Genomic DNA, 72,089 nt, shown 5'->3' with positions numbered 1-72,089 from the left:
GCCACCAAAGGCTGGAGCACAGTTCATATTTCTTTACAAACACTGAGCTGTACACCGGCCACTTTATTAGAAACACCAATCTTATAGCTTGCTGGTTTACAGTTAGAGACTGTAGCCTAATACTTTGTGTTAACCATCCTCTTTCCCTTCATTAGTGGTTGGTTTCTGACCACAGAACCGCTCATAGATGGGAATTTTTGGGATGCAGACCACTCTGATATGTAAAAACTCCAGGCAACAGAAATGTGCTTGATCACTCGCATTAGTATGGCAATACTACCAGGTCAGTGTCATTGCTGTGCTGAGAATGATACACCACCCAAATCATATCTGCTCAACAGCCAGCAGCAGGTGACTGAGAAATCGTGGCTGACAACAGATGGGCTACAGTGTGTAATTATACACTTATATGAGTCATTCTACCAAACTAGTTCAAAGTCAAGGTTCAAAACACGTTTCAGACTTTTAACTTTTGACTTGGACTTTAGACTAAAATCCTTTTGCTCTGAGTGACCCTATACCTTCATTTTGTTTATTTATAAAAAATAAATGATTGAATCTTCCATTTTGTCACTTTCGAAACAATCATAACACTACTGAAACTTTACCAAATGTTTCGGCAGTGACAAATTTAGATACATTTGAGCCTAAGTCTAAAACACTAGCCAGTACATGACTGGCAAACACAGCTTTGAATGACTGTATGCACATAAAATCATAATATTTCTCATCAAAATACAAAAAGGTTTATTTAATTGCAGAAAATACTGAAAATTCTTCATGTTACACACTGATTTTCACTTTGGGACACATTTACTTCAAAACAATGGGATCTAACCGCTCACCATGTGGCCATGAGGGACAGGGACACGGTCTCTTACTTTAGTGCTCTAAAATGCTCTAAAACGCAAGGCATGCTTAAAATAAGACTCCGCCTATATTTCAGTGTTTTGAGACTGACATAAAAACATGGGACAGTATTTTTTTACGACCTTTTTTTTTCAATAATTAAATTCATGATACATTTAAATTTTTCAACTTCGCTTTAAAATCAAAAATATCTTAAAAAACATAGATAACAATGTAAGTATGATTTAAAGTCTAGGGGACAGGGTTTAGGACAGACATCTCCCATTGGAAAAGTCCCCTATAAATGATGATTTTGTATATTGTCACTGTCCAAAGAAAAACAAGTCTCTCCAAAATGGAAACTTCACAGTAACATTCTTTTCCTTCAGTGGAAGTTAATGTAAAGAGCTTTTATGTGCAGCAATTTTGGAGAATTTCTATTGGTCCAATCATTAAGAAATTTTCAGACAATGTAAAGGACATCTGCTGCGCTCAAATATATATATATATATAGTGACCTATAATGTAGGTGGACCTCATAAAGTGACCAGGCAGTGGAAGTGCAAGGTAGGTGTTTATAACAAAGTGGACAGTCTACATCTTAAAACGGTGTTTCTCTAACTGTGGTACTCGTATCCTCAGTGGTATGCCAAATGACACTGGGGGTCTGTCAAAAAAATCTAACATTTGCACTTAATCTTCATTTCCATTATCTGGCTGCACAATTCACAATTACTTTCACAATACGGACAACACTAACAGCTTTTCCAGCTCTGCACTCTACTCACCAATATCTGAGCAAGACATCCTCCCTGAAATCTGTGAGCGTACTCTTGAATACTAACTTTAACGAAAAGATTTTTGGCCATTGCCTACTTTTACACAGGACCTATATGCATGAATGATGTCTGTAGTATTCCATATGTCTGTGCCATATTTGTAAAATCCAGCACATGGTATGGGTGCTGTGATCGTGAGGTTTTTTGCTCTTGATTTATTATTTTTGTTATAATAAGGCTGTGTTAGAGAAGCAGGTGTTGCACTCTGGTTTGTTCAGTGTATTGCACATTCAGGAGAAATGTAGAGTTCATTCTTTTGTTTATTATCTGCTGCTGCATGCATGAAGAAAGTGAGTATCTATTGCTAACTGTTGTAAAGGCATGTATGATCCTTGTTAGTTGTGTTTTGGAGTCATTTCACTGTTTAGTTCATGGTTGTACTGAGTTTTTAGTCTTTAGACTGCAGCGATTTGAGCATAGCATTCAAGTTAGGATTCAAGTTATATGTTTTTACCACTTTTAAATGCTAACTAGTTAATGTTGTGATGATGCTGTGATGTGTGGAACCTGTGATGTAATCTGTGAAAAGCCCCAGGCTTTCTCACACATGCATATGGCCTCGTATTGACCACTACCTGTGCTGCTGCCTTTGTGATTACAAATATAGTTCACTCCTCTACTGAAGCCCTGTGTGTTGACCAGCACACCAGCATGAACCACACCTATGATACAGGCCTAACAACGTCCCTAACATTGTTTATTTAGTCTGTATTATTCAGTACTGCTGATGTCATGTGTCTTGTCTTGATGGAGGATTGATTTTACAAGACTAAATGTCTTGCACATCATGGCAATATGCACACGTGTATGCACGTGTAAGGAGTGAGAGGGGGTACGCAGCAGGAGAATTAATAACTAAGGCAGTACAGGACTGTAAACAGTTTGGAAGCCACTGTCTTAGAATAACAACAGATGTTGGAGTGTTTGGTGGGAATATTAATGCAAGCAACTAACCTCGGGATATTGGAAGAGGAACACAGCAGTTCTTTAATGTCACATGGACTGCAGTGACGACTGAACAAAACCTACAAATAAAAAAGACAGTTCAACCTCTGTCTGTCTTTATATGGCTGTGTTAGAACCTCATAAAATACACACACATTTGCCAGAAACATTCTAGACTAACAATCTTTACACACCATAAAAAGATGGTTCTTCAAAGGTTCTTTGGTTAAGAAAATTGTTCTATATAGAACAATGAACACTCAAAGAACCCTTTGCATGATTAAAGAGTTCTTCTGCATTATGAAAGGGTCAGATAGATGAAAAATGTATTTTTATATGGTTCTATATAGAATGTTTTTGAAAAGGATTATATACTGCATCAAATAGGGTTCTTCTATCGTTACATAGCTTCACATCAAAACAATAAAAGAGCCCTTTTTGGTGATTAAAACAACCCCTTTCACAAAGGTTCTACATAGAATTGTCAACAGCACATTCTCCATCGGTTTGAAGAACTCTTTAAAGATGCAAAGAACTCTTTAATCATGCAAAGGGTTCCCTGAGTGTTCATGGTTCTATATAGAACAATTTTCTTTACTAAACAACTCTTACAGAACCATCATTTTTAAGAGTGTAGAATTTGTTACTGCCGAAAACATATAATTACGTTATAACGTTACGTTATTTTATTTTTTTCATACTCACTGAAAGAAGTGGAAAATAATTCTGTCAAAACGTTTAATCAATACTGTGTTTGCATTTGTAAGTAGGAGATCATTATGCTAGGAATTTGATGATGTACATTGTCATGTACAGTCTTGCTTTGCAGAAAGAAAAGAATCCTGTCCATTTCTGTCATTGTTTGACATTAAAACAAAAGGAAAAAAGTCTGAAACACAGATTCAAGCCTGTCGATACAGAATGTGAACTGAATGTAAATGTAATTTATCAAATAACTAAATAATGCAGTTATACAGTTACATACAAAAGTTTGGGTGCCCTGATCAAATTACATGTTTCATTGATTTTCGAAATGTAAAAAAAAAGTGAATACATCCTCAATAGACTTCACATTTCTGCACATTTTAATGCACTATTGTTTTTTTTACTGAACCTAACATATTTTAAAAAAATAACATAAAATGTTGCCTGTGCAAAAGTTACAGCACATGTAAAATGTTACTTTCATTTTTTGCAAAAATAATGCAATTTGACCATGGAACTTCAAACTTTTGCAAATATATAAAAAGCAAATATGACATATGTCAGACATTCATAATTCTAATATAGAACAATGTGTAAATGAAATGGTCTGAAACGCTGTTATGATAATGATAATGATTCCCGAAGATAAATAGGCTATTTTGGTTTCATTAGTGTCTCTCTTGGTTGGCTGGAGCGTGGGATAATAGTGTGCAGGTGTAGGAGACAGCTCACTCAGCTCCGACACATTTATTTTAGAGTGGACACATGTCACCTCCAGCACACACTTGGCTCTGGTTGTTTGTGTTTCACAATCATACAGGCACAAGTACTGTATGTCATCACTGACATAACAGAACCTCATATCTCTGAAGGGGCAACATTAAGATACAAGTGATTCTGGATCTTTTCCATTTGTCCATTCATAATCAAATGTTCACACAATGTAAAGGGCAGCTAGAGAGTTTTCAATATGATAGCTTAAATGTTGAAATAGTGATAATATTGAGTGTATGACTGTTGCATGTACACTAAGATGCATTAGTATAAATGAATGCATTACACACTATGCATATTTGTCCTGTGCTGGTCTTCATGTTTATTAGGCTGTTCATTTAATGGAACATTTTGCTAACATTTCCCACAGTCAGCGCGTGACGGCTAGAGTGTGACCTCCATATGGAATACTACAGTAGTGTAAATCACCACAGTCACTTACTGCTTTTCAGTCCTTTCCTTTGGGAAATGCACCTGAGAATCAATGGAGGCACAAACTGAGCATGCTAGTAGCAGGTGTCACTGCAACCTATTATGCCACTGACACCTGTGGGACAGGCCATCGTCAGCTTTATTTTTAATCTCAGCTCACTGCTATTCCTGCATATGCCCTTCACTGTTTTTTTCCCAAAGGAGCATGTGCTCGGTGACCTATATATCAGAAAGGTGATTTTCAGTGCATTCGAAATTCACATATTAAATTGCTGAATTAAAGAAAACATTACTTTTTACCATGATGCAGAGAGAGCACAGTCTGACTATGGCAGCGATTTTCACTCACATTTTGTTCAGACGTAAACAAAGTCATTCAGAATAATTTGGTGTGAGAAACTTGCTGAGTCAGAACTGTTCACAGTGGTGGTGACAGGAAGCAGACATCTGAAGCATTTAATGCCTTTGAAAGCTCCTTCACAGGAAGTTGTTACGCAAAACAGTTAAAAACATTAATTGATGCCCGAAACGTGGTTTTATGATAATATTTTGAAAAGGTTTTTGGTCTAAAACTTATTTGTTAAAATCTATTTATCCTAGAGTGGTACATGGAGAGTCGTGTAAAGTATAATACTACCCACAAAAAAAAAAAACATATTTTTCAGATTTACCATTATTTTTACCATGATCACCATTATATATAAACACTCAGAAGACATGTAGGTTCACAGGTCGTTTTTGACAATAAATAAAATTTTGCATTGTAGATATCGTGACCCCTGGTTCCAGTCAGCACCACTGTGAAGAAATCAGAGTCAGTATGTTTCTGTACAATAAACCATTTACATCAAACCACTCCCAGTGAATGAATAAGCCTATTAAATTAATTTTTGAAAATTCATGGAATTGCCCTGCAAACGCATTGTTAGCAACACTTAATACTGGTTAGCGATGTCCATGATAACGTTAATGATTTACATCTCAATTTACCTCTCCATTTCTGTTTTTTGTTTTTGTTTTTGTTTTTTAACAGAATTTGAAACCTCCAGCTGCTCAGCTACACTGTGTGAAAATTTCATGAGGAAGGGAAGAAGATAAGCAGTCCTTCTCCTGTAAAGTTTTCATTGTACTTTCTAGGTTTTGTTGTGACAGCAATATTTATTGGAAAGATCAGTTCATGCTCCTTTTACTCATCCTTTAGGCCAAGTTTTGCTGTGGTGCTACAAAACCAGTTAATGCCCTCCTTTCATTAATGACATATACAGGCTCAAAACCCACAGACATGAGCAGAACATCAGGAGATCAAACTGTCTCTTCAATTTTACCTTCCAGACAAAGATTAAACACAACACTGTGGCAAGATACAGCCTTCTAAAAAGTCAGTTTAATAATCAGTATCAGTTGTTAGCTCCTTAAAGTTTTGTCATTCAGTAACTACTGCCTGATATGAAGCTAATATGTAAGGTATGACAGCGAGGAATCCTTAATGTTTAATAGGTTAAACGTTCTTTCTGACGTCTGCTTTTGTCCACGTTCATTAAAAAAGTTCCTAGGAAGTTCATAAGTTGGAGAAGTGTTGGAGATGGCCAGGTAATTCTTTATGAGCTGTTAAGATCATGCTCTTCTCCTGATTTTGTCTTTGAGCTTTACAGCCACAACACACAGAAAAACACACCACCCACCTTCTGCACTTTGCCATCCACGTCCAGGTAGATGGTTCTGGGGGCGTAGGATGAGGAGCCTGAGCCCATGCTGACAGTGCTGCCTCAGTGAGCTGACAGGAGAAAGTGAGAGAGAACTTCTCTTACTCTGGAGGAGGCTTTTTCCAAGACCAAATCCAAAGTCCACCAAGAAACCACAGAAGAACTCACTGGAGATTGTCTGGCCATGGCGAGATGAGCAGATGAAGATCAGTTACATTCACAAAATAATGAACCAGATCACACAAGAGTCACTGTATAAAGTCCAGGTTGAAAACTTTCTGAGATTAACGTCTCATTGTCGGTTCTGGTATATTAATTTCTCCATCAGTGTAAAGTGGTCTGCTGTCACCAGATACATCTTCATTGATATATAACTGAATGAAGGATGATTATGAGGTAAATGCTGCTGATGTATGTGCATATGTGTGGAGCAATGTCATTCAATTGATATTCCTTTCCTTGTAGAAGCACCCCAGTATTTAAACTATAGAATAAAAATGAGTTTATTTTATTTATGTAAAATCATTTCATTTTATTATGACTTTTGGTATATGACTTTTGCATGTACACTTGAGTGCTTAGTATATGAATCCCTCGCATACTAATCAATTTTCTGGTTTTAAGCTGTAATTTCTATTTACATACATCTTTCTAAATTTTAATTTGAATTATTTTTGTATTCTCTCATTTGAAAAGCATTCTGAATGACTGAAGCATATGAAAGGGCCATATAAATAAACTTGCCTTGCCTCACTGACAAATTCATACTGACAAATTCACCATTAATTTCATTATCTATCAAGTAATTCACACACAGAATTCACCACTATTCTACACAATACTGAAATATATGTTCTACATCACTAAAAATAATTCTGAATAGATTTTAAGCAAATATCCATATTCACTCACCTGAACTGTATGAGCTGTGCTGTATTCTCGCGTCGTGTGCAGGACACGAGAGCTTCGCAGGTGCTAAGCATGGAGCCTAATCGACTGAGTAGGGGGGGGGCCTGGGGGTATTGAAGGACTTTGAATGTAACTGCCGCTCTACGCCGGTTGCCAGGGGACAGTTACTAAGGGTGAGAAAGTGGGCTGCCTTGTCTCTGCCGGATAGCTCCAGCTGCTGATGCAGTCACTTGTTAGATATTTAGATGGGGATGATAATTGATGCCGTCTAATTTGACAGATTTTATTGGAGTTTATAGTTGGGTTTGGGCATGAAGTGTTGTGTGTTGAGTTTGATTTGGGTGTAATGTTTTGAGAGCTCATGGGTCAGACCAAGGATCAAGGGCCAGATCAAGTCTAGCCAATGTTTCAATCAAAATAAATGAGTAAATGGAGGAATACATATCATATTTTTTACATCAATTTATTCAGTTTCCAAAGCATATTCAACTGCTTTATAAAACTGGCACTATGTCTGGATGTCTATGATAGTAGGTCCTCCCTGGGGTGAAATGAAAATAAACATGCTACACATGAAAAGTAATACACTGAATGTATATTACACCAACACAATGCTGTCTTTCAGCTAGCTTGCCTTTGGTAATAATGTGTTTATGTATTATATAAATCCAGTGTGGAACCATCATGGCCTTCTAAGTCTCCAGAGAATGCCAAATGAAAGAAAATAAACATATCCACTTTTTCTGGATTGTGCCAAACTGCCAGTTGCTTGTGGTTGTGTTGTCATGTACCGCACAAGGGGGTTTGGGTTTTAATTTTGAAACTCATTTTCAGGTAGCTCTGTGTTAGTGAGTTACATTTCCCCATCTAAAACTAGTGTTGATATTATAGACTATAAATTAAAAATTGCAGATCATGTGATTTGAAAATTGGACTTTTTCAAACTGCGATTTCAATATAAACTCGATTCATCTTTTGGCCTTAAGTGTTGTTTTAGTTCACCTTTTTTTAGTATTGCAAATACTAGGGTTACATTTTTAAAACACTCAATGAAAAATTATACAATGATTTTTTTTCCCTCTGTGGTGTCTAGGTAGATACAGCCAAGCGAGCTCTCCCATTGGTTAGGACTTCAGGAGCTAAACAAAAGGCCTAATGCAGCAGATCATGTTTAGATTTCCAATGGATGAGACCAATTTGGTAATAAAAGCTCACTCTAAGCCTTCTGGAGGTTCTAGATACGTCACTGACTGTAAATACAAGTGGTATTCTAAGCATTCTATTTAGTTAACTAAAACTATTACTACAATGAAAATTAGCAGTGCTTGTTAACTGTATTAAAATTAAAATGATTTTCAAAACCATGAAAACTAAATTAAAACTATAATGTTCATATGAAAACTAAAAAGACATGGAAACACTCGGAAAAAAACTTTTGTTTTTTCAGTATGAATGAGAGTTTAGAAGTGGAACTCTTCTGAGTTTGGCTATCTTTAAGGAAAGCAGAAGCTGAACTCAGTCTACTGTTGCGCTGATGTTATTCTACCATTTTCAAATACCTAGCGGTAGCAGTAGTGGCTGTATGCCAGGACTCTTATAGAAGGACTTAATGTAACACTACAGCAAGGTAACATATATGGTAATATATCTGGTGCAAGCTTTAAATAAAACATGGAACATCTTCAACAAGCTCCAAATGTGCACATTTAATCCAGAACACACACAAAAAATATTCAAGTGTATCACTGTTAGTTTAGCACTAATACACTCCTTGTATATAGAGCCTTTGATCAACTCCATCTGAAAGTCTGAACATGTGTTTCAATGAAAGGAAAAAAAAAATCAGACTTTTTGTTCAAAGGCTTTAACATGGTCAGTGTCACAAATGTGCCTAAATTTGCGTTTGTTCTTTTTGTTGTTTATTTTCAGGTTTAAAGTGCTCCTTTCCCACTACTGCTTCTCCATAGACAATGAACAACAGATGTTTTCGTCAGACCTCTTAGAAACGGAGGCCAGAGAGATTCTTCAACCAGTGCTGCCCTGGTGGGACAGTGGATACATTCTCTTGAAGTATATTTTGCAATCAGCATAGATCTGACCAAGATGCCCCATCAAAAAAGAGAAAACAAGCTCACAAGCTCTGCTTTGTCACACCAACCCTTGTGAACGAATGAAGCTGTTGCAGCACGTGGCCTGGCCATTAGCAGCCCTTGTGAGGACAATATTGGAGAGTCAGCAGCAGAGGCAAGAGTGAGCCTGCTTATGAGCCTTTCTCTAATTAACATCCTCCCTGGGGGAACACGCACTTCCTACACCTCCATTCACCAAGCCTAAAACACTCCTGCCGGCATCACCCATCACACATACACAGAGAGATCAGTCCCCATATCCTAGAACGCTCATTACCAATGAACCCCACTAAGGGACAGATTCACTTATGTTAACAAAAGTAGCGACAAATAATATGCACATTAAAACTTTTTGTGGGAAGAATATTACTATCATTATTACACATACATATTTGTATATAGACACACTATATGGACAAACATATTGTGGCCTACATATTACACCTACAGGAGCTTTATGACATCCCTTTCTAAATCCATAGGCATTAATATGGAGTTGGTCCCCCCTTTGCAGCTATAACAGCTTCCACTCTTCTGGGAAGCTTTCTACAAGATTTTAGAGTGTGTTCGTGGGAATTTTTGCCCATTCATCCAGAAGAGCATTTGTGAGGTCAGACACTGATGGCCTGGCTCAAAATCTCCATTCTAGTTCATCCTAAAATTGTTCAGTAGGGTTGAGGTCAGGACTCTGTGTGGGCCAGTCAAGTTGTTCCACACCAAACTCACCCAACCATGGCCTTGTGGACCTTCTTTGTGCATATACATATGAGTGTGTGTTTGTGTCTATAATATTGGCCTTTAAACAATTTAATATAAAAATCTAAAAGTAAAAATAAAAGGTTTGTACGAAGTTGATATGTAATTTATTAATGTCCATGTCAGAGTAAGCTACTCTCTGTGGCAATAGAGACCAAATTTTTGATAAAATAATCATCAAATCTGTGTCACCACACAATAAAATATTAATATGATTCCATAAGCTTAAAATGCTAATACAGTGTAGACTACTTCCCCGATCAAGACAGGCCTGAAGGTTAGTAGCGACAGGCTTGTTAATGTTCATAAAGTCGGTGAAATTTGACAGCAGGCTGACAGATTCTCAGATGTTGGAAAAGATACCAACCTTTACATTTATAATGTGGGTTGATTTATTGACTGACGATGGCTCTTATGAAAAAAAGCTTAGCAAAACTAAAGGGAAGTTATAAACACGTACAAACTTGGGAGAATGTTTGTAACTTGGGTAAACCAATGGCTGGTTTGGTTATATGTATATTCTTAAGCTAGTCAGTATTTTGCCCTAACTGTCTGTTTATGACAATTATTAACAATACTTGTAATATTGTATTGCACAAGCCTTGTTTACAGTACAACAGCCATGTATAGTTTATTGAAACTGGTTTATGACACATGCAAACCGTGTCATGATACCTTGATACATATCATGAACCATGAAAATGTCTTTAAGTATTGTGAAGTGAGATTTTGCCATGTTGGCCACCCTTAATGTGATAACAACGAGATCTGGGGTTCTGAATGCTTTGCCATGACTGAAACTCTTTATGTATGTGACCCTCTCTTTGCCAAACTGTTTAATGCTGTTCCCTCACAAACAAAAAACATGCAATTCTGTGAAAGACTGACTTAAAGGGGAATTACGCCGATGTTTTACAACTTCTGCATAATTCACTGGTAATATGTAAACAGTTATTTGGAGTGATTTGATGTGAGATGCTCTGTACTAGAGAAACTTACTGTCACCATATTTGTGGTGGTGATAGGAACCAGACATCTGCAGAGTTGAATGCCTCTAAAATCATTCTCACACAAAGTTATAACATGAAATGGTTATGAATACGCTGCCTGATGCCCAAAACATTGCATTAGGATAGTTTTGAGATGTGATTTCAAGAAGCTAAAAGGTATTTTCTGAAAGTCATTCATAGTGGAGGGGTACATGCAGGGTGGGGCAAAATAGTCCCAAAAGAAAACTTATTTGTTCAGATTGATGACTGTTTTAGCATCATCAACATTACATATAAAAACTTAGAAGGCACATGTGAGCTCACTGGTAGTTTTATAGAGTAAATAAAATGGCTATATTTGCATTGTAGGCATAATGACTTGCTGGTTCCCATCACCACCACTGTAAAGAAATCCCTAAAGATATATGTTATAGGAACTGTGGGCCAGAGTAAATATCCAATATTTTTGATGTACAGATCTGCCAACACTGCCACATACACATTTATAAAATGTAGAAACTGGGTCTATATTTACCTGAATCAGCATTACGGACAAACATAAAACTCTTATGTCTATACGGTTACAAATAAATACATCATTAAATACTGGTTTGAAATATAGGTCAAATCTCAACATCTGTCCAATGATGATGATGCATTTTTTTAAACAATTATCTGCCGATAGCGATGTGATTCTGACATTGTTGTATTTACATAAAAAGGATATTTTTCCCAAAACATTTGCATAATACAGTTGCCATCTCTTGTTTAATATTTCGACAAGGGCCGGGAGCCTCACAGTGAGCGCATAGAGTGGCCGACACAAAATCAGCAGATGGCCAATGCTTACGCAATCCAGCAGATTAGTCAATCACACCTCGAGTAATCAAGGATGCAAGTGGCTGCAATTAATCAGAGGACACAGGCGAGGCGTCCAGTCACATTTCAATAACAAAAGGGTGTTCTGCTGGAGATCTGAGAGAAAGACATTATCCTGATAATGAGACGAGGGGCTTTATGGGGACTGGGCCAACATGTCTGCGTGGCTGTTTCAGATGAGGCCAGGAATATGGAAGACTCCTCTCATGGGCTCCTTTTATCTTCTTTTCTCCCTACTCAATATCCCTAATGTTTCATCTTCTTGAGGCCTGAAAGCCTTGCCTGAAAATTCGTCAATAGGTACGGCTTTCTGCTCCTGTGCTCTGTGATCTCAGTGACAAAAAGAGCAAAGTGCTCATGAGGGACATCCAGTCAGTCAGGGTCAAACTCATCCTCAGATCTGACCATTCATCCCACAAAACACAGGTGATGCAGGAGCAGAATTAAAGTTGGATTAAACGGCTCTAAAAATATTACATTCGTCATTTCCGCTGTTATAAAAGATCCACTTAATGCTGTTTAAAAAAACCTCTCAGAAATACATTTGAAGCACCTCAACAGGTTGTGCACTTAATGTAACTTGATTTGGCTCTATATTTTTGTTGTTTGATTAGAGTAGCTACTCTGACCTGCTTCCATGAGCAGTGATTAGAGCCATTCTGCATAATCACCGCTCTAAAACAGCACTTAGGGCCTTCAAAAAGCGGCCTCAATATGAAGAGGTTCAGCGTAACCCTCAGGTGAAGGAATAACAGTAATCAAAAATATTTTCATAATGGGAAGATTACTTTGTTGTTACTTTTTTTAGTGATCATACAAAGACAAGTTAATCTGAAGGCTTAATTTCCAGCACACTAGTCATGTCATCACTCGTAGGTGGGTATCTGACACTATCTGAGACTAAGGTGATGTATAGTTTACTTCATAAGAAAATAGTGACTTAAAAATAAAAACCTTTTTGGAAATGATGTTTTCAACAATATAAAACCAGTTTGGTGGCAGATAAATGAAAAAAATAAAAAAGATGGTTCTTCAAGGAACCATGAATAAATGTAGGATTAAATGATTCTTTATATAGTGAACTGGTTCTTTAGATTGATGAGGAATGAGTTGTATATGGAAAAGGTTCTATATAGCACCAAAAGGGTTCTCCTATTGTTACAAGCTTGACATAATAACAATAGTAGAACTCTTTTTTGGTGCTATATAGAACTTGTTCTCCATCAATTTGAAGAACCAGTTCACCATGCAAAGAATGCACGAGCGTTCATTGTTCTATATAGAACCATTGTCTTTACTAAAGAACCCTTGTAGAACCATCTTTTTTAAGTATATAAATGATTCGAATGTCCCAGTCCTGTCCAACTTCACAAGTTTATATAGTTGTAAAAAAAATATAAAGCTGTAAATAAATAAACAAACTAACAAAGTAAACAAAACCTTGTATCTCCAAAAAGGTAACTTTACAGGAAAAGGAAAAAAAAAACGTAATTAACTGTTAATAGAACTTAATGGAAACATATTCCAAGTAATTTTGGAACATTTCTATGCCAAAATTTAATACAATGTAAAGGACACATTTATTTTTCCATCATTTTGTAATACTATTATATGCACTATTTTAAGGCATACAAGTCCTAACAGTCAGGGTTTCTTTTAGAGATGGCAGTGAGAGTTTTACAGGCAGCTGTAGTGCTGTCATTATGCGCTGATCTCTGCTGTCTGTGTCAATTCAACACCAATTCAACAGGCGACGCAAAGGACTCTTTGCCAAAAAGATACTGACCTCTAGTGGTTATGAGGAGCAAACATTCAGATGGTCTTTGAAGTCCTGAGGGCAGTCAGTGACCCTGCTGCACTTCAGAGGGATTGTTATTTAGTCAAGTTGAGTCAGGTGTGTTAGAGCAGGACAAACACTGAAGAGTCACTCCATCTACAGAGTGACATACATTTGTGTCTTGTATAAGAGACAAAAATATACTATCAAGTGTTTTTCAAGCTTAACTACATTAATTCAAAGTTTCTAATTAACAGAGTTGATGATTTTTTATTGCAAGAGGAAAACGTGTCTCTAGAGCTGTCAGATGATTAAAGTTATTTTTTACATTCTTTTGTGAAGTTAATCAGGATTAATCACATTTGTCTTGTTCGCTCAAAACTACTCCTGCATTAAAAAGTTGACGTAGAGGAGCAGGTAAACACGCTCTGACTGGAGAGATGTTATTGAAAAAAATTTGGCAGCTGACATGGAACAAAAACAAACAAACAAAAAACCTCATTAAACTTGATTAGGTGCTTTTTTAACTTTTTTTACTTTATATATCCTAGTCCTGTCCAACTTCACAGGTTTACATGGTTCTAAAAAATTAATATAAAGCTGTAAATAAATAAACAAACTAACGAAGTAAACAAAACCTTGCATCTCCAGAAAGGTACGTTTACAGGAGAGGGAAAAATACGGCATTAACTGTTAATCAAAGTTAATAAAAACATTATTTATTCCAAGTAATTTGGACCATTTATATTCCAAAATTTAAAACAATGCAAAGGACATCTAGTGATATTAATTTGATGTCTATATTCTGAATGGTAACCACTGAGGATAATTTCAGTCTGAGGCTCCATTTCAATTATTTTTTAGCTGGCCCTCACCCACTTTGACTCTCCACTCAGATATGTGTCACACCTATTTCACACAGTAAGGAGATCACAGTGATATTACAGTGAGGAGATCACAGTGAAGAGATCACAGTGAGGAGATCACAGTGAGGAGATCACAGTGAAGAGATCACAGTGGGGAGATCACAGTGAGATCACAGTGGGGAGATCACAGTGAGATCACAGTGGGGAGATCACAGTGGAGAGATCACAGTGAGGAGATCACAGTGAGATCACAGTGGGGAGATCACAGTGAGATCACAGTGGGGAGATCACAGTGAGGAGATCACAGTGAGGAGATCACAGTGAGATCACAGTGGGGAAATCACAGTGAAGAGATCACAGTGAGGAGATCACAGTGAGGAGATCACAGTGAAGAGATCACAGTGAGATCACAGTGGGGAGATCACAGTGAGGAGATCACAGTGAGATCACGGTGGGGAGATTGATGTACATAACATGTGAGTAATTGCTTTGATTGGCTATAAACCTGGAGTACAACTGTAATGACATACCGTTCTTTTTGTTCTTCTTAGCCATGTAGCCTTTAGCATGCTAACAAGCAGAGTAAAGTGATGAAGCTGTATCAACAGTCGGGTATAACAGATGGAGTAGTTTGTAAAGTAAAGCCCAGTAAATTTTTGACCCCTTTATTTTTTTATGTATTCTTATGACTTCTTTAAATATCTGTGTAGACAGTCACTGAAGTTCCATTCTCAAATATTAATAATTAAAAGTTGTATTAACATCACAATTTTGCTATGCTCAAATTGCTTTATATATCAGTGATGAATACTGAAAATCATCCATTTACTTTTTATTGCTTGTATTCTATCTTTACAAATCTGAACAAAAATATAACTGAAATTTTAAGGCATCCAGAAGGTCATTGTGGATAAAGAATGAAAAGATCATAGTAATATGGACAGATATTACAACATATTTACAACACATCTTTGTACAAAACCTCCATATAATAAAATGATATCCTGCAAAACTGGTAGGTGGTTATATCTATATTATAAAATGTCTTTTGAATGGTGGTGTTAAACATGATCTAGATAACAGAAATGTTCTAAAAGCATGTGAAAATGTAAAATCAGCTTCCGAGTATAAACAGAAAACCCATGTACAAATTCTGATAATGCTGGAGTTACTGCTGGACTCTACATTTCATGATTCTGCACTACATGTAGCAGACAAAATAATGGAGACAACGGTGAGTTCATTGTCATGAAATTAAGAAAAAAGATGCCTTTTGTTTTTTATGTCATTACAGAGACCTGTTTTGAGCAATTTCTGGTGTCACCTTTGTCAAAAATCAGTTTGTGAAATTTCTGTCTTATTTGATCTGTCCCTGACAACTGACAACCTATCATTGTTTGGCCACAAAGTGGTAGACCACGGAAACTCACAGAGCAGGGCCGCCGAGCGCTGAAGCGCACAGTGCCTATCCTCCTAACTGCATGTTAGGAGCTACACACAAGCCTAAGATCAAAGTGTACTCAAGGAGTTGGGGGTTGGTGTAAAGCACGCCGCCACTGGACTCTGGAGCAGTGGAAACGTATTCTGTGGAGTGGCAAATCACGCTTCTCTATCTGGCAGTCTGATGAACAGACCTAGGTCCATAAAGGCATGGTTGGGTGAGTTTGGTGTGGAAGAACTTGACTGGCCCACACAGAGCCCAGACGTCAACCCTATCGAACACCTCTGGAATAAACTAGAACTAGAGCTTCTGAGCCAGGCCCTCTCATCAAACATCAGTGTCTGACCTCACAAATGCTCTTCTGAATTAATGGGCATGCAAAGGGGGGACCAACTCCATATTAATGCCTATGGATTTAAAGCTCCTGTAGGTGTAATGTGTTGGCCTCCCATATATATATATATATATATATATATATATATATATATATATATATATGTAACTTGACTTAGGCCTTGTACATTTATCAGCGACTGGTCACCCAACCACGGTAAGAAGAAAAACCTGGTCATTAGTATCGTCTGCTATTTCCATTATTTTGTCTGTAATCTGTTCCTGTGTGAGTGAAGTTATCACTAATGGCATCATTAACTTTGCAGTGTTCTCATGGGTAAGGTTCAAATGCATTCTTTCTCTTCATTTCTTTCTTTCATCTCTCTCCCTCTTTTCTTTGCACTGGCTAGTCAGATACGGCTGTGAATGGTCTCATGTGCAAAAGGTGGTTCTTCTGTGTGTGAAGGGGTGGGGCTGGCTGCAGGTGGGTGGGGCTTCCGCGATAAGCTTCTCAGATGTGGTGGAGAGGATGGGGGTGGCGTCAGGGTAGGGGTGGGTGAATGAGGTGTGGTAGGGGGAGAAGGGACAGGGGTGCTGGGATATCTTCTTCCTGAGTGGACATAAGCGTCTGGAGAGTGGGCAGGAAGGGGGAAAGTGCTGGGATAGCATGGTGGGCCGAGGGGATTTAAAGGGTGGACGTAGCTACATGGGGCTTCATCTTCTCCTTCGTGGAAGTCCTGTGAGAATTTACAGAGAGGACAGAGTACAGTCAGCCAAAGTGAAGTCAAAATACTTATATTCTTAAGTTTCATAGATCTGCAAAGTGACCCCAGAAAACATCTTCAATTACCGTTTCCTTCAGAACATACAGACCACCTGGTTTTCTGCGAGTGTGATAATTCCTTCCTGGCACAATATCAACTGGAACTGCAAAGCATGGATGTATGTAGTGTTGATGTTATAAATTGTTTATTACACTAAACACAAATAATTGTATTTTTTATTAACAATGTTCTTGAATTTTGAAATGTTAACATCAACAAAAGTCATATCAATCATCAACACAGACGATGTAAACATAACATTTATAGAATATAGTGTTTAGGATGTTGTTTCCTATGAAACAGATTAGAAATCTTTGAAAGGTATAGAAAATGAGGCGTTTACCTTCATGATTGCCATTGATCTCTTCTACATTTTGCCTGCTCTGTCTGCCAGGCTGTTGCCTTTTTCTGCAAAATCAGATTAATAAATGATCTTGCCTTTAATGCATGTCAATGCATTAATGACAATGTTCTCAATAACCAAAACAGCAAACTGACCAAACTCGTAGATCTTTCATATGCTCCTAAATGGGACTAATCAGTGAAAGTTAGCCATATTATGACCTATAATTGTTTATTTTTGTCTAGCTATATCTTATAAGTTCAGTGAACTCTCATGCTACCTTCTCATTAAAGTATTATTTTGCATTATGCTTTTATGAAAACTTACAAGTAAACGTAAAAACACCATGATGCTGCTTCATCAGACCCTCATGCTCATGGCTGCCTAGGCCTGTGGTTTCTGACTCCAGTCCTGGGGACCCATAGTCTCATGGTGCAAGACATGATCTTATAAGGAGAATATATGTGTGGACACAACATTTTAAACTTTTGGTGCTGGATTGCAATGAAATCCGCCACTAACAAGGACGCTAAACTCTAAAACTCACACTAAATTCTAGTGCTTCCTTTTTTAATGGCAGTACAATCAACAACAAAAGCAAATCAAGCTGACAAATGAAACACTGTTTTGAGCTGTTTTTGTTTGTAAAGGGTAACGTTTATTTTAAAATAATAATAATAAGTTCAACTTATATAGCACCTTTCACAAACCCAAAGCAAAAAAGAAGAGAAAGCTTTGAGAAAGAAGAATAGTGGGCAGTAAAGAGGACGGCTTTAAGATAAGCTTTAGGGTACAGCAGTCATGAAGAGATTGTAGCAGAGAGTTCCGAAGTTTAGGAACAGCAGCACCGAAAGAACTGCCGACAACTGACAAGAGTCGCATTGGGGCTCCAAGAAGCCCATTGCCAGTCCAGTATTTCACTGAATGTAATGTCTTTTCTGCACAGGTGACACAAATCTTCACGCTTAACTGGAGTTTTATGGGGTGATATGCTAAATTAGAATACATCTATGGCCTAATGACAGACTTCTTGTCCATCAATAGTGTTGATAAGCACACCAACCTCAACTACTTGAGCACCATCTCCACAAGGCATTCAGTTTGCTCGCACTCTAGTAAGTCTACGTTCTCACCAACATTTAGCCCAAAATGTCTCATGCTTGTCCCCAGACATTCTTGGTACAAGTTAATTTCTTGCCCTGCATAACAAGGAGACCAGCTGCACTGCATAGATTCAGGTATTCCCTGCCTCAACACACCTGATCCAGCTAATGAAAAGCTTGGTAATGACCTGCTCCTACATGACCAGGTGTGCTGAGGCAGGGCAGTAGGTCACCAGGACTGGAGTTAAAACCCACTGGCCTAGGCTACACACAGTTGAAGGTCACCATTCTTGTTCATTTTGGCTCTAAATTCAACTGGATGCAATTTGATCATAAAGGTGTACTGCATTTGATTAATGGCTTTTGGCCTAATGATGAATTTCAGCAAGGACATAGAATCTGTCTTCATTTTCCAAAACGAAAGAAAGAAAGAAAACCCCGGCTTCAGATATGCAAGTCTGCTTCCAACATTGACCTTGAAGAGCCAACTCATTTATGATACAATACTAATCTAAAGGTGCTTTTGTGTAATGCTTGCCTACCAACATTCAAAAGCTCTAGGCTTATTGTAAGTAGAGTAATGTGACCCAGCCATTCCACTTCAGAGTCATCAAAGAGAAGAAGTGAGGAGAGCAGAGTTACTTTTTGGAGGGCTTCCAGCAGGCACACACAGTCACCAGGGTTATGAGCAAGAAAATGCCACCGGTAGAAAGGATGATATAGAGAGAACTCCGTCCTGCAGGAAAAGAAATAAAAGCAGGAGAGCTGTTGTCATGGAGCTTTTCTCTTGTTCTGAAAACATGTGCCACTGCACCCACATCTCTCTCTAGGTAAACTCAGTGCTACTGTGAAATCATATCACCTCTGCTAAACTACAGACAACACTAAAGATTTAACAATAACAATGGGCTCTGAAGGACCACACCACAGTATGGAAGAGGTCAACATCAAGTAAGACCCAAATGTCTGCTTTGGTTGCCAGGTTTCCTGAGGGCTGGAATGAATGAGGCACTGGGGGGATTTTTAAAGGGCAAAGTGTGCAGACTGAATGCTGAACCCCACTGAGGCACAGCACTGTCTCTGAACTAACTGTGTGGCAGCAGAGATGGAGGGAGAGGAAAGGATCTCTGAGCTGAACTCCAGTGGGACTAAAGTCTGACTCTTATTTTTCTAGTTTATAAACATAATTCTCTGTTTTATAACAAATAATGTTCTTTTTGTGTCATAGCATACTTTAATGTTAATGTGATGGTATTCAGGTTTACCAGTTCAGCCTATCGCCATGAATGCTAACAGAATGGCAAACATGTATTTAGCTACTTGAGTCCTTGGAAATGTGTGACTCTAGTCTTGAATAGGCCATTTATTCTTTATGATCTGAAACAACTATTTAACATAATGTAGTTATTTTAATTTATGCCGATATATTTCATAAGGAAGAGTGTTTGATTCAAGTTAACCTAATTCAAAAGTAAGCAGAACTTGGAAAAAGTAGAGTACTGTCAGCTCAGTGGAAACCATTTATATTATTGGGCTGTTTGAGTTAACCTTACTTCCTTAAGAACTGTGGATCACTGAAAATTGGACAGTAACTAATATAAAGTTATTTAGGCCTAAACCTGTTAAGTATAATATTTTTTTCAAGGCAATAAGTTTTGATTTTTAAAGTAAAGTCAACTAATTTAAGTTTACAGTGTGCTCAGTCTGATCAACATGTCCCAAAAAATTGGGACTGGGGCAATTTAAGACTAGGAACAAGAAGAAATGTTTAAAAAAAAAAACATCATAAACAAGTGATGTGATCATGCTTGGACTTAAAAGAGCATCCAGGAAAGGCCTAGTCCTTTATGAACGAGGATGGTTTGAGGCTCGCCATTTTGGTACTTAGGTACTTCATCCTTAATGGTGCATAATATCATCAAAAGATTCAGGGAATCCAGAGAAATCTCTGTGCATAAAAGAAAACTACACATGAACGACTGTGACCCTCGGCCCCTCAGGCACTGCATCTGGGCTTGAGTTTATCTGAACCAGATGGATGAACAGTCAAGAGTTCATGAGGTAAAGCATGAAAGATCATGTTTTGTATTATTTACAATTTAATACAGGTCAAATAGAGTATGTTAATCACTGCTTTCTGTTTTTATTAGCATTTCACATGCTGTCCCAATTTTTCTGGAACTGGGTTTGTACAAACTCCATACTGGAGTGGAGACTTAATGGCTTAATTGAAGCCATATTTGAATTTTTGCTGACCACCGCAACTCATCTTTTGTTATAAATGCTGAGAGTATTGTATAGTTTTGCCAATCCAGTCCACCTGCACTTTTTCCACAAAAAGCCTGATTAAGCTCAGAAGGGAATTAAAGAGCCCATATCTTGGAAAACCAAACAGAGTTTGACATAGTAAGTAAGTGCCAAGAAACCAGAACTAAACACAAAAACCTAACAACAAGACAAGTGAAAACAAACAACAGGGCCACATAGGCAATGCAAGACTAAGAGACTGCGCAAACACAGGGGTATAAATACACCGAGGGGAAACGAGAAACTCCTGGGACTAATGAGAGTGCGGGGCTACAGACTACAGACAGGTGGAACAGATGACAAGGGAGGCAGGACCAGGGAGGAGACACAGACCAAAACAACAACAAAAGCACATGGCAAGACACATGAGGGAATGAAAACAAAGACAAAAACAGAGAAAGACAAAGGCAGGATGTTACATAAGGAGTGTTTCAGCCTGGACTACTTTTTGAATGAGGCACTATACGGGGCAGCCAATGAGAACAGAGCACATTTACATATATCAGTATATGGGCACAGTAACAAAAGGGGATAAAGAGATAAGACCAGAAAATGTAAAATATAAAAATATGTAGGGTATAGGCCTATAACAAAAATAAACTAACAATACAGCAGATCTGCAAAATAAACCAAATAACATTTTTAGATTTTAGACATTGATTGTTCAAATAATTTCTTTAAGGCAGAGTAAAAAAGGTTATTTTGACCTTTTAATTTATTCTTTACTCTTTAATTTTGTCTTCCAAGAAACATGATCTCTACATGCTGTCATCTATTTTTAAGTGAAAAGAAAAATATCTAACAAGGTTCATTTTGGCATGAAGTATCATTCTGAGGAAGTAAAGAAATATTTAGGATTGGGAAAGTACTTTAGACTTCAGTCACCTCTTACTGTTACTCTGACTGAATCTAAAGTCTAAAATAAGCTGATAATTTCAATCTGGCCTGAATGTGTCTATAAACAGAAGCAGAGGCTGAAGCAGCATTGCGAAGAAAGCTCTAACTTTATAACTCTGCAACTCCTGTGACACCTTTGATGTGTTATTTTATTTTTGCATCATCGCTGCTATACAGGGCTTGATTTAATACTTTCTCTTAGAGAGAAATTCCACCATTTTTTCAAAGCTTCTGTAAAATTCAATCAATGAAATATAAAGAAATTAATTCAGAGTGGTTTTATGTGAAATTATAGAGAATCTTACAGTTTCTATACAACGATGGTAATAGGAACCAGAGGCCAGATTCACAAAGAATTAAGAAGTATCTTAGGATAGAAAATCTTCCTTGTTCCTTTTTGGGTTTACTACACATTCAATAAAAAGAGATGAGATATATTATTGTTCTTCAAAAAATATCTTGATTTCTTTTTTAAACTTGCACAAAGAACATGTAAGTGTCTTTAAAAAAAAATTTTTTTTTCCTTATGGCAGTCTCACACTTGTCTTAGACTGTAAGAACTGACAGAGTAAACTTCTTAACCTGTGACCTCTAATGAGTTTCAAAATATAATTGTTAAAATAAAACAAGAACTCTCCTGTTGGCTGTTTCCTCCACCAACACTTTGCTAAATTATTTTGAATGTTCAGGTTGTTTTTATTTTACCATCGTTTTGCTGTATTTGGGTGATGATGTGATTGAATTTAATAACTGGTTAATGGAAATATGGTATGATCGTTGGTAATCTGTACATTGTACAGTGATATTGATAGTCTACATGACTGTTAACCTATAGCCTAAAAAAACAACCATGATTTTTTTAAAGAAAAGAGTTCCTGATAGAATATATGAGAACCTCTTACCTTTTTGATATTTTTTCACAAATTGCATTTAAGAACATTCTTAACAGCTTCTTATTGTTTGTCTTAAGGTCTTTCTTAAGTATTTTTCTTAGAAGAGCTTTTGTGAGTGCAGCCCCAGGAGTCTGCAACACAAACATTTACTATCCAAAACAACCAGTGAATCTACACATAGGAAAGAAAAAACAAAAAGAGATTTCCTTAATATCTCTGTAGGTTCATCTAGACAAGGAGATCAGATTGAAAAACAAGAGATTTTTGCTTAAATCTCCAGCTGCTTAGATGTTTGTCCTGAGGAAAAGAGTCCAGTAACATTCTCTTCTTGAATTTTAGTAAAGATCTCAATAAGATCTCACATGTGCTCTGATTTGCCAAAATCATAACCTTCATCTTTATCTGCAACCAATCTCTCTAGTGTCTCCTCAGAAAAAACACATTTCCCATCATGTTTGCTGAGCCATCAAAGAGCAACATTTGAACAACAAAGTTTTAGTTGTAAATCTGAAACAATACATTTCTTGGGGGACTACTTTAACTAACAACACCCTGTGTGTATGTTTCCACCACAAATGGATATGTTTTAGCCAAAAGCTTATCTTAAAAATATAGTAAAACAATGTCTCAGGCACCACGGAGCATATTCATAACCATTCAATATAATAACTTTCTGTGAGGGAGATTTTAGAGATATTAAACTCTTAGACGTCTGGAACAATTCACATCAAACCACGCTGAAGGACGTTTTTAATATCATCATTAGGAGGCCTGTGTGAAGAGCCTACAGGTGTTTATGAGTGAGCACAGGGAGTGAAGTGTCTTAGATTTACATGTGTGTTACTGAGGAGGTGAAGATGGAGTCAGTGCACCTACTGTAGACAGTGAGTCTCACAGGCAGGCTCTTCATGCTGCCGATGGGGTTCTCCACCATGCAACTGTAGACGTCATCGTCTGACATCAGGACCCGCAAGATGGTCAGGACTTTCCGATCTTGGGACAGCAGCAGGCGCGAGTCGTTAATCAGAGGCTTCCCGCCCTTCAGCCAGCTGTAGGTGGGCTTGGTGCCGCTTTCGTGAGTGCAGTTGAGCGTGAAGAACTCGGTGAGCTCCAATACTGAGGACGCCACTAAATGCACAAACGGCCTGGACACGGGCACTGTAACAGGAAGATGCTGTCCATGAGAACTGAGCATTTTGTGTGTTCACAAAACATCTACACTCACATCAGTCTGCCGAGTTAAAATTCAAAGCCCTGGACTCTACAGGCTGGATTCTTAAATGTCTTAGGAGTTAGAATTTTATTTAAATGTGCTTTTATCCATAATTATAAATTAAGGGCATTACAGCCTAAACCTAGTGTATAATATGTTATTTAATGTGTTGTATAGTGTCCTATAGTAGCCACCCTGTACCCCTCCACCTCATGAGTTTGACAGAATTCAGGATTTTGTATTGTTTTTGTGTTGTCATCCATCAAGATTCTCTCACTACAATACCCAGCATACATTACACAAATACATCATACTACCATTTGGAATCCCTATGATGCTCATATATATACATAGCCCTAGGTATCCACCCCAAAAGCATATACAGTCCACTTCAATTATCAGAAGAAGATTTTCCTTGTCTTTACACCAGGAAATCTCACTTTAGAGACTGCTGTGACTGTGGTAGGAGGCAAATAGGCATGTACAACAGATGTAGCGGTGGTTAAATTTTTCATTTTAGCCAGCCTTTAAGAAACAAGATTAGATGAATTGTTATTCTTAATGTATTTATTACCATTTTTTCTTAAGAAGAACTCCAAGAACAAGTCAATAAGTGAAGCCTCTAAAACTATAACTTCTAATGATGATTTTGACAAAGACTGCCTACATGTGTTCTTATATCTTATCTTTAATGTATACATATAATCTATAATCTATATAACTTATGCATAAGTTAACCACCAAACACCCCAATCAACAGTCACTGCAGGTTTACTTTAAAGCTTCTTGCAGCAACAAAGGCTTTTTCTGAATGACCATAATCTTACTTTCTTCAAGTGAACACAGAACTAGTCCTGGGGCGGCTATTGTATTGTCTCAGCTGTACCTAAGTAAGCTGTTGAGGACATGGAATGAGCTGGAATGTAACCCAGTATATTTCACTGCTGATGGAATGGAATGAAGCCTCCTTCTCCTGCTTACCATCCACTGTGAGATTGACGTGTTTCTCTCCAGTGAAAGTGTCGTCTGTGATGGAGATCTCCACTTCGTAAGCCCCCTCGTCAGACAGCTGCAGATAGTTGAGCAGCAGGGAGCCGTTCTCGTACAGCAGGATGCGGCCGCGGTACTCAGGCCGCAGGTTCCCGATGATGTCCGTGCCAATGGACTGCACTACAGTGACCGGCTTGTCCCTCTTCAGCTGCCACTTGATGACAGGACGGTCGGAGCTGGTGCTGGTGTAGCTGACGGAGAGCAAGGCTGAGCTGCCAAGCGTTCCTCGTATTATTGAGGAGGGACTCGTAATGTTCACCCCACTGACGGCTTTAAAGCAAAAACATACAGCAAAACAGCTTTTACTCATATGCTCATCCTTCTCTTTTGTGCAATGATTTAGGCATGCAGATAGCATGATGCTAACTGGTGGTGTATATGCTTCCATTACTTGTTAGCTACATTAGCGTCAGCTCCAGGGCAAAAGTGAAGATGCAAACTTCGGACAGCAAACATGGCTAATCTACATCTCTACATGTAGTTCTACAATCTGCATATTTACAGATTCTGTAAATATGATTTTTGTGCTTTAACCCCTTAAAATCTCAGGCTATTACATACAAAGGCTACAGGGACTTAAGTACAAACTAGCTGAGCCATTTATAAATTATAGAAGTGTGTAATAAAACTTTGGGCCCGCTGGTGGGCCCTGGCTATTTAAGGGGTTAACCCAAAAAGGAATGCAGGGATTTAGAAAAGAGACATAGCAAAATGTTCTGTTCATATATTCTCTAGGCTCCTAGAGTGGCTGTACCATTATTATCAACCTAGAAGCACCTAGCTTGTATTCACTCTTTCCACCAAACTCTTGGGAAATTGGGAAAGTATTCAGATTTACAAATATGCTGCCACACATTGTAAAGTTTTTCAGACGTATACCGGGCATAGTTACAGTTGCTAGACTATGAAGGACCAACTGGATGAACCAGTTTGTTACAGTGCCACCCTGAGGCAGAGAAGTGCTGTATCTCTAGTCAGTTAAGAATGCCAAAAACAGGGGTTCTTTTTATGGTAGAAGCAGCTAAACAATGGCTTTTCCCTGAATTTGTATTTAGGTGTTTGTTTTTCCCTAATGAACAACATAATGTCAAAATATTTTTTTTTCAGGGACCCCCTGAATGTCTCAAAATCAAAATTCTTGGGGGGTTCCTGAAAAAAAAATATTTTGACATTATGTTGTTCATTAGGAAAAACAGACACCTAAACACAAATTCAGGGAAAAGCCATTGTTTAGCTTAAGTATTGTTTAGGTTAAGTAGAGTCTTCCAGACCCCCATCAGAACCCCCTGTATTTTGCATCTTGAATTTAACCTAAAATGTTTTCAGGAATTAAATAAATACAGTACCACCATCCAGATGATCACAATAGTGTGTGTCAGGCATTAAACGTTACACAGTAACACCTTTCTGCCATTTCTCAAGTATTATTGAGACAAGATTACATTTACATGAGGTGCCCAGAGCAAAAAAAAATAAAATATTCTAAATGAGATCTCCTCTTAATCTCATGTATTTCTCCTAGACATAGTTAAGTCCCGTTTGAAATCAGAGTGAGCTAAGCCATTTTCTCCTGTTTCTAAATTTTGGCTCCTAAGCAACAACTTCAATCAAAACATTGTGACACAATATTTCCATTAGGAAAGTGCAATATCGCATCATTTTCTTATATAGCTGTATTTTTATATATCTCAGAACTCTTTCAGCTGTCTCTCAGTGTAGAAGGGGAACTCATGCTTTTCTCATTCATCACCAGAACTGCTTACAATGAAATGCTTATTTGCTGAGGATCGTGCCAATCACAATTTTACAATCAGTTATACAACTATACAAAGTATAATGTGGTTGGACCTCATAAAGTGGCCAGTGAGTGGAAGTACAAGGTATGTGTTTCTAATAAAGTGGCCTGTGAGAGAATTGCTCTGGAAGCTTCTGCATGTTCCAGCAGATGGAAAGTCTGTTCTTCTACTCTGTCATGACAGGACTGTGTAGAGCGAGTCAGCGTGGCATGTCTCGATCGCCCTGGTAACAGTCCTCAACCTTCACGGCTTGCCAAGATGAGCTAACAAAGGCCAGGATTGTGGGCCTGCTCTCCTCCAATGAGGGGCAGCTGGGAGAGAGCCATGCTCTTGCGTGATTGGGGGGCAGTAGACAGTGGGGCCCAGTGATTCTGCTAATCAGCGCTCAGCACAATGACACAACGGTAGTGGTCAGAGACAGGCTTCGGCTACATGTTCTCCTGTTCAGACATGCCTGTTCTCCCCTAAAGCCTCCCTCCGCCTGACCCACAGTACATCCAACACCCAACACACCATCCTTACTGCAGTGTGCAGAGTCTCTGTATGCTGAGCACCACTCTACCAACCAGCAAAGACAAACAGTCCCTTTTCAATGGACCAATTGGTTAATGTACTGAATTATAATTAGGTTTAAACATGAACGCTGAATTGGTTTCAGTTGAACTACAAACTTCTCCACACTTCATGTAATAAATTTCAAATTTCAAATTTCAAGTCTTGATTAAAAGTGAGAACTAAGCTACTACATTCAATACCAAGTGAATGTGTATGACAAGCAATACATTAAAAGGCCCATATCATTAAAAATCACGTTTCTCATTTTTTCCAGACAAAAGAGTTTAATGTAGTATATAAACTTATATAAACAAAACAGCTTGTTTTAAATTCATTGTTTTTATGATGTCACCAAAGCAATGCATTAACATACACCCTCTGTACAGTTGTATGCAAACGTTTGGGGCACCCAACCTTTATTAACTTTATAACTTTATTAGTGGAATTTAACATATTTGGGAAAGATGAAACAGAAAATGTGGCCTGTGCAAATGTTTAGGCACATTTTCTATTTTAAGTTTTATTTTTTCCAATATATTAAACTGCCAAAAGATATTATGTACTAAAATTTGCAGAACAATGAAGTTTGTTCCCTGTGGAGGATGTGTTAACTTATGTTTGTTTAGAAAATCAACAAAACAATATGTAATTTGACTGGGAGTGTTCAAACTTTTGCCTACTCAGCCTACAGCAATTTAGCCCCACCCATTTATGCTGAGGTTACAAGGAGTGTGTCAAGTGAAGCTGAGGCACAGTATAGGTCAGCCTATCTGAACAGAGACCATTTACAAACATCAGCCTTAAAGGCACAGTAAGAAAGACAGCTTGTTTAATTCTAAGGCATGAATGGAAAATTGTCACATAAAAATTAATGGTGACTGTTTTTGGTACATAAACCAACACAAAAGTCCACGAAAAAGTGTATCCGTCAGAGAGAAAAAGCAAACAAAAGACAAGAAAAATGTGAGAAACGGGCCTTTTGAAAATCACCAATATAAGTTAAAACGAGTAACTTAATCAAAGCCCTAATAATTGCAGCAAGAAAGTAGCATCATGCAGCAAGAGTAAAGTATTGGTCTCTTTTCCCTGCTTTCCCTGTTTCAATTTTTTTTCCAGCTAAAGTATCGAGGAGGTTTTGTTGCTCTTGACTTACCTGTCAGGAGAAAGATGAGGAGGCAGAGTTTTTGGAAAAGTGAAGAAACGGCTGCCTCTTTGGAGGAAGGCTGCCTTTCCTTCATCTTGCGAGCAGCGCTGGGCTTCTCTCCCCCGCAATCAGCATGATTTGGCTACTCCAGGCACGTCGCTGAGAATACACAACGCTTCCTGCCAGACTGGACTGTGCCTGCTCTGAAGCCCACTCTCAGGACCCCTGCCTGAGCAGCTGTGTGTGTGTGTGTGTGTGTGTGTGTGAGGTTCTGCACAGTGCTTGTCTATTTTCAGGGGCGCCTCTGTGTGTGTTTGCCTTCATCCAATGACGAGAGTTTGTCTTTTCTGTATCACTGGGCTGAGACAGGATGAGCTAGTTTGAGTCCACATTTGCTTCCTTAGTCACATTGTCACTGCATCAATGCTATTTTCACTGCTTTTCACACCTTTTCATGTGAGAGAAATGTCTAAGCATACAGCAGATAACAATTCTAGATTCAACACATAGTGCTGAAATACCTTTTATTGATGTGAAATAGCAACAAATGAGCAAGTCCAAAGTGAAAAATATGCTCAGGGAAATCATCCTTAATGAGGGTCTATGGGGCAAGAGCTTAGGCCCACTTACAGAAGATAAAAGCTACATGAAAGAAACTGGCTCTAGAGCCCTCGGGTTCACATGTGAGCTCCTCAGAACAAGAGCCTTGAATGAATAGACTTGCTGTTAGTGAAAAAGACCCCCCCACACACACATACACACCAAACACCCCCAACTTTGTCCCATCCTCACCAGCACGGCCCTGTCTGGCCCCCTCTAAACGGGCACACAGGACACGATTTGGTACCCTGCTAACAAGCCTTACTCTCCACCCTCAGGGGAGGGGCCGAAAAGAGACTGTTTGGTAGGACGACTACAAAATTTGACTTATTTGCAAAGGGGAATTTCATAAATTTTTCTAAATTTCTGCATACTTATTTGATGATGCAAACAGTCATTCAGAGTGGTTTGATGTGAAATGCTATGTTATAGAGAAACTTACAGAATTGTTCAAAGTGGTGGTGATAGGAACCAAAAGTCTGAAGAGTTTAATGCCTCTTAAAGCTACACCAAATGATGTTATTACATAAAATGATAATGAATATGCTGCCTGATGTCAACATGCTTTTAAAATACATTCATGGTGGAGAGGTACACTAGCAACACAGCAAAGAAATCTGAGTCAGATTGTCTACAATTAAAGCTGCACCATCAAAGATTTTGGGGATTTGGAGACCTCTCTGGTGGAAATGTGTAATTGCACACAATGTGAGGAAGAACGTTTTGTAATGTTCTTCAGACTCTGATGATTGCGAGTCCATTGAAAGAGTACTCAAAGAGAACTCGGTCAAAACTTGGTGAAGGACGTGTCTTCCAAAGATGTAAGTGAATGATCTACTATTGTCATCATAGCTTCATCAGAAGCCAGAGCTTCTTTTTGAACTTGTGAGTGTGATGTTAATACATAAAGACCTGTGAGGTATTCTGAAAAACCGCCTGCAAAATCTGACCCAACATTTGTGACTTTTAAATGATTATTTCGGGCTTTGCAGGGTGACTCACAGCAGCGCACGCACACACATATATATACATGTATGTATTGTAGGACATAAGACCTTTAAACTGGAAACTTTGGCTTGTACCAGATATTCACCCTTCTTCAGCTTTAGCACTGCCAAGGTCCATAAGGCCAATGTGGCAACAGTTTGTAACTGATTGAATACTACTGCTTTCCTAAAATGAGGTGATTATTTTATGTTGAATAATGCATAACATGCTAATTATTTCTATACACCTCATTATTTTTATATATGATTAGTTAGTAATACATTTTTAGATACTAATAGCTATAAGTAACCTCCCCTCATTCATTTCTGTCTCAAGCCTGATGGAAATTTGTGTGTGTGTTGTAATTGTGAAAAACAATAAAAAGTTAATCAAAAAAAGGAAAAACAAAAAACATCTTGTGCCTCAACATGATTTCCTTCATTGTGTCCAAACTCCAGCTTTGACTGCCTAATTGAAAGTAAGTTGCATCATTTTTCCACTTTTCCTACATGACATATGACGTGTGACTAACACCTGTTTCCACCGCTGTCCCATGATGTCTGTCTGAGAGCTGATGTCACTGTGCTGCAACTGTTGTTGTTGTTGTTTCTGACATTTCCATGACGTTTAGTCTAAGAAAGGGAGCCAAATTGTGTGACACAGTAAGAGAGAGTTTGAATAAATGCTCTGGGAGCTTCCAGCGTGTCCAATAATGAAACTTAGGCAGCTCAGTGAACATTAGAGAGAAAGAGTGCTACAAAAACAGCAATGGAGCCAAACACTAAAGCAGCTTCTTACTGAGCACATGGTCCATGCGTAGCTAAAGAGTCTCCCCTTTTCAGCTAATCAGAGCTTCAGTGAATGAGGCACAATACAGGGAAAATACATGAGAGCCACCCCTTGCTCACACACACCCACACACACATACACACACACACACACACACACACACACACACACACACACACACACACACAGGCTTTGGCTTTTGTTCTCAGGATAAAAGTCTCCTCCTGTGTTTTTCATCTTCTGAAGATCTCAATCAAGTAAAACCACCCAAATGCCAGTGAAGAAGGTCAGCAGAGCATGAAGAGAGTTCAGAAGGATCAGTGAACTCGCACTGCGAAAAGTCACCTCAAACATAAGAACTATGACCAGCAATCTGTGTTATTTAAGATGTTCACTCATTCACTGTAGGCCTTATAGACTTATATCTAGGATATACACAGTACTGTGCAAAGGCATCTGAGAAAATGATATGTAAGTTTAATGCAATGACTGGAGTGCAGCAAGAGGTCAGGAACCAAACCTGTGTTCTGATATCAAAATCTGACCAATAACTATCAACAACTTTTAAAAAACTGATATGTTTTACCATCTATTCTAATTGCCTTTGAGGTCAGAGAACATCTGGACCACATTTCAGACATGGACATTAATGAGTTCAGCTGGCATATAGCTGCTCTGTAGGACACGATATTGTCCACTAGAGGGCAAAAGATTGTAGAAATTACCCTCTGTTACTCTTGGAGAAAGCCATAACATAATGCAAAACTTCCAAAGACTTTACGAGAGTTCACACACAGCAGGCACTGACAATAACTGTCACTTTACCTTTACTTGATTTAAATAGACTGTACAGTCACTACTTTCAGTCACTCACTGATTTCCAGACTAGAGTGGAAATGAAGAAGTCATTCTCTGGAGCTTATGCACATATGATCTCAGCATCTATAAATATAATGTATTTCTGAGCTGAATGTGTTCGGTGCGTGGAGTGGAGATGATGCCAGACAGGGCTGTCAGCAGCAGCAGTCTAGGGGGAGAAGACAAGAGCCATAACAGCAGAGAGAGAGAGAGAGAGAGAGAGAGAGAGAGAGAGAGAGAGAGAGAGAGAGAGAGAGAGAGAGAGAGAGAGAGAGAGAGAGAGATCACCGCGCTTTGGGTTGCCATTGGCAACCTGTAAAAAAATTGCTGATGGCAGCCTGTAACTCCTGGAGCTGGTGACAGGATTCATTGTGAGGATTTTCCTTCAGAGAAGCTTCTGGCTGCTTTAGGCCTGGTGCATGTGGGAGTCAGTGTGGGCGGCCAGCAAGCTCCACTGCTCATTTCTCTTCCTTGGGAAGAAGCCAGCTTCGGCCATGAGCATGACAAAGACGACAATTACTCTCTCATCCTGCCTTGAGTGAGAGACTTTGGCTTGTTTGGGGGCTCCTGAGCGATTGCCTCTCATCCTCTTGCCTTCATCTAGTGCTGGGTAGAGTGTGAACTGTTCAGTCTTGTTGAGGTAATCTTTTGGTTGAAGAAACTTGCCAAAACCACTGAGGGGGCATCAGAAATAAATCAAGGTACAGAGTAGGAAAGTGTGTGGCTATTCAAAATTATAATGAAAAGCCTGGCTGCCTGTTCATGATCTTATAACCGGAAATGAAAAAGTCCCTGAATATACTGGAATGTCCCATGCTTTAATTGCTAATTTGTGGAGATTACCACAAGCAAAAAATGGAAGAGTAGTGCTTCTGGGGTGGTCTATGCCAAGGTAAGCAGCTGCCTGGGGCCCCTAAGTGCCAAGGGCCCCATAAAAATGCAAATTAAATATACTGTACATGTTGATGTTAGGTAACCTATTATAATATATATAAACAATTAAAAAAAAGCTATTATTTACTGCCATTACAAGTTACTAATTACTTCTCTTAAAATGTAATAGCATTATGTTACTATGTCTTAAAACAGGTAAAAAGATCTGCCAGTATGAGTGAGATATGCCAGTATGTTAACAACAGTGGATGCCAACTGCAGCACCAATACACTGTTTTCAGTGATTACATGTATGTTTCAGGCTTTATCTGATGTATAAGTGCTATGTAGATTAATTAAGTCTTTATACTACACTTCCAGGGCCATTCTACATACTTAAAAAGTAATCTGCACACTACGGCACAGCTCTGGTATGAGCTATGCAGACTATCCAAATTTTCCCCAAAGCCTAACTCAGGGTACAAAAACTAAAAATGAGGGTGAAATCCATAGAACTGGGTCTGTGATTTGCCAGTGTGATGACATGGGGATCACACCTATGTTCCCAGTTCCCTATATTCCCTCAACTCTTGAAATACCTCAACATGATATACCTCAACATGATACTTTATGGAAACCTATGCAAGGGTTCCTAAGGTCATGGTTAGGGTCACCAAAGGTCATGCAACAAGGGTTCCTAAGGTCATGGTTAGGGTCACTAAAGGTCATGCATTGCATGGCAAGTAGACCACTTCAGGTATAAAAAGGTTTAAAAAGAGTACCATGATGTATTGTTTTTCTTTTACTGCTGTTAGTAGTTGTGTAGCCCTTAGCTCACTACTAGAATACTAGCACAGTAAATGGAACAAGTAGTTTACTACATAAAGCCCAGTTTAAATGTAATAAATTGAATGTCATATTATACAGTAAATCACATGTCACCTGAGCTAATGCCCTGGGAACATAGGGATGACTCTGCAACACAATAAGTTAAGTTGGTTAAAAAAAATGGTTTAAAACACAATTTTTTTGTGGTCAGTTGTTGCCTACAGGATTAGATGAGCCTATGTGACTCTACACAGGTTTGTTCACTTGGGGAAACTGAGTGATTCAAAAGACAAATGACCTAACAGCACTCACGTTTTTGGATGGTGATTGTTTTCAAAGTGCTGTGTGGTGACAAAAACCTACTGAGAGTTCAGTGACATACTAGTTATATAACAATACACAACAGACTATGGGTGTGCATAAGCCTTAGTTGTGATTTCATGGAAATATGTCTCCAAAAGATTCTTTTTTATTCTTTGTCTAAGTTAGTGGGATTCAGATAGCGATACTAATGTGTACAGTAAGCCTGCAGAGACACGTTTGTCATACACCCCTAATGAAGTGCCATATGCCTTTGTTTAATTGTGCTCCACAGTGTATGTTCCAATTAACAGCAGATCTGTGTAATGGTTGGGTAAGTATACTTTGTCATGGGAAATTAAGCTCATTATTTACTTTTTTTAACAGGAGAGCACCAGCGGCTACATTTTCACAAAAAGAGAACTGCTAGTGTTCTTTATACATGTTAGAAGTTTATACTAAAATGGATTTTTGTATGCCATAATGAAATAATTCTGTGAGCTTTTTAGAGCTCCAGCACATCAGATTTTAAAGATGAGCAAGTTTGTTGGAGATACACCACTACAAAACCACCAGTCACTTCATTAGATTCACCTGACTTGTTGTACAGTTAGAGACTGAAGGCCTTCTCTTATCATGCACAGTCAGTAGCTGACCACACAGCCGCTCTAGGCTGGATATTTTTGGGTGGAGGACCACTCTCAACCTAGCAGTGAAAAAAACCCAGCAACACCGCTGTGCCTGAAACACTAGTACCAGCACCACACACAATACCATAGCACTACCATGTCAGTGTCACTGCTGTGTTGAGAATAATCCACCCCCCAAATATCTGGATGTTGACTAAGTTACTGTTATTTTATTACCACAGCTTTTTGCAGTTGAAATTAAGTAATGAATATAAGCTCAAAGTGCAGAGTTGAAGGTATTAACATCCAATTCTGGTGAATGTTGTGGGAATTACAACCATTTTCCTCCATAATCTCAATTATTAGGGGCTCAAAAATAATTGGATGATAGGCTGCTCAGAAGTTCCATGGCTAAGCGTGTGTTATTTCTTCATTATTTCCCTTACAATAAGCAGATAAAAGTCTAGTTTTGATTTCAAGTGTTGCATGAAGCGTGGAATCTGTTAACTCTCAATATGATGTCAATGGATTCCAGACTTCATGCAGTCAAAGAATTTGCAACCAAGTATTTAAAAATGACAATTCAATTTATGATTGTTAGTTCGGTGGACTATAGTCTGTAATTGTACACCTATATAACGGTCTATAAAGTAGGTGGGCCTCATAAAGTGGTCAGTGAGTGGAAATGCAGTAATCATGTCTAACTAATGCAACGCACAATCCAATTAATTAAGACAATCTAAGCAAGAAACAAATACATAAATAAATAAGAAAGAATGATGGTTTGTATCCACAAGACCACATTAGAGCACCTTCATGGTACCCCAAAGAAATAAGGCTACAGATCCTCTGTGGTAGTTAATACTGAATCACTGAATGTATTTTCCTATTCAAGACTTCAACTCATTCAGTGCCATTAAATCTGTGATGACAGTGGTTTAGGTTTCTAAGTGTTCCCCTACAGGTACAAGCTGATGAAGTCCATAATGGTTCTACATGGAGCTCTTTCTTTAAAGAGTACATTGATGGCATTAACATTGATTGAAACCGCTGGTTGAGGAGATCATAATTAAACCTCACTCCCTCAGGGCGTGAGGAAACAGGTTAATAGTACTGCAGGCCTGACTGATAGATCCTGAGTAGTAGTACGTAGGGAGCAGCAGCAACGTTTGATGTCAAAGGTTCATTTGACCATGACAAACGATTGGCCAGGCTCATTAGCCAGGTTTCCAGCTGGGAGTCCCCAGCGAGCTCCTCGAGCAGGACTGATGAGAGAGATGCGTGGGTTAATATTTCAGACGCCGCCTCCCACCCAACAAACTGCCTAAGCTTTCGGGCTTCACCTTCTCTCATGAAAGGCCATCAAAAGACTAATGATCCTCAGCGAACAGCGTGAAATCATCTTCTATGCAGGAAAACACATTTCAGAGCTTTTATTCGGTTTGCTGCTGATACAGTGCTTCATTAAACTGTGTACATGCAAAACAATCTTTACAGTCTCTAATAAAACTTACATTCCTAGTCAAATCAATATTCTTACAGTCCTCGAAATACAGTAACTGTGACAATTTCAAAAGAAGGATGGAAAGAAAGAAAGAAAGGAAATCCAGCCATGCTAATTGCTGTTTTGGAAGCTCTGATTTCTTTTTTCATCTGATTCTACAGACTGAGAAGAAAAAGATTAAGATTAAAGGGTGCAAAGCAAACAAATAACAATTTTAACATAAAGTAAAACATTAATTAATAGCAATAAATACATCTCTCTCAATAAATTACACAGCTCATCTCATGATGTCTGCTAAACACGAAAACCTAAATGACTAAAAAAATCCTAAGAACATACTACGTACTACATAATGAAAGCAATCTCTCTAGCATTGAATATCAAATACAAAAGACAACCATGTTGCATAACTTCAAGACTAAAGTTACTTAGAAACCGGACTCAAGCAGTATGTGTTAAAACTCTAAGGGCATTCCTTGTCACTTTCACACCAACATCTGGACTAGGACACGATCAGGAAGAGCACAGATGCATCAAGTGCATGCCCGTGAGATGCAAATGCATGCTGGTTTGGGGCAACTATTCACCCAGACTGGATAAGAAGCAGAAAAGAGAGAGAGCAATAGAGACCGTGAGAGAGACAGCGAGGGAGAGAGAAGGTGTTCAGGTCAGACGAGATATCCAGTCAACGACTACTGCTTTTCTCTACATAAAAAGGTACATCTCTAGAAACAGGGCCAAAAGTCATCGTGCTGTCCACAGAGTGACGCATCCTCACTGCTCCGGCACGGACGTGTCGTCTGTCTCTACTCCTTCTGATCCTCCTGCTGTCCAAACAACAACAGATTTAAAAGGTTTAGTATGGCCTGCTAAATGTCATTCATCATCAAGATTTTACTTAAGGTGAAGCAACGTCTGTCCATGATCTGATTGTAGTGCCTTCTATCTGAAACTTAACAAGCTGTATAAATAATGTCGCTAAAGTGCAATGCAGCTTTAACAAACCAGGAAACCTTAAAACAATCATATTTAATTGTATATATAATTGATCGTTTTAAGCATATTCTTGTTTTGCTTTAATCTTTTTAACTTTTGGCCATATATATATATTATATATATATATAAATATATATATATATATATATATATATATATATTATATATATATATATATATAATCACAAATAAAGAAGGAATTTCGTAAAACTGTAATAATGTGTTAATCATAGTTAAATAATTACATAATTGTTACTTGTGCATTAAAGTGCTACCTTTTGAATTACTAATCATTTACATAATAACATACAAATGCTTGCTTTTCATAAATGTATAATATTTAAGTATACTAAGTAATACAAAACATTTTCATAAACACATGATAAAATGATACCTTCATAATGGGGGTTAAATTATTATTATGATTATTAATGTTCAGAACAGTACATCTTAACCACTTAATATTGGGGTGATTAACTAAGCGTTAAGTAAATAATCACAATTATTATTTAGCACCTTATTAAGCCATGGCCCAAAGTTTTATTAAACACTTCTATAACCTAAGAAAAGCTCCACTAGTTTGCATTAAAGTCCCTGTAATGAATAATAAGCTTTAGTATGTAATAAGCCTGTAATGTTAAGGGGTTATACATAACTGCATTAACTTGACTAAAACGGTAGTAGTTTTTGCTAAATATCTCCAATATTATGTATGCAACAGTAAGACTTTTGAATAATCATTACTGCTATGAAATTCATATTAGACTAGGGAGTTATATAAATTCAGGCATATTCAAGTAATAAATTTAGGTATTTTCAACTCCCTAGTCTACACTGCTGTGTTGAATAATTTGTTCGTCATATCCATAAATATATTGCTGAGGTCTTTGCTGTACATCTCATATTACAAATTTCTGTTCAGCCTATTATGCTCTAATATGTGAATACATACAAGTTTCAAAGTATTATGTACATAGCAGGAAATATGGTTATCCTGATTATTTCCAAATACACCATGATATGCTTTTTAGGCCATATCACCCAACTTAAGTTAGACGCAGGCCTTCATTTTGGTTCTTGCCTCGCTAAGACAGAGCACATTCTCTCAGGCTCATCTCAGTGGTGCAGATGCACCTGAAGATAAAAATAACAGCTCCATACATAAAATGCTTAGCAACCAAGAACTGGGTTGATGTTGCACGACAAAAAAAGGCCTAAATTCCCCGGCCTTCTTCAAAGGTGGGGTACAGCAGACCAGCGCAGCTGAAGGAGAGAAATCTAGGCCTGGTGATGTGAGGGACTGGAAGGACACACTCACTCTCATTGCCTGCCCCACTTTCCACATCAAATGACCAGCTTTTTTCCTTGGTTTCTCCTCAGATTCATCAAAGGACACTAATAGAGAAGTTCAGGTAGAAGTGCAGCTAGACAGAATTTTGCTTGTGGAACATGTTAGACGTGATCTTTTTTTGATCTCTGCTGACTTTTACTGCTGCATCAAAGTGGATTATCTGCATTTCTCTTGATGATACTTAGAGAAATTAATGTTTGGAAGTAATTTGCATGGCAGTTGAGTTAGGGGAGGAGGTTACCCTACATATCTGTAAAACTGTGTGTTTCTAAGTATAAAAAACATCGCTGAGGAGAAATTTGGTAAGAAGAGAAAAACGTATTTGAGCTCTCTTCATATTCGGTTCTGGAAGAAGTGTGGAGGCTTCAGCCACCCACAGTAGCAATTAGATTTGAAAGATTTATGTCTCAGCTAAAACGGAGACAAGCTCAGAATATCACAGATGTGAGGTTTCCTTCTGTAGATGCATTACCTCTCTGATCACTTGCAGTCTAAGGAAAACAGTAACACTGGTTGCAAGTGGTGTTCGTTTTAATGATGATCACAGATCACTTATTCATTCATTAAAAATCACCACATGAAAAGAATCTTAATTGCATGCATTTCACAAGCCTGAGCTCTAATTTATGCCTAAAGATCTTATTAAAGACGCTTGATGGATTTTTAGCTTGCAACCTTTTTCATATGCCTTCTTTTACTCACAGTGATAATTAGCGTAATTACTCAGCAGCACCTCGCCACGTTTGAGTATGTTTGTGCAGTTTCCAATTCCAGACTCTCAGAACACAAGCTGATACTCAAATGTTTGAGGATGCAGAGCCAGTTCTTGGAAACAAAATAAAGAATCGAGGCCAAACGCTTCACATCCTTCGTCGCTTCAAATCTTGCAGCCAAAGTCTTATTTTGGGTGCTGGAATCTGGATCAAGAGTCACACTGAACTGTGTTCCAAAAAAGGAAGCATGATTTGGAGATGGGCGAATTACTGGGCTTATAGAGGTCCAGAGTCTATGGCAGGGGTCATCAAATCTGGTCCTGGAGGCCAACACTGTTTGGTGATTTCCTATTCTTTTGAAGCCAGATGTGATCTCACGGTGTGAATACACACCTGTGGAAAACGTCTTAAACTACTGGTGTTGGATTGTGGCAAAATATACTGCTGACACGAGTACGCCCCCGACCCAAATTCCTCTGGTCCATTTTTAACGTCTGGAGTACAACTGATAAAACTACTAGCAAAGCAAGCTAGCTAGAAACGCAATCGTTAGCTAAAGGAACTTTCCCTTGCAATTAATAATGTTTGTTTTTTACTACGTGTAATGTGGCGTGTGCAATGCTAACTTACATTACATTGATGGGCTAATGACAGACTTGTTGTTCCCACCAACATGTACCCCAAAATTTCTCATGGCTGTCCCCAGATATTCCTGAGACTAGTGATGTCCCTGCTCTACCACACCAATCTAATCTGGTCATTGACTGATGAGCTGATGAGAATCATGTGTGTTTATTCAAGAATATCACCCTACCCTCCCGGACCTGAATCTCCGACCCCTGGTCTACGTCTATGGGAAGTGGGGACAGACACTGACCTGTGTCCCCCTGGCTGCCGTTGAGGGCCTCACCGCTGCTGCTCACCTCCTCGCCAGGCTTCTCGCCTGGCTTCAGCTTCTTCCTGGTCATGTGGCCACGGAAGCCCGCCTGGATCTTGGTGGCTGCCTTGTTGGCCTCTGGGTCATCCAAGGGGATGTCCATGACGTCCTCTTCCTCCTGTGGGTGGCTGCATTCCTCCTGTTCACCAAGACATCCAAGCAGCTATCATTTCAACGACACACAGACGTCGAATGATTTCTGCCTTCACTTGCTTGGTAAACGATTCTGAATGTCTCTAGATGAGCTATCTTCATGTCTTCTGATCTCCAGCCATCTAAGAAGTTGCTGCATTTTCTCGACTCAAAAATAGCAATATTAAAAAATGTTCGCTATTTGCTCCATACCTCCACTAAGGCTTTACGAACAAAGCTATGGAAATGATCCTGAATGTCTTGGGAGAACCTACACTCATAAACCAGTGTGATGGGTTTATCCCAATCTCCAGCCGTCTTAAGCCTTTTCCGTCCCTACCCAGCTGTGTATCTGTCTGTATAGAGCCCAGATTTATTACAGAAGTTCAAATCTCTGGCTCACTTCCCACTTGTACAAAAGAAAGATACTAGTAGACTGTTTTTTTTTCTAATTTTGGAACTAAGAAAAGAACACAGAAAAGTAATTAAGACGTCAAAGTTGGGATCATTTACAGAAAGAAGATTAGAATTACTTAACCGTTCTGAGGCTAAAAACATACGCTTTATAATTCCCGGAAAAGGAGGACACACAGCTGTCCTAGTCTTCAGGCTGTGTGTTGGTGGGATTTGGCTGGATCACGCTGGGTGTTTATGAGGCTCTGAATGTGTGAACCCATGCTTTTCTCCCACTGAGCCCATCTCAGCACATGTAAAGGCAGTGAGCAGTGGCTGGCGGGGTTGAAACAGAGCCTGTGTAAGGTTGAAGAGTGTAGCCTACATGTCGCTGTGAAACCCCTCCATGTAGGAGTGTGACCACCCACTGAAGCAAGAATTAATCAGCTCCTTTTCTGTTTGCTGAACATCCTGACATGTCTTCTCCCATATCATGGCCAAAGGCAGAGGTGTTGTACAGGCTTTAGTCCTTAAATAAACATCCCTACATTTTACTTGCTGGTTGTATAATTTAGCTTATGCAGTTAGTGTCAAGGAAATATAGTGACCAGAGACTTGCAATGCATGCATTGTTACAACTATTATGATCACATGTAGACACAAGCTGATTTGTCCAGATTTTCTGAATGTAAAATTTCTCTATACTTTTTTGAAGAAGGACAAAGCATTCATTCTTTAAAGCATGGTCCACTGTTACAGCTCAAATAACTCAAAAGATAACCATTACGGCATGGCCAGAACTGAGTGGGTCCCTTGTGGCCGTGCACCTAAGGTGCTCCAACTACCTGCCACCTGCTCTCCCATTTACGAGGAAAGAAGTTGCGCTTGAGCTTCTGCTATGCAGACTTTGCCAAGAGTGCTTTCAGGCATGCTCATCAAGAAAGCGTACAGTAAAAGTTACAGTAAGAGAAACATCTTCTACTCAAAGCACAAGACATTCTGAGAACTCCTTTGAGATCCGCAGTATATTAGTGTATTCTACTGGACGGCTTGTGTAAAATGTAGGCAGTACTTACGATATGGCAATCCATGACGCACAATAGCAGATGGCGATAAACGTGTTCGTGTATTGTGCTAATCGCAATGGGTCGTAAACCTCTTGGCACTGCGAGTGTCTCGAACAAGCCCGTCTCTCTTTCAGCTATGCTTATTATTCTCAATCTGAGGGCGGGTGGAAAGGGAGGAGAGGGAGAGAGGGAGGGGAGGAGAGAAAAGGGAGGGAGAGAGAGACATAGAGGGACAGAAGGAAGGAGGTGAGAGAGAGCGGGAAGGAAGGAGAGAGAGCATGAGAAAGAGAGAGAGGGGGGCACCAGCAGCATATGCATCTATGGAAAAGCTACCCAAGAGATTTTTGCTGTTCACAAATGACTAAGTCTACTGTGCCAATTACAACTCTACTTTCATTCTGAGTTGACTGAAATGTCTTGTGTTCCAAGGTTTTCAGTCTAAAGCACTATTTCACAGTGGTGTCATGAATAAAAAAGTATAGCGATCGACACCATGGTGCTTGTAAAACCTAAGAGAGGAAGGAAAAATCAAAACACCCAAAAAACAACAGAAAAAAGTCCTCGCATATCTCCTGTACTGGTGCTAAAAAAATGCTGAAAGTATGTCCTTCTTGTCTGTTAAGACTCTTCTTCCTCTGCTAAACTGCATTCTGCCAAGATGCTGCATCAAATCAATTTGTAATGTTTAGCATTACAGCTTGCCTCCAATTAGCTTCAACCAACAAGCTTGTGGAAAAAAACAGAAGCCAGAATGATCTCAATACATTTACAAGTATGAAAACTAAATATGTCTTCAGAATATCTCAGAAGACGAGAAGAGCAGATTACTTTACGACTGTGTCAGAGATTGATGATTGCCATGAATATTGCACCTGAAAATAGTAACTACATCATTTCCTGCTTTTCCTAAAATGTAAAAGTCATTGGACATGATATAGGTCAGGTTAGATGACCTACATTAGAGAGACAGAGAGTTAGAAAGAGGAAGAGAGAGAGAGAGAGAGGGAGAGAGAGAGAGAGAGAAACTACACCTCACAGATCTAATTACCCCTGTAGAACTTAACGCACAGCACTGAACTGTCAAGATGGGCTTCCATGACAGACGTCTCTTTCTGTGATGTGAGGTATCTACTGTAAAACGTAAAATGAATCCACCCTGAGATAAAGCAGGAGAGAATGGTTGGTAACATGTTTCCATGGAAACACTCTCATAAATCTTTCTCCTCCAAACTTCCTTTTACAAGAACCATATAGAAATGTTTCTGACATTTTTGTGCCAGTATCAGACACCCCTGATTTTTTTAGGTTGAATTTACTCGGATGAGTCTATTTCACTGAGAATGATATCTGTTTTAAGAGCAACGTGTAGCTTAACAGTTTGTGCTCTGCATCTGAACGATACAGTCTGTTACCCAGAAGCTGAACTATTTCAGGGGCATCTTCAATCACGCTCCTCTAGAGACCAGAATAGAGGCACTGCACCTCGTTGTTGATCAGAGTCGTCCTTGAGGTTTTTATTTTTACATGCTAACATGGGACAAAAATGGGAATGTCCTAAATCCGGGATAAGGGGGTCTCTTACATCAGAACATTTTCTGTTGACCAAAAATATTTTTCCAGATTCAGATCAAACATTACTATTCATCCTAATTCTCCTCACCTGTTGGTCACTCTTGCTTTCTGCATTCTCCATCTCCTTGTCCTCACTTTCCTGGCTGATGTCCTGCTGGTGGTTAGACTGTTCTTCTTGGTCTATATCTGTCTCAGGTTCTTCACTCTTCAGCCCTTGTGAATCTGCAAGGATGACCTCAGTCTCCTCAGGTATAGGACTGTGAGAAGCTCCTTCAACTTCTTGAGTGCTTGTATTGCCAAACAAATGGTCTTCCTTCATCTCAGTCCCACTGATGCCATTATCTTCTTGATCATCACTTCCAGTGGGGTCCTCAGACTCAGGTAATTCCTGCTGAGATATTCTTACATCATCTTCTTTCATTTCCTCAGTGGAAGTGCCAATGAGACTAGTGTTACTCTCCAAAGCTTCCGACTTCTCCACTGGAGCATCAGAGCTGCTTTGAAGAAGAAGATCAGTCTCCTCGTCATTACTCTTCACATCTTCTTCCATCTCAAAGGCACCCTGATGGGGATCAGTGCTCATAACTCCATCAGCAATGACTTCACTTTTGTCGACACAGTCACAATCATCATCATTTTCAGAAGCTATGTTTACAAAATGCTCAATTTCTGCACTAGCAATGTTGCTATTGTCCTTTTCCAGACTTGATAAGGACTCATCCATGGCCTCCGTTTCTGCCAAAGCATCCTTTGGTTCCTGGTTTTCAGTTTCCAGATCTGTACTTGTTTCATCAAAAGTGGTCATCCCTTCTGGAACAGTGATGCTTTCTGCTGCTTTGTTTAAACTGAACTGCTCAACATGACTATTTTCTCCCTCAGGTTCTTCAAACAAAGCATCAGTCATTTCAGAAAGAGTGTTCTGAGCTTCTTCAGAAAGGTCATCAATTTCTTTCTCTTCCTCCACTGGGACAGCAACTGCTTTTTCATTGTTTGAGAAGTCATTTAACTCTTCAGCAGCATCCTGCTCAGTATGTGCTGGGGACTCATAGCCAGTCAGAGTCAGTTTATCATGGGTATACAGGACATCTTGAGATTCAGACAGTTCTTCCTCGCCGAGGACAGAAACTCCAGTAAGACTCGCATCAATCATATCTCTGCTGCTCTCAGTGTCTTCTTTTACAGGATCATCTTCCTGCAAAGTAGACTGCAGCTCTTCAGCACATACATATACATCCGCAAGACCACGATATGAGGACAGAGGTGTAGGCTCAAGTTCTTTATCTGCTGTTTCTTTTTCTTCATCAACCTCACCAGTTTCTCCTTGCTCCTTGATCTCCACGTCTTGAAGTTCTTCAGCACATATATCAACATCAGCAGTTCCTCTGTATGAAATCTCTGCAGTGAGTCCAGGATCAGTTTCACCTGATTGATCATCTACTTTATTATCAAGCTCATTGCTTTGCTGTGGCTCCAGCTTTTCTTCATCTTTAGAGGCATCAGGGGTCTCAGATGAAGGTGAGGAGCTCTGAGCTGGCTGGATAATTGGATCCCCATTTTCTAAAGATTCAGCCTGATCAGCTTTGTCTCTGAAAGTTGACATTTACATATAAGGACAATTAAGTGGCAATTAAGGGTGACTCATAATGTAGGCTAAATTGAAGCAACCGTCACAGTGATAAATTACTGGCGGTGTACTGTAGATGTAGATCTCTGTTCTGGCGCTCTAATCAATCCTCTGAAGCAGCTCTTCTTATCTAATGCATGACTAAAGATCTTTCTTGTCAAGAGTAAGCTTAACTGATGCGCTCCATTTCCACACAATGCAAGGCCCCATTTCCAAAAAAGTTGGGACACTGTGCAAAATGTGAATAAAAATAGAATGCAATGATATGAAAATCATTTAAATCCTATATTTAACATCATAACTGTCGAAACTGAGAAATTTTATTATTTTTGACAAATGTAAGCCTATTTTGAATTTGATGCCAACATTGTGTTCCAAAAAAGTTGGGACGGGGTCATGTTTACCACTGTGTTGTGATAACAAGCCGGACGGCCCCTTTCCTCTTTAGCTCGGAGGACGCGGCATCCACGATTTGCATGGTACAGTTTTAACTTGCATTTGTGGATACAGTAATGAACTGTGTTCATAGACAATGGTTTTCAGAAGTGTTCGTGAGCCCATGCAATGTTTCTACTATAGAATCATGTCTATTTTTAATGCAGAGCTGCCTGAGGACCACATCAGTAATGGCCAGCCAGTAATGGTTTTCGGCCTTGTCCCTTTCATACAGAGATTTTTCTAGATCCTCTAAATCTTTTAATGACATTATGTACTGTAGATAAAGAAATACCCAAGTTATTTTGTTATTTTATGTTGAGAAACATTCTTGAATTGTTGCACTATTTGCCGTGTTTTTTTTAGCACTACACAACTTTACCCTTTTTTTGTTGACCCGGACCCGCCTTTTAAACATGTTGATGGCATTAAATTTGAAATGGGCATATATTTTAAAAAAAAACATACAATTTCTCAGTTTAAACATTTGATATGTTGCCTTTGTACTATTTTCAACTGATATAGAGTTTAAATGATCTGCACATCATTGCATTTTGTTTTAATTTATATTTTGCATAGTGTCCCAACTTTTTTGCAAACGGGGTTGAAAAACATGCTACATTTCAGATGAGGCTGTAAAATGCAGGGAATATCACACACGACCAGAATAACCAAAACAATGGATGAGTAAAATCCAGAATTATTTCACCTTTTATTCTACATTCTGTCTATCTCCCTGTCCTTCCTCCTTTTTAATCAAGTGAAATCAGAAAACAGATGGATGCAGCCTTGCTAATCTGATACATTTTGCAGGGAGAAATCAGACTCACTCATTCACAGAGCTCCCAGTTGCTGTGGCTGAGCTGGAGTTTCCTTGGTTTGCTGTATTCTGTTTGAGGAAGAATAAATAACCAAAGCCTGAACGAGATTATATATAAAGGTCAAATTAAACATTTTGTCTTCAACCTCCAACATTTTTATTTCATGTACTGAAATGTATCTATGTACAGACTCAAGTTACCTTGAAAGTATGATTGTTGTAGAACCTGTCCTCCAGCCGGGCACCCCATTCAGCTGGATCAAGGCCACTTTCTACAAAAAAGAAATTGCATATTCATCACAAAGGCAAACAAGGAAAATTACACATTAATGTAAAGATATCTTCAGGCTCAAATAAACCTAGAAGGAGATAAGGAACTGTCTCGTGTAAATAAAAAGTACTAAATAAGAATGATATCTTCACATGGCATCAAAGTGTTCTTAAAGGTTGAACAAGTAAATGTAGAGTATTTATTGCCAGAAGACTTACAGACTGTACAGTGAAGTTTTTTTGTCAGGATTTGGTAAGCCTAACTTCTCAATCGTAGATAAAACACAAATGACACCACTTCATGTTGACAGTGGGCCATTTCTTTGGTCTTTGTATCCTAATTCTTTTAAATGGGAATTCCACCAGTTTTTGTTTTGATGTGAATTGCTCTTTTTTTGGATAAACTTCAGGAAAATTCACAAATGTTAGGTGATAGGAACCAGACGTCTATAGCATTTAATTCTTCAATAAGCTATGTCAAGTTATTACATGAAATGATTACAAATACATTGACTGATGCCTGAGAGCTCATTTTACAATCATTTTGAGAGAAGTTCTGGCCTAAAATACTTTTGGTAAAATCCATACATGACAAAGAGGTATATGTAGAGTGTCATTAGGCAAAACAGAACCCAAGATAAGTTATTTTTTTGGATTTACCATTTAAGAACTATGTTTATTTTATGCCTGTCAACATTACATATAAAAACTCAGAACACAGTGTAGGTTTACTGGTTGTTTTGCATAATAAATAAAATGACACTGAATTACTTTGTTTACATCTCAGCCATTGAATTATACAAAATTTTTTAAAAATTGGTGGAATTCCCCTTTAAAGCCATGGGTTTACCGATACTACTGACACATTATTAACCTGTAACTTTTACTTTTAGTTTAAATAAAATGGAAACCAAATAAAATAAATGACATCCTGAATGAAACATGTAAATCTATATAATGTTATTAAGAAGACTGCGTCTTAAATAAACCGCATTTTTGAACCATGTAACCAAGGTTTTCACTTATTCACATCAGAAAATGGAGTAAAATTACCCTCTCTTTGTTTGAGAAGTGCTGTGAAGTACACAGCAGCAAAGGTGGGGATGTCTTCAGGCTGTTCTCTCAGCACTTCTCTAGCAAGGCCCTCCAGAATATTTCCAAAGCCACGTGGAACACGAAGGTTGGTGTTGGAGAAAGGTACAGACATTTCTGCATCTAACACTCAGGACAACTAATATAAACAAGTAGGTTTCAGTCACAAATGGGTCACAACAATTAGCCACGTGAGTTGGATATTTACCTTGCCTTCCTAGAGACCATCTCAGTTTTTTTAAATAGCCCATATCTGACATTGTTCTTGCATTTTATTTTTCCCGTGAGGTCGACTTATAATGTTTGTGTAGGTTAATGTACCACTTCCACCCTCCATACACTCTCAGAAAAACAAGGTAAGAAACTGTCACTGGGGCAGTAGCCCTCTTGTCACCGGGGAGGGTCCCTTCAAGGGTACATCTCAGTACCTTTAGTCAGGGAACATAATTATACAGTAATCCACTGAAATTATATATTCTAAGCTGTATTGACTCCACACACTACCGTCTCGTCTCCAGGTTCTTTATTTTATTGTTCTGTTTTTAAACTTTAGGTTATGAAAAAGTTCAAACAGGCACATTTCCTCTGGGAAACACTTACGTAAGGTACGCCTTGTATTGTGTCTCATTCCAAAAAAAAAGCATTCTGGACTGAAACATTCCTTATAACATGAGCGTGAATAGGTAGAGCTTAACTGCTGAAGTGGCAACATAAAACAATGAATTTAAAATTAGCTGTTTTTCTTTCAGTTTAATTTCAGTATATATGGACTGCATGGACTGGGGAGAGAATGGTGTATTTTAAAATGTTAACAATTCCAAACTATTAAAAACATTTTGATCATTTTATGAAAAACAAAAACAAAAAAGCAAGGAAAATTTATCAATTCTGTTTGATGATATGAGACCTTCACCAATGTAACAGCTTCTATTATTAACAGAGTAGCAGCACTCACATTGTTTTTATCGCTGGATAGTTAAACCCTTTAAAGGGGAATTCCACTGATTTTTTCATACATTTCTGCATAATTAAACGGTTAAGATGTAAACAAAGTCATTCACGGTGGTTTACCGTGAAATGCTCTGTTAAAGAGAAACAAATGGCTGAGAGTCAGATTTCTTCACAGTGGTGGTGATAGGAACCAGATGTCTGAAGTGTTTAATGCTTTTAAGAGCTCCCTCACACAAAATTATTCAAAAAAGTTTGATAGTTTTGAGTTTATGTTTTGGCCTACAATATACTTTAAATACATTTATGGCAGTGAGACATGCAGTAGCCAAAGAACAGTTTTTACAGATTAACTGCTATTTCACCATACATTACATATAACAACTCATAACATGTGTAGGTTCATTGGTCATTTTGAATAGTAATAATATGGCTATATTTGCAGACATCACAGTCCCTGGTTACTATCAACACCATTGTAAACAAACCTGAGTACATAGTAAACAAACCTGAGTATGTAGCTCAAGTTTCTCTAAAATGTAGCATTTCTCAATAAATGATCGGAATCTGATTGTTTACATCTCAATGACTGAATTCTGCAGAAATTTGGCGTAAAATTGGTGAAATTGGTGAAATTCCACTCAGTATCCCTGATACTTCAAGGTACTGGCACTTAGGAATTTGAGAGAAAACATTTAGCATCTAAAATCTGATTATTAATCTGGGATGTTTAGTGTGGGGGAATGAAATTGCCTCTCACTATCAAAGTCTAGACTGTTAATCTGATGATATAGCCTCACTAAATGCTTCTCACTCTTTGGATGAACACTGGATGAACATATGAACCAAATGCATGTCTTCCAATAAAACTCTTGAAGCCTGGGGCCATGCTAAGGTGTTAACAACACACCAGACACCACAATTTTAGAGAAGTAGTCAGCTCACGGAAAATGGATTTGTTTAATAAACATTTAAGACAGTGTCCCTAGAATAAACCAGAAACATTTTAGCTAGCAAAATCTCAGACTGTTATGGAGCCCATAAGGCACATGTGTCAGGATCCAGTCCTTGCAGGCCAAAACACTGCAGACTTCAGCACACTGCCTTATTAAACACACCTAATTCAGCTCATCAGCTAATTAGCAAGGCCTTCATGAACTGAATTCAGAACGTTAGATGAAGGTAAACACTAATCTCTGCAACACTTTGGCCCAGAAGGTCCCCAGTTTGACATCTCTTCCCCAAGGTGACATGGGGATTATTTTTTAAGGTGTGACCACAAATTACTATATTGAGGTCACAAATGAAAATTTTGAGGCCACGAGTTACATGCAGTACATGTGGTCTCAATCTAGCTATTTGTGGCTTCAATACATTTTTTGTGGCTTCAATATAGTAACGGATGGCCTCATAATAGTAAATTATGGCCTCTATCTAGTAATTTGTGGCCTCAATATAGTAAATTGTGGTCTCAATAGTAACTCGTAGCCTCAATATTAACTAGTGGCCACGCCTTATTAAAGATAGTCACCATGCCACCTTAGGGGCTCCGTAGATTGACTGATGTTAGCATTCTTAGCTAGTGTTAGCTAGCTAACATTCGGAGGTAAAAGGTCGACATTATGTGCCGGTTATAACGGTAATTTAGAGCTGCAAAGCACCTGATTTAACTGAACCACAGGTTTTCCCGATAGCCTGAATTATACGCGAATACTATATTATTGTATTTTTACATAAGATGCAGACCTTAAGACCTCTGCAGTGTGTTCAGGTAACTTACAGCTGTAAATCCAGGATAATTTAGGTCTATAGCTGCATTTTTAAGGTGCGCTCAAAACACTCCGAATGATATAACTGTTAGTCTTGATTTGGTTTATCTCTAAACTTGTTGAATAATCATATATTTCCCCACAGTAACACTTTAACTGAGACATTTGAGCTCTTTTCTCTTCTTACCGTGTCGGCTTGAAACAAGTTGTTGTCAGGCGTTGCTAAGCAACTCAGTCACAGCCTTTCGAAGTACGGAAAGCGAAGAGGGCCAAACTTGTGTCATGTCGATACTCATTGTTATGTATATGGCAATTTGGACAGAGGAGAAAAGGAGGGACTGAAGGAAAAAAAGCTCAGATCGAAACCAATCTTGTTTAATTACACATCAATATTTTAAAAAGGCATCAGGAAAAATAAAAAACAGAAGACATATTAAACCAAACCCCCCCCCAACTCCAAAATACAACCAAAACACAGAAGTATCAGATCTTATATTTTCAGTATTTAGTTTGTCCACCCTTCGCCTTTATTACAGTTTCCAGTTCTGGAAAGAAACACTTGTGGATTTTTTTTCATACCTGAATAAAGAGTAGAGCTTGATTCTACTATCTGATTGTAAATAAATAAAAATAAATGAGACGGTGGTCTTTTTACTAGCTAAGCACTGTATTTCTTCATAAGATTAATTCTAGGACAGAAAGAACAAATACAGAAGCAACAAAAACAATTTCATAATTAAAACAAGTTGCTCATGTTCTTTAATGTACTAACTAAGTGCCTCGGTCGAATAGGTGATGATGGCATACTCTGAGGTTGTACTTAATTTCCTGCTCACTTCCCTGGGGTGGACATGCAGTCTGTCAGCAGAGCGGCAAGCATGTAGGCGAGATCCTCCTGCTCCCTCCTCTCTCCACCTCTGCACACACAGGAGCAGTAAAATCCATTACTTCACACATTCGTAGGTCTCTCTAAGACCTGTGGAGAATAATATATCATCTGATCAAACCCTTATAACAATGAATTCATCTTGTCTTACGAGTCTGTGATCCCGGGGGGCTTGGCTGTGGAGGCCCGTGAGCTCTGGAATGCTGGACCCTCTCACAGAGATCACAATGTCAGCGTAAGGGACCTCATGATCACTCTGGCAGTCTGAAGCAAAATAGTAAAGTAGCATTTAGTGATCACCAGCTATCCTCAGCTGCATGGTAGGTGCATTTAACAGGTGTTCAGTTATGGACATTTGTGTGCTGGACACTTATTTTAATTAACTTCTTATCCCAGGCTTATTCAGTTATTATTATTAGGCCTTATTATTCAATTAGTAATATAATAATTCAGTTACCACTATGAAACTATTATATGAGTTAAAGACTTATGCGAGTTGAAGCGTGGGCAGAGGAAGAGTCAGGTGAGGTCATTACCTCACCTGACTCTTACCTCACATTAGGTAGATTTATTTTAACCAAAACGGCAACAACACGGCACTTTAGTGTAATAGCTGCTATAGCAAAATGACAAAAGACACATAACAGTGACACCAACTTTTTATGTTCCAGCTGTTCTTCTCTCACTACCCTTCTCCTCCCCAGAAGCCCCCCCCCCAACACTACACACTATATCCGGCCCCGCCACAGGACAAAAATCCACCAGAGAGAAGCATTTTTACCCACAGAAACAGAAACACAGGTGTGCTCCAATGCCACAATAGTTTAAGAGGTTCAGGGCGGTTAAAAGGATTAAAATAGCATATCTTTATGTTTTACTTCAAAGGAATACATCAGAAAACAAACAGTGAATAAAACAATCACCTTGTACTACGGGCTTGAGGACTGTGGCTTCATTTTTGATTCTTGTGCTTTAAAAAGTGAAGATGTTAGTGAAGGTTTATCATTGATGTATTTCAGAACAGTTTCATGTATATCAACTCTGTTTATATAAATTCAGAGTTGAAAGATTTAGAAAGATTTTAAAAGATTTACTTACTTCTCATAAATTACAGCAGATGAATCCTCTGAATCGGACAAACTGCGTTTCCTTTTGTAACACAGGAATATCAGCAGAAGCAGAAGCATAAATGCTGCAGACAGTGTTATAGCTGCTAAGACCCTGATCCACACAAATTCATCTGTGTTGGAAAAGACTGAGTTATTTATTTTAGAGTATGAGTTATTTTCATGGTATATTTTTTAGGTGCCAAGCACCTCATGGACTAGCGGTTTACAGAAACAGTCTGAAATCTCTGTCTGTCACCATGACAACTTCAGTTAGGACTGAATTTAAGACAGTAGCTATTACAGAATCACAGCTCCTAATTTCATGATCTAATCCTAACTCTAGATCAAAAAAAATAATACACAAACATCCTAACTGGACAAAATTTCCTAAATTCTGTCCTAACTTTAAGATGTCCAAACGTCTGTTTTAACCTTTCATTTCTACTGTTAGCCATTCTGTTAAAATAAACAATTGAATGTTGTTGTCTTTAGCCAACTGTGACAGACAGAACAACCTTATTATAACTACCAAAACATTTACTCATACTGCAAAGTGGTGCTTTCATTTGTGATAGCTTTGGTAAATTGCTGTGATTGGTCCAGCATGGTGCGACACAGTTGCCTGCATCACTGCACAGTGCCCATAGTAGTGGTTCTTTTTATGATATTTACAACAGCGTGTTGGGTAGTAGTGTGTTTTTGTTTTGTTTTCTCATCATTTGAAATATACTTTTTTAAGAGACAGCTCCATTCACTCATTCACTCTCTCGTGTTTAGCAGACTGAAGATCCCCCACAAGGGGGAGCTAGCAGCAGTCAAATACTTTTTTGAGGCTTCATAAGAGAAGTGCTTGGCTTTAGTGACACTGTCTGTTATTTTCAATCATTTACAATAAAAAATCAGCTCACCCTCTTTAATGACTTCTATACTGACGGTGATCCTCTGGCTGGTACAAAGCTGTTGTGCATAGCATGTGTAGCTTCCTCCATCCTCCTCTGTAATCTTATCCCATTGTAGCAGAGACTCAGCGCTTGCTTTTGGAAGGGTGCCTTGATCCTTCGTCCACTGGCCCCCACATTGTGTGACAGTGGAAAGACATTTCAGTTCTAGTTGGGTTCCCACTGGCACTTTGATGGAATGTGATGACATCACTTCAACTGGGTCATTTTCCTCATTCCTGTAAATCACCACCTTCATAGACACATCTAAAACACATGAAAGCAGCTTACAGTGCTATACTACATGTTTAAAAAGTAAAGGGAATAGTTCGATCTATATAGAACTATGAGTTCTATATAGAACCATTTAATGCCTACTTAGTTCTTTGCGTAGTGAAATGGTTCTTTAGACTGATGGAGAATGTGTTGTATATGGTTCTATATATCTATAACCTTTTTTAAAAATGGTTCTGCATAGTACCAAAAAGGGTTATTAAATTGTTACAATGTAAAGCTCTCCTATTGAATAGAACACACTTTTTTGATGCTATATAGAACCCTTGAAAAACCATCTTTTTAAAGAGTGTACTAGCTGATTTATTGTATGTTCAAATCAGTTGAATAAACTCCTAACAGTTAAGATTCTACATCCTTGAGCTTCCTTAGTAGGTCTTGACTTCGAAGTACAGTTGTGCGCAAAAGTTTGAACACCGCCGTTGAAATGACATGTTTTGTTGATTTTATAACTGAAAATAAGTTAGCACTTCATCAGCAAGAACAAACTTAAACAAGACCTGCACATTTCTGTGGGCTATTTTTTTATTTATTTTGTTTACATAACTTTTGCACAGGCCACATGTTTTTTTTTTTTAGTTTTTAAAATTAGCAGATAAACAGTAATTGTGTATTAAAATGTGCAGAAGTGTGCTTTCTGTAGAGGATATGAACTTGTTTTCACAACAAACATCTTCAATGAGGGACATTCAAAATTTTGCTTTCCAGGAAAAAACTTTGATTGATGCAGGACCTTCACATTATGTGGAGCTTTTTCAAAGAGGTCATACTTCATTTGAATGGTCCCCTCATACTTAACAAACCATTTGGTGATGTTGCATTGATAATCAACAACATTATGGTTAGGGTTTAGGGTTAGGAGCACATTTAATAAACTCTTTCACACTGAACTTGAAGTTCAGCTGCATTCAATAGATATTTAGTTGAATGTCACTTATAGACAGACTGAGCATTTGCAAAGCATCTACAGTGGACTATCCAAATAAAGTTTTATCTTTAAAGATTTTTCACATTCACACATCTGATTTACAAAAGTGGTAAAGAACCATCCATTGAAAGGTTCATTATGGAACCAAAAGTGGTTCTTCTGTGGCACCGCTTTAAAGAACCCTGTTAATTTTTCAAAAGTATACGTGGTGTAACTGGGCTCAAACTAACATTTTAGAAGAGACTGCTGTGGTGAATAGTAGTGGTAGCAGTATCTCAATACATGACGCCAATGTGTAGCTGTGTGTGCTAATGCAGTTTAGACTTACCTAAAGGCACTGTATGAGGGGTGACTGGTGCTGTGGTCTTATCTACGCCAAACATGACCATAAATTAGTTCAAATACACCCCTTACATCTATCTCATTACCAGTATGAGCAGTCTTAGGCTCAGAGATTCCTACCTTGGATTAGCAGCGCTATTAGCCGCTCTGTTTTCAGAGGAAGATGCTGGTCATCATTCTTCTCAGAGACACATGAGTAGTTGTACAGGGTCTGCTCCAGTGTCAGATTACGAGTGGTCAAGCGTACAGTGCACATGTCTTCCCCCTGGATGTCTTTTTTCTCCCAAAGACAGCTTCCACATTTTGGCTTATCTTCCCATTTCCAGTGACCACGAATAAACCCAGAGGAGCAGTTGTAGGTGCAGTCTAAGGTAAGAGGCTCTCCTAGTCTTGCTTTAATAAGTTCTGGTGTTTCTGCAGTCTTCCTGCTCACAGCATCTGTCAAAGGCCAGTATATTAAACATCACATCATATACTCACTAGAAAAGTGCAACAAGGCCCAGAAGTAATTACCTTTGATCCCAGACAGAAGCAGCAAAGCCATCTGAGTCAGAAACAACATGTTTTGGCTTTCTTGTAAGGCTTCTATTAAACCCGTTTCTGGAGAAGCTCACAACTACACTTGAAAGGAGCTAAAGGAATGTGTGAACACACTGTTGAGATTGAAAATAAAGGAAGCTCCTCCTTTTTGAGGTTTTGCTGAGCACCTGCCTCCAAGGAATGAGAGGAAGTAAAGAACCATGATTGTATGTTAGGTGCAACTCTTAAAATGTGGCTGCCTCATGCATGAAAAGTGGGTTAACAGATATTGTGAAGTCTTTTTTGATTTATTATTATTACTGTCATTATAGCTTTACTGGTAGGGTTTAATGATGCGTAATTATGTCTGTTGTTTGTATACTGCATTTTGTATGATGGTATGAAGTTCCGATGGAGATAAAGCAGATGAATACTGCCCATAAAATAATAAATTGCATGAATTTGATTATTTCACAGATTTCTGTAAAATTAGGTAGTCAGCATACAGTCATGTGCAAAAGCTTGAACGTCCCCGTGGTGTTTTAGTACTCAAGACCATAAATTAACTATGATAACAACATAATTTGGACCTCAGGGTGAGGTGGACATGTTTAAATAAAATGGCTGCCCGTTGAGGATCTATATGATCTTTCCATGATGCTAAAGTGGGTATTATCTGTTTATTGATGTTCATCCAAAACTCAGACTCCTCTGAGGGCAGATCAGAATGTTATTATTACTGTTTTACTTAACAATATAAATGAATGTTTGTTGTTTGGTTTATATTCAGTTGAGTTTAGGTGGTGACTCTGAATGAGTTTCAGAGAAGAAGAGAGAGAAGAACAAAGCTGCAAAGTTGGACTAAGACTATAATGATAATAATAATTCATAATGTGTTTAGCCTATTTTACTACATATGTATTAAAATATAATATTATTCATTAATATATATCGTGTGTAATTAATGAGAATAAATTTACAATGAACTACAAATGAATTTTATTATTATTATTTTTTTATGTCCTGAAAAAAATCTTAACCTGGTCTTGTTCTTGTCTCAATCTAGGGCTCTCCTGGTTTTGGTCTTGACTCAGACTTGACTCGTACTCACCTCTAGTGGTCTTGACAACAACACTACACCCCTGGTCAAACACATCTAGGGGTGGGGGAAAAAATCAATTCTTAGATGCATCGTGATGCGGAAGTGAATGGTTCTGAATCGATTCACAAATGTCAAAAATCAATTTTCTAAATATTTAATTTATAACATAATGTTGACGGAGCGCAAAAGGCGGAACTTGGAAGTGCGGAAGTGCAGCGCCCGGACAGTCTGTGGCGGCACATAACAAAAACACTACTGGATGAGCGAGAAATCCGACTGGCACCCTCTTCATTAACAGCCAGGTTAGGTCAGGAGTCACAACCCAAATGTTAAGAATAGACAGTTTGTCCTTTCAACAAAAATCAAACCACCTTGGGAGCCGCAACACTTAATGTCCAATATGTCTCAGTATGTGATAATGTTCTAGTATAGGCAAAAAAATATAAACAAAAACACAGATTTACTTCGCTCTGCTTTAAGCTTCGCCTACAGCCGCTTTCCTCCCATCTCCGCCCAAAAACCTTTCCTCAAAAGTTGAATAGTTTATTGTAAAATGTCTCTCAACGTTCGACTGTTTTACGAGGCTGAAGTCGCTTCTCATTCGCCAGCTTCTTGTTCGAATTTTCCTGTTCCATCTTAACTTCTAACTGAGGCGCTGAATGTAAATGTGGCACCATTTAAGGTGGAACAGGAAAATTCGAAAGAGAAGTGACTTCATCTTCACAACTTTTTAGTGTTTGACACTCTCTCGTTGCAGATTTAATGTACCAGGAAACCAACTGCAGTGCTTATACATGTGAATAATCTTAAATCTCTCTCTTTGCCTTTTTGTTAGCTACTAGCCAGGCGAGACTGCGTTGCTAGGTGACCTGCAGTCTGCACGCCAGTTCTCAGTTGTTGAGACCAAGGCCTTTCGCGCAATGTTGCACAGAGATATTTTATTGACACAGCGATCCCCCCACTCTCTACAGCGAGACCAAAACCGAAGTTATAAAATCACTAAAGAAAACGGGTAGGATGGCTGTAACATGTGCTGTGTGGACATCCATTGCTACTGGATCTTATTTCACCGTAGCAGCACATTTTATCACAGATGAGTGGCAGCCAGTGTCTCATGTGCTCCAGACAAGAGCACTGAATGAGAGCTTTCTAGTTCACTTACCACATCACTTCCGTTTGTTTTATTAATAAAAGATATTGGAAGTAAATTCATTATGGATCATTACAGATACTTTGCTTTAAAAGTACCAAGTCATCACACAGTAAGAAAAAAGAAATCCTGTATAGAAAAAAAAGGTGCATCAAGATGCATTGATAATCGTTTTGTAATCACATCACAGCCCTCTGAATTGTAATTGAATCAAATCGTGAGGTGCCTAGAGATTCCCACCCCTAAACACATCCTCTACAGAAAACTAGCTTAAACCTGACATTTTTATGCAACTTTAACAATTATTACACAACTGTACGATTCTACACAATTTTTTGCTATGTGCTGAATTCAACATATTGAAAAAAGATTAAATATAAAATGTGCAATAACTTTTGTACAGGCCGCGTTATATTTTATTTTTTCAATGTGTTAAATTCAGCAAATAAACAGTAATTGTGCATTACAATGTGCAGAAGTGTGTTCACTATTGGATGCGTTAACTTAAAAAAAAATCAAGTAAATTTCATTTGGCCAGGGGTGCCCAAACTTTTGCACGCAACTGTACACTTCAAGGAAGAACCTTTAAATGCTGCAGTGCAAAAGAATTGCCCTCCCCAAACGGAAAATAACTTTCAATGAACAACACTGACAAAAGAATTTGCTTGTTTAGTCGTTTTGTTATGTCTCAAAAAAGTTGATGCTCTTAAGGCCTCTTCATGCACCAGCATCTAACATTAACTTAAATGTTTACATTAGAACACCTATTTGGATTGAATTAACTAACTAGCTGTCTGACAAGTCACTGGTCAAATAAGGTTACATAGATTTCTAATAACACCTGCTGTGTGACATACTTATTTTGGTGAAATACATATTTTGATATATTATTTGAAATGTATTGAAATGTATATGTATTTGAATCATTTCAATCTTTTGAGAACTGTAGAAATTGCATCTTCAAGTCAGTCATGGGTGTACAATTGTGTCATCTTCTCCACGACAGGCTCCATAAAGATTTTAGGGGACCTAGTTGCGTTCTTCAGCGTAGTACACAATATTAATAAAAGTCTTCATTTTTCAAGTCAACATTTCATAATAAGATCATGAGATCAGGCCTCAGTGACTACAGTTAAAAATTAGCCAGATGGCTAACACAGGTACTTTCACTTTACATTGATTTATGTGTATTGTCCCTAATAAATAAACAAACAAACAAACAATACATAAATTAAGGCCTGGTTCCTTTTGATGAGTAATGACTAAGTGCTTAAGCCACAAAGCCATAAAGACATTCTTTCCAGTGTATAAATATTGCTCAGAATGTTTCTTTTTTCCTCTAGATAAGATCAGTGGTGATGAATCAATCGTGTCTTCCTCTGCAGTTTGATTAATTAATTGGCTGAATGTGGTTCTGCACCTGATCGCAGCAGTGGAAACTTAGCTTAGTGCAGTTTGCACAAGAGCAGATGAGCCAAGCTGCACCATGCCTTTGCAGTACCATCTGCTAGTGGGCGAGAGACAAACAGGAAGCATCCTGCCTCTCTTTCACCACAAAAAAAAGCATACGTTCCCAGTGTCACTTTACGAGTCCCTGTTTCTGTTTCACCTCTGTGTTTTTTGTGCATCATGGTACATTCAATTGAAATGATTTGTTTTTAGAACCCTATTGTTCTGTTGTAAGTGTTGTTTTGTTGTGTTGTGAACATAAGACTGTGGCCCAGGCATATGCTTGAATCCATATAAATATAAAAATATGGTTACATAACAGGATTAAAAAATAGATTTGAAACTGTAGCACCCATGCTGAGATAGAGCGAGGCGGTCATTTTAGAAGCAGCACTGTCCACCTCCAAACCCAGCGAGCATCTGAATGGCTACAGCAGGAATCAGGTTACGTGGTTTGAATTTCACTCTCAATTATTGAGGCCTCTTTGTTTTCTGATAAACCCTGAAGGTCCACAGGTTCATACAGTGGAGAACGCTCCGATGGGGAAACTGCTCAACAACAGCATCAGCAGTTTGAATGTTATTCGCCATGTACAGATGGTTTGGTCTCCTGCTCTTCTGGCAGGCCTTGAGCAAACACCTGATGATGCACAGTATCCTTGTACCAGGTAGGCACCAGCAGTGTGGGGCTGAGAAATCTGTGAATATAGTATTGTAATATTTGACAGACACAGTACTAGCTGAAAGGCTAAAAGTATCGACTGACTAAACAGGTTTTAACATTTTTTAAGTCATTCAGAGTGACATTTTTGGAAATGCTCTGTTCTACAGAAACTTATCCAGTCAGAATTTTTCAAGTAATGGTGACTGAACAGATGGAAGAAAATGTATATATATATATATATGTCAACCATATATGTAAAACATATAACGGTTTCGAATGGTTACGTATATGTTGCCTGATGCCTACAACATATTTTTAAAATACAATCCCTGCTGAAAAAAAACATGAATTTGATGCTAGTCTAAGCTGGTTTATGCCCTGTTATGTTGGCTCATGTTGGTCTGGTGCTGGTACCAGCATCCAACACACAACATATGCTGGTTTTGCTGGTCACCAGCTGTGCTGGTCTATGCTGGTTTCTCTAGCAGCATTTATGGCTGAGAGGTCCATGCAGGATTACTTCTATTTTACCACTGTCAACATATATATAACATATATACAAAAACACATGTAGATTAGACAGACTGGTTGTTTGGATAGTAAATAAAATGGTTTTAGTTGTAATCCCTAGTTCCTAGCAGCACCACTGTTAAGAGATCTGAGCTGGTAAGTTTCTCCACAATGAATCATTTCACTACAAACCTGATGTTAACACAATGTTATTAGACAGCTTAACACGCTTGGAGGAGAAGGCTTACTGTACTTCGTTTCATCAGATACATGTCAGCTAGCATTGTGCTGAGTGATGTGGGAAGAGAGGGATATTATAAAGGAACAGACACTTCACTTTCTGAAAAATGACTAGGAAAGCTTGTAACACTCAAAATGGCATTCGTTTATGGGGAAAGTCCCAGATCTTGAATAAAAAACAACCAGCTTGCTGGTAAAGCCACAAGCAGGAAAAGCCCCCCAGAGTTGTGGAGGTCTGTGCATTTGCCGGAAGAACGTGACAACCATGACTTTTGTATGTTATGAGTCAAACATTACAAACTATTTGCATGATATATGCATAATTTACCAGTGATTTCAAATCTATTTTGGAAACATTATTGTGACTTTCAGTTAGGAACTTAGAGAGACACGTGTGGCTGTGGATGGCTGTGGCAATGCCAGGGATTAAACTCTCAGTCTCCCAGCAAAAGGTTTAATGCTTAGATGGTTGCGACACTCAGGAGAACCCTTTCATAAGAATGTGTGTCCAAACTTTTGACTGGTACTGCACATCTGATGTTCTACTATGTGCTATATTGCATAACATGATACAGGAGCAGGAGCAGACATACAGGTGGATCATTTGGAGTGTATAAGCCGCTGTAACCTAACACAGATCACACTGTGTCCTGAGGGATCCTACTTTTCATTGGGGCTTTGCCTTGAATGCCCTGCAGGACAATAGTAAGTATAACACTGTATAACACTGTGTAATAGTATTTCATTTAAATGTATGTTTCACTGTTTTATGCCACAGATATGTCAGGACCTTTGACTTATCTTCTGTTTCAGCTGCTTTGGAAATGTATCTGCACCCAGAAAATGCCCACCAGGCACGTTTAATCTCCATCCTGGGGGAAGCAGGGTTCAGGACTGCCAGGTATCGCCTCTGTAATCATGGCAAAAGAAAACTGAGGTTTGACCAGTATTTTGCCATCGATTCTGATTTTAAGGAACTGGAATTCAGATCATTGTAGTGAACAATTAAACAGACTGCCTTAGTTTTAGTTAAACAGTGTTTACTGGCTGATATAATTGTCAGTTGTCAACTGTGAATTGTCAAATATGATAATGACACATTTCTAAAGCTCAAATAAAGCATAAACTCAAGTTTTTCAAAGTTGTGTTGTCATTCTGTAGTTATCATTCCCATATTAGGAACTCCGGGTCTAAGCTGGGTTTCTTCATGACAAAAATAAATAGCATTTTGGAAAATCGCTACCGTGGTGTCCTGTGGTAAACTAAAATGTTCCAAAGCTAAGACATTTTGCCGTAGGGACTTTGTCCTCCTGTGATTGATGAGGTCATTAAGGAGCTAAACTACAACTACTGTTATATGCAAGCTAACACTGCTGGTTAATGACATCATAAGACTGGCCAAAATTCCCAACACAAACCAAAATTCCCAACGCAAACCAGTAAGCTTTGTCAAATGTGGTAGTTATAATTGCTTTCGCAGACAATTTGACTTGCTGGTGTTGGTATATACTACTGCTGAAGTTTAATAGTGGATTAACTTTCATGCAGTCTCATTTCAGTGTGCAGGAGTGTTAGCTTGCCACATGGATGCAGCATTATGTGTATTTTTACTGCTAAATGAGCTTGTAATTCAGAGAATCCAGTGACAGGAAATGTGCGTAGGACAAAATGTATTGGGTTTGAAACATTTTTGTTCACAGGACGTGCCAGCTGTGATTTTCCACAGAGAAATCCAGTTTAGACCCGGAGTGTCTTATTTGGGCATGACACTGACTAAAAAATGACACACGACTTTAGAGGTCCATTGTAATTTCAGCAGCAGTGGGGGCGGCAGCAGTGGTGGGGGTGGAGTAGGGTGTTGGTTTCACTGTAATTAGCTCTTATTTTTCATCAGTTCTCTTCACAGAAAGGTTTTTTGTGATATAATATGTTCTCATGCCAAAACTTAGATTTTTTTCTCTCTCTTGCATTCTCAGGAATTTGTGTTGATACTCTTAAATCTGTGAAACCTTGGTACTGACTGGATTTGATCACTTAAACAATATCTTGATTGGGCTCAAAATACACTCAGATCTTGATTCACCATAAATCAAAAGCAGTTACATCTGTATCAAGCTTAAAATAGCAGCTAGAATGTCTGTTCTGAAATCTGGCCTGTCTGTTACAGGCCTGTCCTCCAGGTTTGTTTAGTACAGAGGATGGTGTGGATTGCAGGCTCTGTCCTGCTGGGTTCTCCTGTGATGGAGCAACAGGCAGTCTCACCCCGTGTGAGAGTGGACAGTACTCACCAGAAGGGCACACTCAGTGCCTGCCCTGTCCCTTTGGATATGTCTGCAGGAATGGATTTCAACAAAGGGTAAGCTCAAATCAGCAGATGTTGACCCTAAATTGTTTGATGTTGCTTTAATGAGACCAGCAGAGCCTTTGACTGGTTTTCAAGACAGTAAAGTTGTTCTTTTCGGCTTTCTGTCAGTAACGTGTTTTGTGTGTATACCGTTTCAGTGCGGACCTGGAGAGGAACCGAACCTAAACCGAACTGAGTGTACTGAATGTACTGAAGGCTACTACTCCACCCTGTGCATTGGGCAGTGTGAGCTGTGCCCAGCAGGTAAAGCAGGCAGATCTTTGCTTTATCACTAATTTAGGTTCATTCGATCAGTAGCTTTCTCCTGGATTCACCCCGACCGAGCATCCTGTGCATTTGATCACTGTAAGCGTATTTGATTGCCACTTTCACCTGGCTTCACCCAATCCAGAATGCTCCTTCTCCTTCCAGCTTCAATCACTCTGTCCTTTCAAGCTTGATAACAGATACTGTTAATTACGTACGTTGCTACTTGAATCTTCTCACTCTTATTTATCGCTTAGCTAAATAATCAAGGTTTTGTTAGCATAAAACAGCTCTTTGCTAATATTTTGGGTACATTTCTGTACCTCTCATGTTTATGTTCTTCAAAGTGTTTTCTTTGGTATGAAGACTAGAGAAGTATAAAGTTTTACCTAATAATGACTTGACTTGAAATATTTGACTGTTTTCTTTCCCACATTTTGCAAATCATTTGATCCAAAAGTGGATTGTATGAGTGCTAATGAGTGCCAGGGGATGAAATATGTGGCTTATTCTCAAGCTAATCACAAAAAGCATCACACACATTGATATGTGTAATATTGTTTTTCTCAAAATTAATCTGCCTAGTCATTAAAGGGGAATTCCACAGATTTTTCAATTTTTCTGCATCTCAATTCAAGGGTTGAGATGTGTTTTGATGTGAAATGTTTCACTGTAGACAACTTACAACTCAGATTTCTTCTTATATAGTATTAGATATAGTATTATGTAGTGTATATAGATGTAGTATTTAACTATTGTCTTAAATGATAAGTAAACCTACACATGTCTTAAGGGTTTCAATATGAAATGTTAATGATGGTAAAATAGTGGCGAAGATGAAAAAAATAAGCATGTACGTCTCTACCCTGATTGTATTTTATTTAAGAAAGTTTTAGGCCAAATGTTTGTCCTTAACTTTCATAAAATAATATCTCATATATCAGACAACGTATTCATAACCATTTCATATAAAAACTTTTTATGAGGGAGCTGTAATAAATACTTCAGACATCTAGTTCCTGTGACAAACACTGGAAACCATTCTGAATCTGTGATTGGGCATTTCATGTCAAACCACTCTGACTGATTGTTTACCTCTTAAGGATTTTATCATGCAGAAATGTTCAAAAATAGATAGAATTCCCATTTAATATGTTAAGGCTTTACCAGTCAAGATGGAAATTCCCATTTGAGCAAAAAATATTTTTAAAAGCCTGGTGTCTACAAACTTTTGATAGGTAGTGTAAGCAGTCTCAAAATCTTCTAGTGATTTGGCTTTCAGCTCATGTCCGATGTTATATTAGTAAGCAGGTCAGGACTGGGACCATTTTTCAAGCCTGGGAATGTAACCCAGGTCACACACACACATGTATGCATTGAGTGCTGATGTGGCAAATGTTTCTTTTTCTGACTGACCTGGTGTTCTTTGATGACCTGGTTATTTTGGGCACACATTTCCTCTCAGCTACCCCTTTCTCTCCTCTTCTTATCCATTTTATGAAGTTGTGAACATAAATTGCGACACTGTGGGCTACAGACAGTGTAATCTTTTTACTTACCTACTTGAGGTGATGGGGCCTATCAATATATCCTACCTATTGGTTTAATGCCTTTATCATTTTCTGATAAGGTCATTTAGGCTATGAAAATATCCTACCTATAGGTTGACCAGGCCACTGGGAAATCTCCTGGTCTCCTGATTTTAATTATTTTAATTCTTATTAATTATTTTAATTATTTCTCCGTCTATAGGCAGTTATTGCCCCTACAGACGGATGTCCCAACCACTGCCATGTCCCATTGGACAGTATACAGATGTGGCAGGACAGACTTCATGTAAGAGCTGCAATGGAAGTGTAACGTGTAGAGCTGCAGTGGTTCAGGCCAGGAGCAGGACAGACCTCCAGCTGGGACAGAGGAACCGAATGCCCCTCTCCTGTCCACCTGGCACACACCGAGACGGAGAGGGACCAGGCTGTGACGTGTGTCCTCAAGGTGGGATTTCTGTACAAATACAGACTGCTCCACACTTCATATTCAGTGCGATGGCTGTTAACTGAAACTTTGCTCTTCTGTCAGGACATTATTGTGTAGGAGGTGTCGCTATACAATGCCCAGCTGGGACATATGGGCCTAAAGAGGGTCTGCAGAGAGAGAAAGACTGCGCTGTGTGCCCTGCAGGTAGACTTGTTCTCTTCTGTGTAAAAACCTAACTGATTTATAATAAACAAATAAATACGCCCAGAATGAAAAAAAACACCCTTAACTTTAGTGTACAGTATTGTACAAAAGTCAGAGTAGGAACTGGTAGGAACCATGCCTGCAGGACAACCAATGCTATCACCATCAGATAAACAGCTCTTAAAGCTTTTATCTTTAAAAGAGAGAGGAAAATCAAGCTCCACTTTGGCTTCAGATCTGAACAAAATCCACAGGTGTTTATGTCCACCCTTCCACTGTGAGAAGACAACTCAATTCAGTATTTAGTTGCTGAGGCTTCTTTGTAAATTTCTGTTATAATAAATGTATAATAAATGTTTTCAGACCCTTTTTACTTAAAAATTAGATATATGATATATTTTTGCACAGTAGCGTACATAACAACAACTTTTTTCCAAGGTAATTATGAGCTATAGTTTCTGTTGGTCCATTCATTAGTGAAGGTTCACCGTGCAATGGGCAGCTGGCTTTTCCTAAAGATCAAAAACAAAAGAGTGAGAAGATTTTTTGAAATACAACACAATATAAAAACTGACGATTTTAAAATGTCATAAAACATGACGCTGCAGCTGATGTCAGCATGATCTCCAGGGTTTTACTGTTTGGAGGGCACCTCCGGGAGGCCCAGTTCCCAGTTTCTGTGCCCTCAAGGCTATTACTGTGAGGAGGGCACCGCCGTACCACATGGGTCACCTTGCCCGGCCGGCACTGCAGGAGGACAACTGGGCCAGACAAGTAGGGCAGCCTGCAAGAGGTGCGCAGAGGGTCGCTACTGTCCTGCAGGTAAAGATATATACACATTTCAATACTATTGCCGTATGTCTAATATCTGTACGAGTGTTCAGTAAATGTATATTAATTGTAAAAGTAATGCATTTTATTCTTTTCCACTTGAGTAACATCTATTATTTCAACATATTTTGGTCTTTCAGTTTGTACTTTTAACAATAGCTGTGCTTATATGTGGAAATGATTTACACATTCAATGTTTCTTTTTTGGTGTAGTAACAACTGCAATCTGGTATGAATTACTTTGATCTCACACACAGTATATACAATCTATACGTGGCATATATATTTAACTAAACCCGCACAAACTATATTCGCAGGAGGTCTCATTTCCTGCCCTCAACTGTTTCCTTGCCTGTTATCTGCAGCAGAGTATGTGTGATGTGGGTCAGGGGTGTAGAGGAGATGGAAAACTTCCCTGTTTAGTTTTTCTGTCACATTGTTTCTGTTTCAACTGTCACTTTTCTTCCCTTTCGTTTGTTTTCTCTGTATACATATTTATGAATCTGAATCAGCTAGCCTGTATTTGTATAGTTTTTGCTGAATCAGTTACTTTTCAAATCAAGTCTGTTTTCCAAAGTGCACATCTTTTGAACTGTAATTTCATTTTCATTTGGCCATGTAAGGCTCTGCAGGTCCTGGCCTGCTCTGTGCTCGTGGGAGATACTGCCCTGCAGGCACTGTTGTAGAGGTTGTATGCCCACAGGGCACCTTCACGCCACATCAAGGAGCTCTAAGTAAGAGCATCTTTAATTCTTACCATTTTCATACCTCCTAACCCATGGAAATCTAGAACTGTTATTGTCATTTTACTATATTATATTCATTTAAAGGCAGATCATAATAAAAAAGCTCCTTTATGAAAAAGAGCTGGTCCATCCAATGTTCTTTCTTTCCTTATTCAATATATTGTATTTTATAAACTTCATAGGTGTGAAAGACTGCCTGAAGTGCCGTGCGGGATTCTACTGTCCAGAAGGCACCAGTGATCCCTTGCCCTGTCAGCCAGGCACGTTTAATCCCTTGGATGGTCAGGACGCATTGGAAGACTGCAGGCCATGCTACCCGGGAAAGGCCTGTACGCAAGTGGCCTTGAAGGCACCTGACGTTGACTGTATGCCAGGGTAAATCCCACAATGATCTCATTCAGTTTTGCCAGATGTCAAGGGATTGGTTTCCAAATAATAATTAGATGATGAAAAGCAGATGACGCTAATTAGCATGAACAGTAATTAGCCACGAAAAATAATTAAAATTGTTCAGAATTTCCATCATTTCAGATTTGTGTGCCCACCTGGTACAGCGCGACCTAATAACCCTGCAAATGCTTGCCCACCTGGGACCCTGAGCAATCGGACAGACCTGACTGATCGTTCTCAGTGCCAGCAATGTCCAGCACGCTTTGCCTGCCTACGAGGTGCCAGTCTAGTTTGTATTCATCCGTGTATTTGCCTTAGTTTGCCTTATTTACCATTTAATTTATTATTGTTTATTATACAGAAATTATGTAATGTGTCTGTCATCTAAGCTTTGAAAGCACTGAAAAATAGAAAAATGGACATGCAAAGATACTTTTCCTTCTGACTTGCCAATTACATTGTTCCTACCTTGTGTGTGCCGTAATATAAAGGCCACGCTGTAAATAAAGGTCAGTTTTCTATGAGTTATCAGGCCATCTAATCCAGTCACCCCTCTCTGCTTCCCAGGCACTGGTGGCATCCAGAGGCCTCCTCTCTCCTGCTTTGCTGGACATTACTGCCCGGCTGGCACCATGTTTCCCACCCAGTACAAGTGTCCAGCAGGCACCTGGAGTGAACGCAGTGGGCTGGAGTCCGAGAGCGAATGTCAGCCCTGCCCTCGAGGCTGGTACTGCCTGGCTGGCGTGGGGGCTCCCTCTGGAAGATGCAGCTCAGGGCACTACTGCCCTGAAGGTAGTTTCTGGAATTGCATTAAATCATACAAAGCAAGTCAAAGCCTACATGACGTCAGTCGTAGGAAAGTCTTGTTTCTCTAAACCAATAACTTTATAGAAGAAGAAAAAATGTTCTTAACCCTTAAAGGTTGAGAGTTATTACTGTCTTCTACTACACAATGTAAATGTAATTGCACAATTAAGTGACTAATTAGATAGTTTAAATATAGTTATATTTGATTTACATTCTGTATCAGCAGATTTGAGTCCACACTTCAGTCTTCTTTCTGTTTGTTCCAATGTCAACAAATGACAAACACTATACCTAAATGTAAGGGCTTTTTATTCCTTTCTACAGCACAACAATAATTTTACACCAAATTAAAACACAAATCTACTTTTGTACTTACAAGCACAAATGAGGTATTGATTAAAAGTTCTGAATGTTCAACACAATCGGCATGTTGAACAGCCTTTTTATAATCATCTACAGATAATCAGTATCAAATGTACTTAGCGTTTTGCTGTAATAACAGTGACTTTAAAGGAATTAAAGGGGGATTCTGGCTTAACACTATCTCTTAATATGTTATTTGTTGTGTTATATTTAGTTATGAAAACTATTTCAAACTGCCTGCTTTCAAGCATCTACCCCAAAAGCAGTATTTTTCAAAAGTTTTTCCCCCCCTCAAGACACTTCATCAGAAGGGTTTTTCCTAGTCTGTAAACCAGACAATTTTATGTTGGAGAGCATTGTTGGACTGTTGATGGCAGTGGGTAGGTACATTTTGGCCAGATTGCCCCCCTGAACATCTAAAAACTTGAAAGGATTGCTTTTCAAAAGACCGTTATAAACATGGACTCCATTTGTAGTTATTTTACGAGACTCATTTTTATTGGAGACAAGCTGTGATAGATCCATTGTATAGCCAGCAGACTTAGGAGATTTTAGTCAAAGTATTTTGGGGTCACTTCTATTGGTCTGTTTATCATTTAATGTTCACTCAACATAAAGGGCTGCTGACATTTTCAAATGGTGTAAAAAATTGTTTTTCTAGTGACAGCGATAATAAGTATCTCACTCATACTGAAACAGTTATACATTCTTTTTATACTGAAATACTATTATACGTCCTCAGGCACAATGTATGGCACACAGTTCCCCTGCCCTAGAGGCACCTACAGCACAAAGATTGGCAATGATGGAAGAGAGGACTGTGTAGTATGTCCTGAGGGGTATTACTGTAAGGAGGGTACATCCAAACCCACACCCTGCCCCCCGTAAGTATATGCCATACTATCCTCTGCGTCATAACTGAGGTTGGCGGGGCCAAGTCACAGTTGGATTTCATTGCTTTTCTGCGTCCAGAACAACATATCGCCAGATTAAAGGAGGCCAGAGGCCAGAGGATTGTTCAGTGTGTCCAGCTGGCTACTTCTGCCCTCACTCAGCCACGGTCAACCCCAGAGTGTGTGGGACTGGAAGTTACTCTGTAAGCACATGATCTGCTGGTAACATTATATACAAATACATTGTGCGAACCTGCAAATATTACAATTGTATTCCAAATTGGATCTTAAGTCTATCAGACGCTTATTTAATGAGTTTATATCCCAAATATTTGGAATTCTTCTTTTTAACAGTCTGTTGACATTTATCTCGAAACATATTCATTCACTTTAACTTTTAAGCACATTTGCCTTTTTTGCTTATTTGAAGCACCTTTTTAAAGCTGTATTTCTATGTACAAAAGTGCATAAAAAGTACATAATATATTATTGCAGTATCATTGCTCCACTGTATGTAGAATCCAAAAATATACAAATTTTAGTATTTTTCCTATTTGTCCATTTAATATACCATTAAACACTAATATTTTACATTGCAGCTGCATTTTGCTTACAGTGGCATGATACAACATACTCTATGTGTCCTCAACCTCTCTCAGGACGAGGGCTCAGATGAGTGTCTGCCATGTCTGCCGGGTCACTACTGTAGTGATGAAACCACCAGCGAGGAGGCCATGCTGAGGGTGATGGTCTGTCCAGCAGGCTTCCTCTGCTCACAGGGTCTGGATCGGGAGCCCCAGCGTTCTGCCGTTCTCTGCCCTATAGGCTTCTACTGCCCAGGAGGCGGGGTTGTAAGTGATTACCCATGAACAGCGTCATGTCACATATATGTTTCTTCTAGGGCTGTCCCCTTTATTTATTCATTTATTTATTTATGTATTTGTTTGTTTGTTTATGTGTGTATTTGTTTGTTTATTTGTTTGTTATTTTTTACAAAGCAAATGTGCGTTTGATTAAAGTAGCTAGTAAATTATGCTTATTATTGAGTAACAACATGGGCTATGAACTGGTATTTCTTAAGTTATTTTTATATTATTACTTGCTGTCAAGTCTATTCTGACTCCTGGCAAACACATGGATAGATAGGAATATCTTGTCTTCTGTTTAGGTATTCAGACTTCTTATTGACTTGTTCTTGATTTCTCTGATTGTCTCTATTCATCTTTTTGCTGGCTGTCCTCTTCCACTTTTCCCTTCAAGCATAATTACCTTTTCCAATGAATTGTTCTTCATATAATATGTCCAAAATAAGAGAGCTTCAGTGTGGTTATCTGGGCCTCGAGTTAGAGGTGATCCAAGTACACAAAAGCTGTCCATCACTTCTGCATCTTCACCATCAATGATAAAGTTAGCAGTCTTTCCTCTTGTCATAATCATAAAGTTACACAAGAGTGTAATAAAGGTTTAGACCCATCATTTAAGCAAGAGGGCAGAGTGATTTTTCTTTTTATAGTTGAAGGAATATCAGGCCTTTTGATTGACTAAGAAGTCACCCTACACTGTAAAAAAAATCCAGCTTATCCCGAGTGGCGCAACCGTCTAAGCGTTGGCCCTATCATCAGGAGATCGCGAGTTCGATCCCTGGTGATGCCACAGCCATCCGTAGCCGGGAGTCCAAGAGAGCACAACTGGCCTCGCTCTCTCTGGGTGGGTAGGATGGCCGCCCCCCCCGCCCCCACCTAACACTCAGCGCAGGCGTCTGTTAGCTGATGTAACAGATCTGGCGGTTGGCGCTTTCCTCCGAGCGCGTTCGGCTGTCCAATGACGTTGCGTGAGCGGCAGTTTGAAAAGAAGCGGTGGCGCTTCACAGGTCTCGGAGGAAGCCTGTGTTAGCCTTCACCCTCCTAGCGTTGATAGCGTCGTGTGACTGGGGGAGTCCTAACTAGCGGGTGGAATTGGAGACGACTAAATTGGGGAGATAATTGGGTTAAAATCCAAAAAACGAATAATAATAATCCAACTTAAATTTGTTTTTACATTTTAAATGTGTGTTGTTTTTTTTTTGTTTTGTTTTTTTACCTAAATAAAGAAAAAAAATGACCTAAACAATGATATATTTTTTTTATTTTAGTGCTGCCTTAGAACTGGAAACACTTACTTAGTTAGAAAAACTTAAATGTCCAAGTTGTGCAGTTTAACTTACATTTATTTTTCCTGACTGGAAAGTTTGTAAACTTGTTATCTGATGTTCAGTGAACTGAGAATTTTAGGTCAGCCCTGTTACTTTGTTTTTAAAGTTAAAAATCTTTCTACTGTGGATTATTTGTTCTTTGGACACAGCTGTCCTAGAAAATGCCTGGAAGCACTGTGTGATGTAAAGAGTCACACATGGTGGGGAAACTGAGTGAAAATGTACAATATATATTCTACACTGTTTACATAACTGAGATGCAAAACTGAAAACTATGAGTTAGGAGAACCGTTAACTAAACTCACAAGTTTGAGTTAGGTGAACTCTAGTGCCCTCAGGTGGAGTTAACTCAAAAGACATAGTGTAATAAGACATAGTGTAAATGTTCTCTCCATTTTTGCTTTTCTCAGAATCCAAATCCTATAGCCTGCCCAAACGGCACGTACAGCCGACAGCCAGGTCTGCGCAACCCTTCAGACTGTACTGTATGTCCAGAGGGAATGTACTGTTTCTCACAGCAGCCGCAGGAACAGCCCATTACTGAACCTGTAAGGGAAGAATCTTCCTCTTCCTTTTTTTTTGGTCACTACAAAGCTTTTTAAAGGGGAACCCCACCAATTCCTCAACATTTCTGCATAATTACATGGTTAAGATGTAAACAGAGTCACAGACCTTTAGTCTGAAATGCTCCATTCTAGAGAAACATACAGTCAGAATTGTTCACAGTGGTGACAGGAACCAGACGTCTAAAGTGCTGAATGCCTTTAAACTTTAAACTCACAGAACGTTAATACATGAAATGTATTATAGTATTGATAGTTCTGAGATAAGGTTTGGCTTAAAAGCTGCTTTTTTAAATGACGTTCTTGGTGGAGAAGTGCTGTAAGGAAATGTAGTCCTCGAGGAAAACGTATATTTTAAGATTTATCATTATTTTACCATTGTTAGGATTGCATATAAAACCTCAGAAGACACATGTAGGTTCATTGTTTGTTGTGAATGGTAAA

At 38.6% G+C, this 72,089-nt stretch overlaps 4 protein-coding genes across 4 annotated transcripts in view; all 4 read right to left on the bottom strand.

Moving 5' to 3' along the window:
• Window positions 1-7,184, bottom strand: part of pde9al (phosphodiesterase 9A like) — a 16,867-nt gene extending 9,683 nt beyond the window's left edge. The window contains 2 exon segments of the mRNA XM_036560890.1: window positions 6,227-6,425; window positions 7,160-7,184. Coding sequence (XP_036416783.1) covers window positions 6,227-6,243 — 17 coding nt within the window. The 5' untranslated portion in view covers window positions 6,244-6,425; window positions 7,160-7,184.
• An 8,104-nt stretch (window positions 7,185-15,288) lies between these two features.
• Window positions 15,289-28,658, bottom strand: hepacama (hepatic and glial cell adhesion molecule a). The gene is made up of 7 exons (XM_036560882.1): window positions 28,461-28,658; window positions 24,888-25,226; window positions 23,570-23,851; window positions 19,239-19,332; window positions 17,494-17,558; window positions 17,177-17,253; window positions 15,289-17,063 (listed from the first exon to the last, which is right to left on the bottom strand). Exons 1-7 carry the CDS (start codon window positions 28,543-28,545, stop codon window positions 16,737-16,739), a joined length of 1,269 nt encoding a protein of 422 aa, XP_036416775.1. The 5' UTR covers window positions 28,546-28,658; the 3' UTR covers window positions 15,289-16,736.
• A 7,075-nt stretch (window positions 28,659-35,733) lies between these two features.
• On the bottom strand, window positions 35,734-50,162 carry spa17 (sperm autoantigenic protein 17). Its single transcript, XM_036596800.1, has 9 exons — window positions 50,126-50,162; window positions 47,183-47,360; window positions 46,061-46,131; window positions 45,870-45,928; window positions 43,042-44,566; window positions 42,811-42,863; window positions 41,418-41,562; window positions 39,757-39,955; window positions 35,734-36,646 (listed from the first exon to the last, which is right to left on the bottom strand). Exons 2-9 carry the CDS (start codon window positions 47,334-47,336, stop codon window positions 36,594-36,596), a joined length of 2,259 nt encoding a protein of 752 aa, XP_036452693.1. The 5' UTR covers window positions 47,337-47,360; window positions 50,126-50,162; the 3' UTR covers window positions 35,734-36,593.
• Window positions 50,163-51,703: 1,541 nt separating this feature from the next.
• Window positions 51,704-55,063, bottom strand: LOC118825923. The gene is made up of 6 exons (XM_036596789.1): window positions 54,949-55,063; window positions 54,556-54,873; window positions 54,422-54,463; window positions 52,842-53,138; window positions 51,923-52,064; window positions 51,704-51,794 (listed from the first exon to the last, which is right to left on the bottom strand). The coding sequence occupies exons 1-6, from the start codon at window positions 54,995-54,997 to the stop codon at window positions 51,704-51,706; spliced, it is 939 nt and encodes a 312-aa protein (XP_036452682.1). The 5' UTR covers window positions 54,998-55,063.
• Window positions 55,064-72,089: the final 17,026 nt, after the last annotated feature.

This window comes from Colossoma macropomum, unplaced genomic scaffold (assembly GCF_904425465.1).
Source record: "Colossoma macropomum unplaced genomic scaffold, Colossoma_macropomum, whole genome shotgun sequence".
Taxonomy (NCBI): Eukaryota; Metazoa; Chordata; class Actinopteri; order Characiformes; family Serrasalmidae; genus Colossoma; species Colossoma macropomum.
This window is presented reverse-complemented; position numbering and strand designations above follow the sequence as displayed.

What these genes read in the sequence shown, in the direction of transcription:
- LOC118825923 (XM_036596789.1), bottom strand. Translation starts at nt 54,997, where the DNA reads ATGTTGTTTCTGACTCAGATGGCTTTGCTGCTTCTGTCTGGGATCAAA. An exon ending in GCTTCTGTCTGGGATCAAAG is followed by an intron (nt 54,874 to 54,948) that starts GTAATTACTTCT and finishes GGCCTTTGACAG; the next exon opens with ATGCTGTGAGCAGGAAGACT. An exon ending in AATAGCGCTGCTAATCCAAG is followed by an intron (nt 54,464 to 54,555) that starts GTAGGAATCTCT and finishes TGTTTGGCGTAG; the next exon opens with ATAAGACCACAGCACCAGTC.
- hepacama (XM_036560882.1), bottom strand. Translation starts at nt 28,545, where the DNA reads ATGAAGGAAAGGCAGCCTTCCTCCAAAGAGGCAGCCGTTTCTTCACTT. An exon ending in CCTCATCTTTCTCCTGACAG is followed by an intron (nt 25,227 to 28,460) that starts GTAAGTCAAGAG and finishes TTTGCTTTAAAG; the next exon opens with CCGTCAGTGGGGTGAACATT. An exon ending in TGCTGGAAGCCCTCCAAAAA is followed by an intron (nt 17,559 to 19,238) that starts GTAACTCTGCTC and finishes CTGATTTTGCAG; the next exon opens with AAAAAGGCAACAGCCTGGCA.
- spa17 (XM_036596800.1), bottom strand. Translation starts at nt 47,336, where the DNA reads ATGTCTGTACCTTTCTCCAACACCAACCTTCGTGTTCCACGTGGCTTT. An exon ending in ACAACAATCATACTTTCAAG is followed by an intron (nt 45,929 to 46,060) that starts GTAACTTGAGTC and finishes TTCCTCAAACAG; the next exon opens with AATACAGCAAACCAAGGAAA. An exon ending in ACTGGGAGCTCTGTGAATGA is followed by an intron (nt 44,567 to 45,869) that starts GTGAGTCTGATT and finishes GTCAACTTTCAG; the next exon opens with AGACAAAGCTGATCAGGCTG.